Source organism: Polyodon spathula, chromosome 6 (genome assembly GCF_017654505.1).
Source record: "Polyodon spathula isolate WHYD16114869_AA chromosome 6, ASM1765450v1, whole genome shotgun sequence".
NCBI classification, from domain to species: Eukaryota; Metazoa; Chordata; class Actinopteri; order Acipenseriformes; family Polyodontidae; genus Polyodon; species Polyodon spathula.
This window is the reverse complement of record NC_054539.1, coordinates 58,804,933-58,877,021: the sequence shown is the minus strand read 5'-3', so window position 1 is coordinate 58,877,021 and position 72,089 is coordinate 58,804,933. Positions and strand designations below refer to the sequence as shown.

At 36.1% G+C, this 72,089-nt stretch overlaps 1 long non-coding RNA gene across 1 annotated transcript; it reads left to right on the top strand.

Annotated features, from left to right (window-relative positions):
• The first annotated feature begins 36,271 nt into the window (after positions 1-36,271).
• On the top strand, positions 36,272-62,893 carry LOC121316577. The gene is made up of 4 exons (XR_005950420.1): positions 36,272-36,521; positions 36,834-36,955; positions 58,544-58,572; positions 62,786-62,893. It is a non-coding gene; the product is annotated as an uncharacterized LOC121316577 (long non-coding RNA).
• The last annotated feature ends 9,196 nt before the right edge of the window (positions 62,894-72,089 follow it).

The window sequence follows — 72,089 nt, the reverse complement described above, 5'->3', positions numbered from 1 at the left end:
TATTTTAGAGTTATAAAAAAAAGTGTATAATTTACTTAAAGGTGTTTTTGCGTCAGAGTTTAGAATATTTTTAATTGTTTGAGGTCTTCTATTTATCTTGCAAGAACAGCCACTTTGTGTGTGTGTGTGTGTGTGTGTGTTTACACCCAAAGAAAGAATGTTTTACAATAAATTACTTTCTGTTTTTTGTTGGAAAGCAGTTGCCATTAGGATAACAGTTTTTTGGTTTTGTGTATTGGTTGTTAAGGGGCGGAAACAATGCTGGTGTGGCAGTTAGGTCCAAGAGTGGGACGTAGATGTTTTTCTGCACCAAAAATGACCTCAGAATATCAGCTTGATTTCTGTAAAAACTACAATATATCCTACTCGGTTATTTTTTTTTTCTCACTGTAACTTGCTTGTTTGTAATTTCTCTGCAAGAGAAACCGAAACTAAATTTTCTCATAGGTAGTAAGCACATTGTTTTTAATTGTACGGGATTGAGTACGGGAATTACAATTGAACTAAAAACAAAACAACAAAACCACCTATAAGAACTTCAGAAGGGCTGGTTTGTTCTGCATGTAGTTTATCTTGGAATTTCTGCACTGTACTACCATAAAATAAAATATGCTTACTATGTGTGTGTACATTAGTTTGTAATTTACATGCTAGACTGAGACTTCCGTCTCTTCGGGGCCGTTATATATAGTCAATGTTGCACGTTTTTTTGTTTACTATGTTTGTTTTTGTTTGTAGGGGCAGACAAAAATACCTTAATGTTTCTTTATTGATAGCGGCGTTTATTCGAGGTTAGCCTGTATTATTGTTAGCCAATTGTTAAAAAAGAGGTCAGGTTTTTCTTGTGTTTTTTTGTTTTTGTTTTTAGTTTAGTTGTTTTTGTTATGAGATGTGGTGTCTCTGATGCAGCTTCTATTTTGTGTGTTTTGTCAACACTTTAGCCCAGGGGTCTCCAATCCTGGTCCTGGAGGGCCGGTGTCCTTCCTGGTTTTTGTTCCAACTGTACCCTAAATTACTCTTTAGAAACTGAATTGATCCAATTAAGTAATTTAGGTTACAGTTGGAACAAAAACCAGGAGGGATATCGGCTTCCCAGAACCAGGACTACAAAGAAACCATTGTTTCAGTACACAGTCTGTTGAAAAGAAAATCAATAAGTGTATCACTCTGTAAGGCTTTCCATCTTAACAAAGCTAAGATATATTTCAAGTTGCCTGTGATGTTTTTTGTTTTTGTTTTTTCTTATACCGCGGGGTCTTTAAAATCAGTGTGCCTGTCCTTGTTTTAATTAAACTAATCAAATCTTTTTCAGGAGGCATTTTATGTGGGTGTTTTTTTTTTTTTTTTGGTTTTGTTTTTTGTTTTTTATTTTTCATTTTCCTTGTTAGTTTCATTGAGATCAGGTGTACAATTTAATTTGTACTGGTAGGACTGGTACAAGTACATACACAGACAATACTTAAGCTAATATGCTTTTCATTTACTTTGCACACACAAGCAATTGTCTGTTTTGTTTTAGCTTTTAAGAAAACATTTTTATTCCCCTAGTTGTATGGATTTTTGTTTTGTTTTTAATTTATATTATCTTCACAATGTACATTAAAAATGATAAAAGGCAGTTCTTAAATAAACATTCAAACACTGTATGGTTACTTTCTGAGTGAAAATCATTGCCAGAGATGCATTTTAACATCACTTCAGGATTTAGCTTCACCCACATCCAGTGACACCATTTGAGTAGAGCTGAGTACAAATATTCATATTGCTTTCTGAGTACGATTATGAGTATAAGTAATGGGTTCTCTGTACAACCGTAATTAAAAGACATGCCAGGTAGATACTCTCTGGTTGCCAATTAAGTTCAGCAGATGCAGGACTGCTGTACTTGCTCCCCCTTGAGCCACTGAAGGGAATGATAACCAATGTTTTTATATACATTTTCTTGTCTCTTATTAAAATTAAAAAAGAAAATCTTTGGGTCCTTTGCTTGATTTTTTTAATATAAATTAATTTGGGTTCTACAATTTTTCAAATGCAATGCTGTAGATGAAAACAAGTCAAATTGTTAATTCCTGGAAACTAATCATTTTCTGTGCAGGTCCTATGGTCTAATTGCATATCACTGGTTTCATCCCTGATTGTGATGGATTCTGTAACACAGTTTCTGGAGTGCCCTGATTTTTTTTTTTTGTTTTTCATTTCTTTATCATTGACTTCTGAAGATTGCTTTCAGGTAGTCTAATAGAGTATGCCAGACCATACTCCCAGCTTGCTAACAAATACAAAACATGCAACTTACAGTCTTTTTTAATACACCCTTTCTCAGAAGATCAATGTTTGGCATAACCTTGCGGCAACTGAAAGTCTCCAGCTGACTGCAATAACGGCTAACCTTTATATATATATATATATATATATATATATATATATATATATATATATATATATATATATATAGTAAAGTAATAATGTTTTTCTTAAAACTGTATTTCAAATAAAAAATAAAGTATTTTAAAACATGAAAATGCTAGGTAGACATAAACTCAAATTAGTCGTGTGCTGTGCACCACCTTTAACCATTCACCAGGACGGGCATCAGCACTTCTGCATGCATCGTATTAGCCTTGTCCTTGTCCTGTCCTCCTGGGTGTTCCTTGGTTATGGAGTGATTCAAGAAAGCTACTTGCACAGGTTTATTTAAGTATTTTAAGACAGACCTACATTCTGTAGACCATTTTAAATAAATAACATGTTTCATTAATACCAAAGTAATTACAAATGAACTCGCAGCTGCTTTCTTACTAGATTTTAGATTACTACTCAACGTTTATTCCTGTAACACTTTATAATAAACATCTGTGATATAAAAGTAGTTTTGTATAAACAAGCACATAATTTACTATTGAATTCAAATGAATTAACCACCAATAACCATCATGATCTTAATGTAACATTAAGTATTTAGGAGCACACTATCGTATATATATTTATCTCTTATATATAATATATATATATATATATTATATATATATATATATATATATATATATATATATATATATATATTCAATATGACTTGATACAATCGAGAAATGGTCAGTCTTTAGTTTTATATTCAATTCCTTGTACTCAGAATCTTCAGCATGCTGCTTCCTTGCTAACATAATTCATCTGTTTATTTGTGTATTTATTGAAGCACGAGCTGTGCTGGATTTTTCATCGAGCAATGAGATCAGGAGCTATACAGTATATGTATAATTTTACTTTATTTAGGTTTTTGAGTCTGGGCACAGACACTTTTTTTCTCCCTTGCTTGACAGATTATTATTTTCACATAAATGATAGAGTACTGTTACACATTTTATTTTCAGCATTTTAGTTTTTCGTATAAGTACTACTTTTTAATCATACAGCTTTTCTTTATTTCTGAAACATCAAATACTCAATATATAAATGATTGTCTACCAACAAATTGGTCTATAAATGAAATATGTGAACATTTTGTAAATAATAATAAAAATGTTTTTAATTCTGAGTAAAAGGCTTTGAATATATGTAAAAGTTGCCAAATGATTCAATTTCACAGTGGACCACAACCTATTATCAGTGTAATGCCACACCATGCTGGCTTTGACTCCAATTATACACAGATGATAAGACTGCTGTCAATTGAACATTTGATAGATAAGGTAATCAGTTTCAAATGCATTTTCTCAGGGTCCTTTCATCTTCTTTTCAATTAGAATTGTTATTTTCCTGTGAATATATTATTGTCAAGGAACTGTAACATTGTACACCCTTGCACCCCTGCAGGTCACACAAATGAGGGTTTCTGTTCATGCTGAAATTCATTGCACACTTGTAAGAGGCTTTATTTTACAGAGCAACAGAAATGCTTTCAACATATTCTAACAGAAGTGAGTGTCTCTATTATTTTACAGTGAGTACTTGGTTCATAGTAACATTCTTATATGTTATTATTTAATGGCAATCAATCAAATTAATCAGAAAACAAGCATAGTAGAAAGAAAATATATGCATTGAGAAAATGCATCTGGAATGTAGAATGCACAAACACACAATTAAAGTTCTTTTTTTTTATTTACCTTTTTGATTTAAATGAAAAAAAAAAAGTGTTGACAATTTGAATTATGTCCCTAATATAAAACAGTTTATACCTTGAGGATTGACTAATATGGATTGTGTTTGTAGGTCCATTAGTCTGTGAAATTACATTTACAAAATAAGTTAAAAATTTACCTTTTAGAACTGCGTGGCTCTTGTGCAGAAGGAGCAGGTAAATTATTGGGTAACAAATTACTATCATGGCCATAAATTCATATCGAATTCCAATTAGACTGTCGCCTTTTTATGATGGTAAGATTGCTGTATTCCTCTGTGAAAATGCGCCTTTGCCTTATCACTTATTTCAAAACAAGACCTTGCCTGTCCTTTGTTGCCAAGCAACTTACATAAGCAAGCCTGTCTGTCCCTGACTTTCTATGAAACAAAATAGGATATGTCAATATATATTGCACAACATAGGTTTAATTTTAATCATAAAAACAGACTAATATGCTTTTTGAATAGGGACAATTATCACCTGCCCCACTAACTGTTGAAGATTTTTGGGGTTTCCTCTCGTTTACCTGTATGTCTAAATGAACAGGATAACTGCCTTAAATTTTTATCTTATATACAAACCTTTTAGATTTAATTTTAGAACAATCTTATACACAATTAATTTATATCTCTAAATACAATAAGTATGTTTTCTATGTTTTATAATTTTTTAAGTCTGTATTAAGCTGGTTTGACAATGAGTTCAGGAGCTGCTCTTCAGTTCTTTTGGTTACAGCCATCTTTAATGTAGACTAGATCAGCCAACATGTCTGTATATTAAGTGCCAGCAATCTCCTTTGTACAGAACTGTACTGCCAGCAAGACAAAAGGAAACTTCATCAAAAGTTGCAGATCATTAGATAGCACTAGTTCTCTATAAAGACTTTTCAGTAATACAAATATCTACGACAGGCAATTAGAACTGAACTGTACTCAAGTGAAAGCACCTCAAGACTGACTGATTACCTAATACTTAAAAAAAAAAAACACACAACCTGACATAGTGTGAAATCGGTTATAACACAGTAAGGTCGTGGCTCCCATTTCCCCCATAATGCAATTTGACTCACAAAAGTTGGGCGAATGTTCCAGATATACAGTACAGGGTGGGGGTTGGTGGGGGTTGGGGGTCCATAATGATACTATGAATGTGTATTACATACTCTTTTAACAACTACGCGCATAATACAGAAGTCTTTTTACATTGTACAGGATTCCTGAAAAACGTGTCGTATATATATATATATATAGCATATATTATATATATATATATATCTATATCATATATATAAGGTTAAATGTTTTTTCCAAATGGTGTAACATAACCACAAAAATATCTATAATAATGCATAGAAACTGGGCTTATAGGGTTTAACAAAAAATCAGATCTCCTGTCTACATGTAATTGTACATCACAGTCAGTTTTTTTTTTTTTTTGTCTGTATTGAAAATATGTATGTTTCATGTTTCTGTAAAGGAGCTAAGAAACAACAACTGAAAAACTTAAATCTGTAGATGTGTGTATTCCTTAGAGATGGGCATTACAAAGCAGTTTATTGGTCTGTGGTTTCCAAAATAGAATTGCTTTGCTTCATTTTCTTTGCTTCACTGGATCCCTGAGAGCATCACAAAAGAAAATGTTCATAATCATAGAGATGCCTAAAGCACAAAATCATTTCATAGGATTTTTTATTTTAAACTCCACACTGTACTGTCTACATTTCTGCTATCAGCTATAGCAGGCACATACTATGTTTGGGCAAAAATAGAAGCACCTCTCATAATACTGTCATTAGGTTACACATCCACCATAGGCAGTTTGGACAGCAATGACTACACACGTCTGGAGAGTGTTTCATTTGTTCTGGAATAATGCGTGTCTATTCCTCAAGCTAATTTCATCAATGAGTTTGGAGGTATATATCTTAAAACAAAACCTTCAATTCATAAGACTATCCTCAGGTAATAACCTTAATTTGTGTTGCCTTGTATACAGAATTGCCAGCCAAGTGAGTGCCTCTTTGTAAATGTTTCATTGTGGGTTCAGCTATCAAGAACATAATTCATATAGTGGAAAACATAACAATGTAAGACAAATTACGAACGAGAGGATGTTAAAGGATCACAGTTACTCAGCTGCATCAACTCTGTAAAAAAATGATCGCCTATCCTCTGCTCTGAGTCTCTCCACTCAATTTCCAAATGTATCCCTGGTCCTAGTCTTTGTGATGCTTAGTGTTAACTTTTTGGATACATTTTAGGATCATAAGAATTCTTAAGTTTGCCCAGTTCTCACCACCTCTCTTCATAGGTCATTATAATTAGTCAGTTTGGACAATTTACAAAGGTGATATATAGCTGTCCTTTTTTATGATGAGGTTGCATAATATACAAGTATAACCTGTTGATTAATTACTTAATTAATTTCTTAATTAACTGTCTGGTCACTGTGATTGACGAGTCTACTATAACATCAAAAAAGTTTTTTACCTTACGGCAAGTAAAAACACCAGATCTTTGGCCTAGATCACTTTCTCCAGCATAGAATGCATGGACTGCAAATATATATTTTTATCAATATAAATGTTAATCAGATGTTTGATCTTGACCCTTTGTTTCAGTATCCTCTATCCTTCACCTGAAAATTTGACTACAATACATAAAGAAAGTTTTTTTGTTTACAAACCACATGACCACCAATAACAATATTGACAGAGAGTGACAAAATTGTCTGCATACACATATCATTTTTTTATTTGTAATTGTTTTTATTACTATGGACATAGTGGTATTTGGCTCATTACTCATTAATTATTGTGTCTAGTGCTTGGATTGTTTATATATATATATATATATATATATATATATATATATAAATATATAGAGAGAGAGAGAGAGAGAGAGAGAGAGAGAGAGAGAGAGAGAGAGAGAGAGAATTTGGATTATTCTAAAACAATCCCAATACTTTCTCATTTAGACTATACATTCAGCTGTATATCTAGGATAAATTTGTGCACATTGGCTGTGCAACAAAGAGAATATATACCATATATTAATCTTGACTGGTTCTTCATGTCTGGCCACTTTGTATGGCACATTCCATTTGTTATATAGCCTTCAAAACAAACCCAACTCATCAGTGAAGTAACCTGCCAACAGCCATTTGGAAAGACTAGTCCACAAACTAACCATACACCAGGTGAGGTACTACAATATCAATTTAATACTCATTAATGACCTTTCAGGAGTTGAAGGACATGGTGGTATAGAGACAATATATTTACATATATAGTCACAGACAAAAGTATTTGGGCAGTTAAAATAAGAGAACAAAAAAACACAAAGAAAGAGATTTCTATAATGTCTAATTGTTCTATTGAAAGATGTAAATGAAAGATTCAGCTTTATAATAAAACAACACATTACAGTACACTCTCGTTAGAACAAACCTATTGGGGTCCAAGCCTTTTGTTCGTTGTATTCATTGTATTGTAGGGGTTCATTATAGCGAAAGGACAATCAAAATGAGCGATAAACTGTTGGAGTAAGTTAATGAGGTGATATTGTGAATAAAAGTAGAATTACATGTACATGTTAATTTCATGTATGCGGTATGCTGCCTTTGCTTTGTCCTTTTTGTTACAGAATTAAAATGCAGTACAGAAAGCAAAAATCCTGAATTGAAGCTGAATATTTATTTAAAATTAACACAAATTGTGCAGGAAATCTTAATCCAACATGCGAATCCCAAACTGAGCTTTTATTCCAAATCATCCCTCAAGTTTTTTTTTTTTTCTTTAATCAATTTTTTACTTTGCCTCACGGTTGCTTAACAAACCGAAACAATGTTTTTTGACAACCTATATTCACGACAGAGACATGCCTATGTTACTCCTTTTTTCAAACGATCAATATAGTTTCCAGCTTTGTTGAAACATAAAATTATTTTCGTTTCTGAGGTATAGTTACACAGCGCACAATTTTTATTAAGACAAAAGAGTTGACTTCACTGTGGAGGTGGCATCCCATGCGTACAGACGGGGATGTTGACAGTGTGTGTGTATATTATCTTTTTAGGTTTTTTTTTTAATTGGGTTCCAGGGACCAGGTTTGTTATAATAACTGGCATTATAGCGAGGGTGTACTGTATTACATAACGTCCATAAAATGAAAAATAACATGCAAAAACTAATTTCATACTTTGACAAATGTATTTGGGCACCCTTACATTAATATTTTGTGTGCCCACCCATTTCTTCCTTACAGCTTGCATTCATTTGTTATATTTTGAAACCAGTTCCTGGCATCTTTCCAGAGACATTTTTGCCCATTCTTCAACACATACAGCTTTGAGTTCTGCAAACAACTTTGCTTTCCTTTTTGCAACAGCATCCTTTAAGTCAATTCACATCTCTATGGGATTCAAGTCTGGGGACTGAGATGGCCAATCCATAACTGTAATCTTCCTTTTTTTTCAGAAATTCCTTTGTAGACTTTGCAGAATGCTGGAATACCAACTTTTGTCCAATATGCCTTCTAGCACTGGGTAACAAAATGCATTGATATTTTGCAGCATTCATTGATCCTTCTACAATACAAAGGTCACCAGTGCCTGAGGAAGAAAAACAAGCCAATACCATCACACAACCTCCATCATGTTTAACATTGGACATGATTAACTTTTCTTTAAATTATTCTCTTCTCTTCCTCCAAACATATTGTCGCTTTCTTGGTAAAAAATGTTATATGTTTGATTCATCTGATCATAACATTTTATTGAAGAAATCATCAGGCTTCTTCAAGTATTCAATGGAAAACTCCATTCACTTTTTTTATGTGTTTTTAACAAAGGTTTGCATCTTGTTTTTCACCCATGGACATTCATCTTGTTAAGGTATTGCTGAATTGTTCACTCGTGAATTTATTAACCATCTTCTCTCAATTCTTGTGTCAAATGTTTTGCAGTAATCTGAGGATTTTTCCAGGCTGCTCGAACAATTCTTCTTCCAGATTTTGCAGAAATCTTTCTTGGTCTTCACACAGTAGTTGCAGTAGTTCCTGTTCTCCTGTGTTTGTCAATAATAGCCCACACAGTGCTTTTCGGTAAACCGAGTCTGCTATTTTTCTGGTAGTTTCTCCAACACTTTACTTATTTATTCTGCAATTATCATCTGGTGTTGATTTTCAATCATGGTAATTCTCAATAATTAGAAATGAATGGGGAAATTATAGAAATCACTCTTTGTTTTTTCTCGTTTTTTTTAACTGCCAAATACTTTTGTCTGCAATGAGAGAGAGAGAGAGAGAGAGAGAGAGAGAGAGAGAGAGAGAGAGAGAGAGAGAGAGAGAGAGAGAGAGAGAGAGATGTGTTTGGATTTATATCACTGTAGATTGTGGTAATTGAATGGTGATGGATATGCTTTTGGTGATTCAGCTGGTGTCTGTATATAGTGGACTGCCAGAATCTGATGTACAATAGGCAACTGCTTCTGTCAATATCAGTTTGTTGAATGTCAGAGTTCACTTATTACTTCTGTTTGAATTCCTCCAATTCAGTGATGGAAAATCCCTTTGTCCCACACCCAAATAGTTTTTTAACTATGGTAGCTTGATGAAATGGTGTTAACATTATGTTGAACCTGTAATCAAATCTGGCTTGTACTTTTATGAAGACAATGGCTGATATAGCCTGGTTTATATATGTCTATGACAGGCAAATAAAACAGAAGTACAACTCCTGAACTTCACCTTAACAATTTATTTATTTATTTTAATTAAAAATATTTCATTAATTGCAAAAGGAACCTCTCAGAATAATTGCAAGCAAGCATCATTAAAAGGCAAAAAAACCCTTTGCTTTCAAAAAATTTTGACATACTAGTATATATATATATATATATATATATTATATTATATATCTATATATATATATCTATGATATCATTATATAGATATATATATGCATACATACATACATACATATACACACACAGTACATTATAGCACTATGTAAATGTTGTTTTAGACTCTCATTTGTGACTTCTGTAAAATACATCATTAAATAGGACTGCAGTACGACAAGAGACTGATTTATGTTCCTTTTTCTTCAGTTGTTTATTTTCTTCCTAACAAAAAAAACCTCTAGATAAAGGCTGTATATTTGCAATGATGAGATTAACTCTGTAAACTATGGTATCACTAGCCTTTGCTAGATTGCTTGGAGAACTGCTAAAATTAGGTGTCACTGTAAATTATGGAGCCAGCTGAGGTGCCAGGAAAGTCTATGATAGGCAGTCACATGAAACAAGAGGTGGTATTGAAAGTAATTGTTCCTGATCTTAAAGTCTGTAAGTGACAAAAATTGATGCTGATGTGGTATTTCTGTCAGAAGACCTTCTTTAATTGAGACTGACTGGCTCTGTTTTGTCCACCTCTGTTTATATGTTTACTTCTTTGCGCCCAAGTACAGTTCTACTATGAAAAGCAATTTATTCCATACAAAATGGTAAACTGAAGAGAAGGTTGCGGAGTCATAAATTGTACTCTTACATTTAAATAAGCAAATGACAAAACTATATTTAGACAAGGGTCCTGCAGCCAAGACAGTAGTAATGAAGTCGGCTGGAATATCTCAAAAATTACTTTCTTTAGCCAGAATACATTGTGTTTACTTTAAGTATAATTAAAGTCATTTTGCAAATCAGCAATATTTAAATCGCTGGCTAAATCACTTAAAGTGGCACCTCACCTTTCTGCTATTATTATTATTATTATTATTATTATTATTATTATTATTATTATTTATTATTATTATTATTATTATTATTTATATCAATATATATTTACAATTTTAGTTAACCAGTATCAAACATCACGCATTAATTAACCCACAGCGCTTATGAATATACCCAAAAAGACATAATGCCAGCCCTGTATATTTCAATGAGCTGTATAACCTGCTCTGTTGTGGGACAAGTCCTTTGATTTTGAAAGAAGTTGTGAAATGGAGAGTATAATTGTAACAGGGTCATGGCAAGAAAGAGACAGAGGCACGGATGCTGCAGTTTAAGTGCTAAAGTACACATTTAATAAACAAAATAGGACACAAACAAAAGGGCACAAGGCCCAAAATAAAGGTTTAACAAACACAAACACGATATCAGGCCGGGCATTCGCCTTCACTGAACATCCATCCATCCATCCATCCATCTATCTGTCTATCTATCTATCTATCTATCTATCTATCTATCTATCTATCTATCTATCTATCTATCTATCTATCTATCTATCTATCTATCTATCTATCTATCTATCTATCTATCTATCTATCTATCTATCTATCTATCTCTATCCTAGCAACACAGATGACAGAACACCAAACACTTAGGATTTTGTCTGCTTTTATGCAGATGGCCACTCCCCAATTAGCACCAATTTGCACTAACTGGAGAGTGGCCACACCTGTGGTTGCTGACAGAGACATTAACCCTGTCCCTGCCACAATAACTTACAAGCTATTACTCTCAACTAGATGATATAACACAGGATCAAACCACCTTGACCTTCTCTGCAGTAAGAAATACAGTCAAGGAAGAAGTACAGACCATAATTACCTGTATTATGAATGACTGGTCCATTATACAACTAGAACGATCTATCCTCTGGTGCACATGAAATCAGGCCGAAACCATTTCACAGTCAACAACCATTTCCAGCGAGGCAGTATGGCACCATAAGAGCTGCTTTATCACTTTTGCAGCTGGAGCAAATAAACAGCTATAACTACGTATTATACAGTGCTCCACCTTTATATGGCTGTGGCTGAGAGTCATAGCTTAGAGGCCATGCTATTTACAGTCCATCTTATAATGAAGCTAGTGCACTGACATTATGAGGCAAATGGAAACCATGACCATATTGCCTTAAAGCCTGTTCCGCTGCATAAAGCAATATTACTGGTAGAGACAATCCCTGTATGGAACAGCCTGCTGGAGAGGTAATTGTTTTCACCACTTAGAATGCGACTGATTAATTACAGTGTAAGGGCTCCTGCCTTTAAAAAGCTGTAGGTTGTGGATGGCAGGCAGTGTCGCCTGCTGAAATAGTGCACTCCAATCATCCCTGTCCTTGGTGCTGAATAATCTCTGTGCATTACAGTGGAACACAGCCGGGCAGGCATCGTTTCTTATTTTGAAACTTTTTTGAGCTGTACACTTGGTCTGCTGGCTGTTCTTCTGGTGTGGCACACACCCACCCCTTTGCAGGCCACTTTATAATAAGGGAGCACAGTGCCTGATCTCTTTTTAACAACTCATGCTCTCATGAAAATTATCAAACACATTTTTTTGTTTTGTTTTGTTTTTTTCTCTTACTACTGCATTTTAATCTCATACACAATTGTACATGAAAGTATCTTATACTTCATCTCACTCAACTAGTTCTAAATGTAAATAAAAACCAGAACGACTTGAAATAATGTCTCTTCTGAATTACTTAATTTGCAAATAAAGTAAAAGGAGACATTGTTTGTGAAAATTTACTTTTTTTATTTGTACCACAGACATGGATATATATAGGTAGCCTAGCATGGGATCAAGTTTAAGTGGAATAACATGTTTATTAGGACTAGTTTCAAATGTACCTTTGTTTACATTCCAATCTAGTGGTGTACATCTCAAGGTTCTATCTAAAAAAAATAGTTGTGAAAAGGCCATTTGAAATGAATCCGTGTTGAAGCATCGTCTGTTAAATATGAAAGTCATGATCTTCCAGGTAAAATACTTCCTGAATTAATTGATTTAATATAAACATGTAAACATTATATTGCTATTTATTCTTGAAATATATTTGTGGTATCAACAGAATATTGAATGATCATTCGTGATCCAGTATATGCTTTTTGTTCGCTGCAGGAGGCTGTCCCAATAAACCATGAAGGATCAATCGGTATCCTTTACTTATTCATACAGCGCCATCGTGTATCCTGCTCGAAAAGGAATACAGATTTCTTAAAAACAAGCCTTTTCAGCCTAAACTTACTATCTGATGGGTTTGGTTAAAATTTTTGGCTTCAATTTAATATTCGCTTCTTTTATTTCGATTTATAAAATAAACTTTTAGTTGGTTTGTCAAAATACCATTTGATCACTTCCATACAATCAACACATCCGCAAAACTGAATCTGCTATGGAACAGCAGTTTGCTGCAATTTGCATGACATGGCTTAAATTAATATTACAAGCATCAACCTGCCAGTCATTTACATCATATTGGGCATTTATAATTGGTTCAAGTGCGCATTTGCTACATTCACTTTTCATAATTAAAAAAAAAAAAGTTTTTATTGTATGGTTTTGTTTTGTACAAGCATCTATCAAAGTCCATTTTCTTACATGTGCACAACAGGCAATATGTTCCACATAGGTTATTTCTAGAATTGTTTTACTTACTGTAATAGAGTCCTGTCATAGATATCCTGCACAGGTAATACCTGCCATGGCTGCAGCATCCTAGTTTCATACCCTATCAAGCATGCACAAAACTGAATTTACAGCAAGCAACTAAAAGCAATTGTGTGTTGTATAAGGGAAGGTTTTCTTGTCCTGCTGCTCTGTTCTGGTTGTGCATTTGTTGATAGGCAAAAGTTAAACTCACTAAACTGAGCAGGCAAAAGTGGAAAATTCCAGACTTGAGGTCAGAGTGAGGGATACAGAGGTTTTCAGCAAGGTGACAACACAGAGCCAGACTGCAGGTTGGCAGTAGACAGTCATGTGACAAGGGAGTCACATAACTCTTACCTTTAGAGCTAACTCTCTCTGACTGTTATACACTCAAACGTGCAATTATACCACTACAAAAAATGACGATGTTGTGGGTTTTGATACATTAATATCTGTCGTGCTTAAAAATAATTGAAATAAATCTAAGAGGACTGGCCATATTACAAAACCTTAGCATTAGTACACTTTGTGTGACTCAGCAATAGTGTCTCTTCTGAATCGCATACGTTACAAAGAAAGTAAAAGGAGACATAGATCTCTCATATGTCAAAAATCAAATGCGTTATAGTACCTCGTTATTGTCAAAAGTAATATTATTACAGTAAGGCGTTACTTGAGCCCTGTCACTGAAATGAGATGAGGTTTAATGCTCTATATCCACAAATGCAGATGAGTCTGGCTCTTGGCATAAAATGCTCACTTGCAGTGTGTGTGATCAGCCAAGCCTTGACCTGTTCTCCAGCATGGGCTGATACAATGTTTTGTACCACATTCACAATCCAAGATTGATCAAGTTGTATATGAAGTTGTGGCAGATGCAAGCTAGTCTTTACTTCCATTTATATCCATATGTGTATATAAGTTGTAGTCTCTGGTGTTCTTTCAATGTTTTAATAATAAGCACTGGTTATTTTTCTGTTTTATTTATTATTATTATTATTATTATTATTATTATTATTATTATTATTATTATTATTATTATTATTATTATTATTTCAGGGGTGTTATGTTTGTTCTTATTGGTGGAATCAGAAACCTTAAATATAATTTATGTTATCAGCCTTCAGTGCATATATTTTTTCTTTTTTTCTTCCAGCGAGTTTTCCATAGTTGTTTATTTCTATGTTCAATAATAAGATTATAATTATAGATCTGTCATACTTAAAAAAAATAATGATTCATGCTATTCATGCAGTTTATTTTTTAGTAGAATACATACATACTTCAATTCATGATTTGTTTAAATTCTCAACTCAGTTCTGTGTTGAGACTGGAGGTGATGTGCAACTCTTTATTATGTCTATGGTTTGCCAATAGGAAGTCCAAGTCTGAATTTATAAAATATTGCCAATTTTGTGTGAGCTGTTTAGATACACATGACTAGGCATAATGGTAGGGTACTTATGCACGTGTACAGTGTGTGCTAGAAAGTTTTATAACAGTCTTTACTACCTAAGATTATTAATGTGGGCAAGTACCCTCCCTGTGCGTATTTATGTGTGGAGTGTTAATGTTGATGTATAGATATTGGTGCACGGGATATAAATGGGTCTGTGTAGCACGAGTGATTTAAAATATACAGTTGTATTTAAGCACGGGGATTGCACTTCACTTCACGTGCATTTAAAGTATTTAATAGTATGTGAGCACGGGATTGCACAAATAAGTTCACGTGCTGGGATTCAAATGAATAATGAATTAGTAATTGAATCTCAGCACAAGAGTATATATAGATGCACATTTTACTCACTCGGGGTTGTGTGTTCAGGGTGAAAGAACATGAGAGAGTGAGAGAGTGAGGAGAAAAAATAAATAAATAAATAAATAAATAAATAAATAATAATAATAGCTAAATATAGCAATTATCGTTATGTCGATGTGGACGACCTCCTGGTATTACCATAAACAAACAGATCACAAGCCCTGGGACAACCAAATCACAGTTCAGTAAACAATTTATTTTGGCCGAAAGTGCCGTGTTATGTTGTGTTCAACATTTTATTTTATTTAATAAAACACTGAGCGCCGCAGCATCTCAGTTTTACCCGCCAGTACTGCCTGCCTGTGTGTTCCTTTCTGGCCTGATGTCACCCCTACACTGTAGTTAACAGATATAGTAAAGCCTTCTCCTCCTAGTTTTTTTTTCCTGTTAAACATATCCATAAAAATGTTTATCTTTGATAAGCTTTGAGCTCCCAAATGATTGCTTTGAAAACTGGATGTGGCACAGCATCCTGTCATTGGGACTGTCTTTCTATATCTGTTAGGGATCCGGGCTCTATACCAATCTTCAGATCTAGACGTTAGTCTTATTAAGCATCCCTGTAAGGGAGCCTGTTTGTTTTCAGTAATTATGGTCGCAAATTAATGAATTTCAGCTGAAATAACACCTAATTATCTTATGCAATTCCTTCGCGTTCTGAACTAGTTCATTTTGAATTCAGCCCTGTTGATTCATGTAGATGTAATTACCTGTACTCATTCAATGTTTCTTTGTAACAAGTGCGGTTTATCACATGCATAAGGCATGCATTCATTGTGAGAAGTGATTATTAATGCATGCATGCATGCCTTACACATGTGATTAATATATTTTATTTCATGATTACAAACCAATCCAACTGATATAACATTCCCCTTTGTTTATGCCTTCAGGGATTCACAGAAACTACCATTGCTAATTGATTTCAGGTAGTGCAACATAAGAACACAATATGTCATTCAATTGTAAAGATGTTTAATTCGGTAGCTAAAAAGTTAACATGTTGAAGAAGAGGTTTCTTTTATTTTTTAGAGCAGCTAACAATATATGGTATATTTCAATCAATCTTGTACATTTATATCAGTCTGTTGCCTTACTCGCATTTTTCATATAGACTGCAATCACAAACCCAGCTTAAAGGGGATGCAAGCATGTCAGATCAAGGTGAATATGTGTCAGTGTGCTTATTCACTAAAAGTAGTTTTATACAGGCATTAAATTATATTGCTGTAAATTGAAAAGGCCCTCACTGATTTTATAAAGTGCTCAGAGGCATTACAAAAAGTATGTATTTTTCTCAACTAGATGTTCTGATTGTGTTTTTCTTTAACCTCTGCACTCTCTTGATTATTCACTTGATTGGCCAGCCCTTAGATTATTGCTTTAGTAAAACACTGTATTGATTTAAAAATTGTACTTCACACTTCCTAGGCGATTCCTTTCTGAGTGAACTTCAAACATCTCCCTGATGTACTCTGTTCAGCCCACGTTGATCTGTTAGCGTTCTGAAAATACTGAATATTGGTGGCAGTATGTTCCAAGACCCTGCATTAGGTGTTCATTATATATATAAAAAATGTATATATATTGAATCATCAAGCAGCAGGGCCTTCTACAATGGATGTTTTTACACACGATCAGCAATAGTAAACACAAGCCAAGCTATAATCATTCCTGATGTAACAAGACGCTTCTACTTGATTATTTTATGTATGCAACGCTATTACATTTTCCGGTTCCTTATATCTGTGTGGATTTAGAAAAGAACAGATGTGAGCTCAGTAGCAGCTGGTCCAGCGCAGTCAGCACAGTCACATTTAGCAGTGTAACTGCAAGCTTGAGTGTATATTTACATAGCCTGGGTGAAATTTGTGGTATTTCTGTATAATAAATAAATAGTTGTCTGTTCCCTTTTTGACAAAATCAATCTAGAGTATATAATATTGAATATTTGTTTCAATTTCAGAAGCTTGTTTTGTTGAAATAGGGCTAACATTTTCAATTGTGTAATTGTGACCAAGACTGTGGGGTAGCGTCAGGATGGCAACAGGCTGTCACGATGTTAAGACGGACTCAGAACATATGGATGCAGCACAAATGCAGTAAAGTATTCAGATAAGCTGATTTTATTCAGAATTAAAAAAATTAAAAACATAGGTCCAAGGACCCCTGCCTTAATATAAGGTTTTCCCTACCAGGCATACGGCAGGCTAAACCTGTTTCACCCAAATAAACCACACACAATGTTACAGTCTTCAAAAGAAATGCAAAGGTAAAAGATACATGGGGTAAAATCCAAACAGAGTTACATCAAGCTGTTTCTCACTCTATCCATTTCGCTTCTCACTGGTGGCCTTCCCCCCAAGAAATGAGGCAGCTGGGCCCAGCCAAGGCAGGTAACTGTCATCAGTTTGTGATCTGTTTAAATAAGTTTGGCAACAGGAACCATCTTGGTTCTAATCAGTGAATGGGCTAGAGCAAAGATAGCAGCCACCTACGGAAGCCTGACAGGGTCCCAAGGCATGATGCCTTCCAGTTAGGAATGTAAACTGTATCACAGTAATCAAAACTTGTTTAACTAGGTTTCAGACATTTAGGCCAACAAATCAAATTGTCTGTAGAACACTTTTTTTAAAAATCAGTTCACACATAAGAGCCTGCTTTATTTTATTGTGACAAAAGATCTTACTCTTTGGCAATAGACACCTTGAACCTTATTAATAAGCATAATAAATACATTGTTGTGTGGCAGGGTAGATGGATTCCTCCATGGTAAAGTCAGACCTCCTTCAGTAAGCATCTTTGTGAAGATTCATTCCCCAGCCACATTGGACCTCATTTACAAAGCGTTTACCATACAAAAAATATGATTACTTCAAATTAAAATAATATTTTATTATCTACGTATCATACAACAATGTGAAGCCTACAATGCATCAACATGGTTTGTTTTGTACTGTATTATTGTACATGCAGGATATACGTTAAAAAAAAAAACCCTGTTAGGTATGAATTTGATTTTACTACTGTACTGTTTAAGCCTATTTTTCATATCTGTATTTATACATAATGCAATGTGTAAAGAACACATTGTTATTTTAATATGCCTTCATATCTATTAGGCTATTATATATTACTAAACAAACATACATTATTTGCAATATTAACATGGTATTTGCTCCTTTAAAAAACAAGGAGGTAAATAAAGATGAGCAAAATGCCCTATTGTTTATTTAAGGGTGATGTACAAGCTGCTACAGAAAAGATGGTGGTTGTTCATTTACAACAGTGAACCCATAAGATATTGACTTTCTAATTTGTATTCTGTTGTATCTTTCACCTGCGCAAAGTCCTTCTTTTGTTCCCTGAGCAGTGTGTCAGGGTCGCAGACTGGTAGGTGATTTCTGATGCCTATCAGCAATTTCTGTTCCAGCGTTCTTTGAGGTCAGATCCATTAAAAGCTGTGCCTTAAAATATTAACTCTATAGGTATTCTTTATTCTTCTTCACAGTAAGAATTCTAACTATATTGCTGTCTTGTCCAACGTATATTTAGTAGTCAAACATGTATCTGGTTGTCTACATGTTTATTTACCTCCCTGTGTGTAAAAGGGGAAAAAATTCACTCATGTGTTCACATTGGAGAAGCACGTTAGAAAAATGCAAAGTGCTCACTTTTGTGGAAAACCAACCAAAACCAAGTACATGCAACACCAGAGTGGAAAGACCAACTCCCTCCCAAAACCAGCAGAGCCATCCCAGTAGAATACTTTAGAGCTTTAGCTGGTGATAGCCTGCTCACCCACATACTACAGCAGTCCAATCTGCATGCATGCCAGACTGATATCACTCATCTACCCCAGATGGATATCAAGGAACTAGAGCAATACTTAGGTGTTACCTTTTACATGTCCTTCCTTGGTATGGCTGGCACAAGAAAGTATTGGGGCTCAACATGCTACATACCCCAGGTAGCTCATGTTATGTCACTTATTCGGTGAGAAAACATAAAGTGAAATCTCCACTTCACTGTCAATTCTCTAAAACCAGAGGGTAACACTGACCAGCTTATCAAACTGCGAGAATTGTTTGAACAGTGGAAAATTAAACAAGAAACAAAGAAAATGTGTCTTTTGGTAGATGAGCAAGTGATTCCTTTCAAGGGAAGAATTGTCCTGAAGCAGTACAACCCTAAAAAGCCAAAGAAGTGGGGTTAAAAGATATTTTGTCTTGCTGGAGCTAGTGGCATAGCTTATGACTTGGAATTTAATGCAGGACAAACAGACCACCCAGCCCATTTTCCATCTGTCAGTGCCAGGGGAAAGGTAGCAATTCGACTAGCTCAAACAATACCTCCGCATTGCAATTATCAGCTCTTTTTTGACAATTGGTTTTGCAGCCCTGAAATGGCAATAGAACTAGCAAAAATGGGCATCCAGAGTTTGGGTAAAATCAGACTGAATCGAATCCCATATAATAAAATGCCAACAGGTTTGCAGCTAGAGAAAGGACAGGGATCATCATGTGTCAAAAGATGGGACAAGAAGACAAAACAGCAAGTTGATGTAAAGTGTCCATCTGTTGTGAAGATATGCAACAACTTCATGGGTGGGGTGGACTTGTTGGATTCTCTTGCACTATATCGAACAAAAGTTTGCACAAAGAAATATTACTTGCACATATACTTTAACATGATGGACCTGTGTTGTATGGTTGTCTGGCTGTTGTATCACCGCACCAGTGACTGTGGTGTTTGGTAACGGATAACATTTTTTACTGTAACTTGGTTTAAGCTGTACTATAAATAGTGTAGAGATAATCAGAAAAACGTTCTGCTATTTGGCCAATATAACCCTACTCTCATGCAAGTGGAAGAGATGGTTTGGAATCAATGATAGGAGTCAAAGTAGTCAAAGCAAATGAGAAAGACAGTTTTGGTCACCTTCTATAAGAAAACTTTGCCCAGACATCCCTTTTAGATCATTAAAACAGGGATACACCCTGTTTCCACATAGACCTTGCATCACAGCATTTAATTATCTCTTAGGGGTCAGTTCAAACATATCATCACAGATTGGTTTAGTTACTAAAGTTCTTGAGCCACTATCAACTTCAACTTGAACAGTGTTTTTGCACTGCTAAGGTCGATGTCATCTATCCCTAGAACAACTTATATAAAAGGAACCATCAACTCAATAGTATTGAAAACAATAACCGCATTGCTCAAATGAAATAATCAAGAATCAGTGCCTGGTAACATTAAATCTGGCATGCATGTCACAACTTATAAACATTTCTAGTACACTGCTCTTGGACTTCCTGCTTTATATTATACTAATCAGTTTGTATGATGATTTGTATTATAATTGCATACAGCTGTGCAACATGCATATGGATGGAATAATCAAGAGAATGCAGACATTCTTACAAGGTGATACTACTTATTTAATTTTTGGAACTGAGTTCCTTCCATCTGTACTGTTTTTATAGAAAGAACAGACATGTAAACTCAACGGTGGGTCAGTCAGTACAAGTACAGTAGGCTACTTAGGTTGAAGGACTTTAGTAACAAAACTGAGAGGTGCACTGTTTCAACTGAACTACATGTATGACACACTTGTTTAATTCAATAGTGATGCAAGTTCCATCTGGTATGTAGGTGTATGGCTGGATTTGTACTGTTGCTGTGTAATAAATGAATATCTCTCTGTACTCCAGCTGGCTGAATGCCAATGGGAGTTGTATAAAAAGAGACTAAAGCAGAATGGTGCGCTTTTCTTCTTCAAAAACATTCTTGGGGATATTGCAGTGAGGATCTATGGTGCGAAACCATGACATTGTGGTTCTCAAGCTAGTGTCTTAACCACGTAGAGTCGGCTTGTTTGGATCATTGTCTTTTGTACACTACTACCTTACCACCGCAGAAATCCGTCTTGTACCGAAACCCTTTTACCCTTGATCTCCACCCCCTAACACACTACAATATAAACAGTGAGACTTAATTTAATAACTGATACTATGCTGATCTTTAAGTAATGTCGCCAACTGGTCCCTACTGCAGACACAAACTTTTGGACTATGCGTGGATAAGCACATTTTAATTAATGTATTAATCTGCTAGCACTTCTAGCACTATTTGTGCAGCTGAGTTAACAACCCTTATTCATAACATGTTAAACTGTAAAGGATTAGGAAATGCAATTGCTTTATGACAAGCTTGGGATTTTTATTTTTCAATTTTAGCAGGTTCAAAGTTATCTTGTTTTCACAGTTACTACATTTAAAATTGTACTCGAGTATCTAAAATGTAATAACAATGATAATAACAAAAACTATTATGATGATGATGATGAGGATGAGGCAGTGTGGTCCAGTGGTTAAAGACTAGGGTTTGTAAACAGAAGGTCATTGGTTCAAATCCCACTCTGTTACTCACTGTGTGACTCTGAGCATGTCATTTAAACTCCTTGTACTCCATCATACAGATGAGATATTAAATCACTGTCCTATTGTAAGTGACTGCATACAAAGCACAATTCACAGCCTACCTCTGTAAAGTGCTTTGTGATGTTAGTCCACTATGAAAGGCGCAACATAAAGGTATTATGTTATTATTATTTTTACACGGTGACTGACAGATTAAGTCTACAATAATGTCTTGCTGAAGCACATTCTAAATTCTTTCTCTTTATATTTTTTATTTCCTGACAGAAATGGTGTATTTTAAAGTGACAAACCCTATGACAGTACTTCTGATTTAGATTTTTACACATTTTTCAGTCCACTCAGTTACAAATTCGCTGGCAATCCTGGCTCAGTGTGCTGCTCTGGTCCCAACCATGTACTATACTTGTCCCAGAGCTGATCTAGTTTCATCGGTTCCCTTTCAGCTTCAGACTCGTGGAAACTGTTAGTTTCACATCTGAAATTTTCCTCTCTAAATTAAGGAAAAAAGATTGCATTTAGAACAAGTTAATCTTTTTGTTAGGCAATTATCAGGTAAAACTATTATTTGTAAATGTTTTTACTTATGGCCAAAAACAGAAAGTGTTTTTATCGTGGACAGTAATTAATACATATCAGTGGCGGCTCGTCATAAGAGGCTACAAAGGCTAAAGCCCGTGACAGACACGAGCGAGGCAGCAGTGAGACATTTTGCCACCTGTATCGCTGCCATTGCTTATATGGTGTTGGACACCAGAGTGGGATGATACCAATAGTCCCAAGGTGACATTGAGCGGTACCGCTTGAATCAAATCCAGAGTGGTAAAGTTGGTGGATTAACCAATCACAGTCAAGTGCTGATAAGCCCTCTGAAGTGTTTGATTCCTCCCATATTTCATAAAAGGACAGGCAAGCCAGTATTTTATACATCACCCCTGATAAGCATCCTCCCTGTCTTTCTGTAGTTCACTATTTTTACTAAATAACGGGCTGTAAAAGGATATATTTGCTAGTGATTTAGTAGTAGGCTACTTGCTATCAGCAATGTATGGTATGTTTCTTTGCTAAGCTCAGATCGCTCATTTAATACACCTGCATAAAGATGACAAAAAAACAAACCAGTGTTTTTATTTAGTAGATTATACAGGGGGTATTACAGCTATGGCCAAAAGTTTTGCATCACGCCCTATGGAAAAATAATGTAACATTGACAAATTGAAATTACATATCATTTTGTAGTTTTCCAAAAATTGAAAAATGTGCCATTGCGAAAATCTAACATGAAATAATGTACAACTATCGCCACTGTGAGGTGTGTTAAACATTAATTATTATATTCCATTCACGGTTTGACAGCCTTGTCTTTTGGGGGGGGGGGGTGGCCCATAGTCACTTCCTATCGGCAGCACTGGGGATGCATGTAACTGTTCATGTTTTTCTAGCCAGCCTCGCACCCACGGACGAGGCCTCCGGCCAAATTTGTCTTTCACTTTGGCCCTGAGCGCCCATCACAGTTAATTAAATCTGCATGCAATCAAATAATAATTCATTGCAGATTCTCTGTGCTGAAAAGCCAGTCATGTAGTGCATTCCGCCCCATGTGTCTGGGTGCAGACTACTGGTATTGCACCGTGTAAATTGGCCAGTGCTGCCCTGCCTGTCTGTCTCAGGCTTAACCCTTTGTAATCCATTTATTTAGCGCTTGTCAGGCACGTCAGGTCTAATTTATTTTCACATGCGCTGTTTAAAATATCCCCCCCCAGAGTAAAACAGGTTTAAAAGGCATTGAATAACAAAAGGACACTCAGTACTGTATCTCCAGCCAAGCCCCACCCCTTATTCATTGTATTTTTCACATACCTCTTTAAAGACGTGCATACTGATAAATCCTCTCCTGATCACTCGTTTTATCACCATCTCCTCAATTATGGGATCCAAGTCATTATTTTATTACTATAACATCTCAAAAAGCTCTGCAAATGTCTGTGATATTCTTTGAGTACTGGATGCAGAAGCAGCTATCTACTTTGTTTATGTCTGTGTTACTTCTGTAGTGCATGGGGCTAACAGATACACCCTTCTTTTTCGACTTCATTCGGCTCCTATCAGTCTCACTTGGCCATTGAAAGGTTTTCTTGGCTTTTTCCAGAGAAAAAACAACTAGAGACCTGTGCTTTACGTACGACTGGAAAGGGAAAATTGTCCCGCAAAGGGTTAAGCCTGTGTGTAATTTTGTAAAAAAAAAAAAAAGGCTTACCTTACATCATGCTTTCCAAGGACTACTGTAGTATTATTGACTAGAAGGTTGTGTGGTCCAGTGGTTAAAGAAATGGGCTTGTAACCAGAAGGGTATGCGGTTCAAATCCCAGCTCAGCAACTTACTCATTGTTTGACCCAAGCAAGTCACTTAACATCCTTGCGCTTTCTCTTTTGGGTTAGACATTCTTGTAACTGACTCCACAGCTGATGTATAGTTCACACACTCTAGTCTTGTATTTTGTAAAGCACTTTGTGATGGTGGTCCACTAAGAAAGACTCTATATAAAAATAAAGCCTCAAAATGTGTGGGATTCTGTGTGTCTTCAAACTGCAATCACCCTCTGTCTATCAAGTTTTAATGTATTTGTATTGCCTACACAATACAAGTTTGCAGCTAGCCCCTACCACTCATAATTAGATTTAAATTTGACGTACTGTACGTGTCACCAGGCAGGTTATGGGTCACGTGTAGCTACTCACTTAAGTTTCGATTTCCATACAGTACGTTGTAGATTTTTTAAATTCATACACCATTTTCCTGGCTTCCAATTAAATGTCATCCATTTGGACCTTGGACCTTCTTCAACAGGGAGGACCAAAACAAATTGCCTTTTTAATTGCTCATGGTACAAAAAAAAAATGACATGGTTGACTGCAGTGGGAGCATTCATTGGTGTTTCAAACCGACTCTCCATCTTCCCAGTGGATTTCTGTGGGCTACAGCGAATTAAAAAATCTTCCATGGACTGTAAAAATATTTTTTCTACAAATAACACCACTCAAGATTCAGCAATCAAATAAGGCTACAGTTTTCGTTATATTCTGTTGCTTACCTTATGTGTTGCTTATACTATATTACTGTAATACATTTCATATTAAATTATGTACTTTTTGAAATGTGAACATTTTATTGTGTATATATATAATATATAATAATATATATATATATATATATATATATATATAATTATATATATATATATATATATATATATATATATATATATATATATATATATATATACTATCAGCCTTTTTCAATCCACTGCTAGATGAAAGCCTCCCCAAGATTCTTCCACAAAAGAAAAGCATGTCTGCTGCATCCCTCATCCATGTTGCTCCAGCATGTGTCCCAATTTCATCTTGCCATCTTTCTCACGCTCTTCTTCTTGGTCACTTTATATCTGTTGGGATCCAGTCTAGTATCTCCTTTGTCCAATGATGGTCTGTTTTTCTTGCTACATGTCTGGTCCACTGTCATTTCAGTATTTCGCTCTTATAATAACATTGCATACTTTTGTTTGTGCTCTTATCCATTCCTTTTCTTGTCTCTTCTTGATATTCCCAGCATGCATATTTTCATACTCCATTGAGTCATTTGTAATTTGAGTCATTTTTGCATTGAGGGTCCAGGTTTCGCATCCATAAGTTAACACTGGCAGCACGCGTTGGTTGAAGACTTTTCTCTTGAGGCATAAGGATAGTTTCCCTTTCAGAACAATGATTAATTGTCCAAAGGAACTCCAGCCCATTTTTTCTCTTCTGTTGATTTTATACATTTAGTTCTCCATTGCTGAAACTGTTGTAAGTATATGCAGTTATTGACTTCTTCAAGCTTGTTCCCATTGGCTACAATTGCCTGTGGAGTGGTATATTTATTGAACATGACTTCTTCAGGTTCATTTTCAAACCCGCTTTGATGCTAGCCTCGTGTAGTTCTTTAGCCTCCCCACTTATTAAAGTCAGGAGCCTCTACTGACAAACATATAGCATTATACACTATTATTTTTATACAATGTAATTAAGGTATAATTATATGATATGGTATGATGTAAGCGTTGGAGTATGCAGTATAAAAAAGGTGAACAATTAATTATATAATTGCACAGTTATAGTAACACTGGCATTAGTGATAATTAAAAGAATAGGCACTTGAGTTTTCAGGCACTACTGTAATTTACTCTGCAGAAGTGTTTTCATGTAGATATACTTTTCTATTTTAAACTGCAGCAATTCACTATCTAAAACATATTTCCTCAGCCGTTTATCTGCCTCACTGTTGTTTGAATGATATTACATCAGACTTTCTTCTTCTTAGAAGCATGGCTTAAATCTTGTTTTGTCTGTGCGAAGTCAATGGTCTTACAATGAGGGATGCCAAACCAGCAAGGACTGTTTCTCCCATATTGTGCTACAGCAACCCATACTGGCCAGCACCTGGTGAACTCAAGCTGAAACTTGCTTGGCTGGCCTTCATTCTTCTGAGCTGTTATGGGGAATTGCTGCAGTGAAGGATCATAATGAGACATTCTAAATTCAGGAGAAAATTGGAGGTGAAATAATAAAGGTAAACTTAATGCTTCTGTGTTAGTCAAAGGCATAGAATACAAAACAAAAGGACTGGAGAGACCACACCTAGAATATTGTGTTCAATTCTGGGTCGGGGGAAACAAAAAGATAATGAAAACAAGCTGTCAGTTTGTTATCTCTGTTCCAAATTATATTCCTGCTTGTCTAACATGTTTAATGTTGGGGTGGGATCAGTGTGGGCTCAAGTGCAAGATTGCAAATGATGCACTTGAGGCCTAATGAGCCACACTACGAAATGTTGATTTGATTTAAAATGCTTTGCTATCACTGTTTTATACATGTAAAACCTTTAAATATCAAAGTTGTTACTTCTGTTCCAACTGAAAGTATAACCTTGAAGAAACAGTAGTTAATATTTGAAACATAGCAAGTGTGAACTACTTTTCCTTAAAATTTCAAACTGCTTTTAACATTGCGAGAGAATGCCGCTTTGACAGATGCAATGCAGGCTATGAAACCTGTTGGCACTGTACCAGTGTCTCATTGTGCTATTGTGTTCCAAGACAACACATTACGTCCTTGTAAGTCAATGTATTTATTTTTTTTCCTGTTATAACCCTTGCTGGAAGTTTGTGCACTACAGGTTGCATTACTCTGGTTCATCGCTGACTCACTGTGATATGGAGGGGTACAGGATGGAAATAACACACACACAAGAGTGTCTTATATTGGGTGCAACCCACCGTGCATTTTTATAAAGCACATTTATGTTCATTTTTTGTTACTCATTTATATTTTCGGTTGTGCAGATGTTCTATATGCCGCGCATGAATAAAAATAACATTTATATGCAATTGTCATAACATTGGGTCGTTCAAAACTATTGTATTAATACTCATATGTATTATTCAACACATGGGACTGGATTAAACTTACCACATTTGTTACACTTTTCTCTAGTTGGTCTGAAGTAAAACGGTGCTGTTTATTTTATTTCCTTCTCTCAGTGTCACGCCTACCCCATTGTGTCATTGTAGGGGTGTGTGCATGCAACTGTACCATTTTGGATATACCAGAGAGGATGTTCTTGATAGGACGCTTACCTCTTGCAGCTTGTTACGTCTGGCACACACCAGCACTTCGCTTTGTGTCACTTTTTGATATAATGGCTTTCAATGAGACCTGCCACACAGGGGCTTCGCGTCCGGAAGCAGCACGCCAAGATTTCTCCCACTGCAATTTCTGAACGGCCACTTCACTGGTGCATCTGATTTTGACCAATAGCAGCCAACATCTGTGTGACATCACTAGACAATCTGAAAAAATCAGTCACCAGGAATTGTAAAATGGGGGGAGGGAAGAGAATCTGGATAGTGTAGAGTAGAGTTGGGGTCAATTCCGAATTGAATTGGAATTCAAGGGTCAATTCCAATTCCAATTATGGAATTGGAATTGAAAAAATATAAGTGTTACAGAATTGGAATTGACATGTTGAAATGAGTGTAATTCATCAATACCATTTCAATTCCATTCAGTTCTACCCAGGTTTGTACAAATCAGTTGCACTGAATTACTTTGATGCAAAAGACTTTGATGCATTGCACCCATTTTCATATCAATACTAATTGTGATGAATTGGTATTTAATGTATAGTCTATATTCATCACAAAAAACTAAAACATTTAGATGGTGAGAAGTTTTAGTGTCTGCTGTACTGTACTGCTGGTGAAGCCTGGCTTAGTTTCAAGAGAACACATCTGCGTGTAATTAACACAAGTGAATCTTACCGACAGCATTGTTAGCTTCATAGATAATGATGTGTACTACCAAATTGAAGCAGAGCAGTTTTTAAAGGATAATTGTACAGGAAGTGTCATTCTTATATAAATCAACATTTAGTCTCAACATTAATAAGACTGATTTATCAACTAATTGTTGGTTTGTCCCAGGTCTCCCGAGAATGAACACCACAGCAGGTATAACTGGTTATTGATTAAAAGGTTAACAAGGACAGGGCGTAATTTCTATATACCAATCCGACCTCGTACAAGGTGAATATGATGTTGGGAGCAGAACATACAATAGAGATAGTGTTTCCATATAACGACGGCCAAACAAGTTGATTATATTACCAGTCGAATTCCACTTGAATACCACTTGAATTCCCATAAAAATACGACAGGTGGATTTAAAAAAAAAAGTTCTCTGATGCTGTATGCTGAGATTTGTCTTACAATTTAAATCCAAACAAATTCAAATAATGAAATTGCACATCATAACTTTTAAAGTTTTTTTTTTTTTTTTTTAAATACTTACAGTATACATATTAAATGCTAAATAAAAAGGTAAAAATGCATGCACCAATCAGCAGCTACTCTGTGTCATCCAATGGAAGCATCAAAAGTTTTTTGCTCTTGTTTGATTGGCTGATTCAAGCGACTGTCCATCCCTTCATTCTCCGTAAAAAAAATAAATAAATCCTGACTCGAGAAGGGGTGAAGTCTGATGTCTGTCAATTGACTCGAGGAGGGGTGACGACTGACTTGAGGAGAGGTTTGACTCGAGGAGGGGTGAGGTCTGAGGATGTCCTAAAATGGACACCGTACTCATGATACGAGACCCAGGTCTTAAGAGTTCAAAGCATTTCAATTTATTTAAACTACTTTACTCATATTTCAATATTTTTAAATAATTGCTTTCCACAAACCGTTTAAATAGTTGAATAGCTTCTGCAATCTGAACTGAAATATTTTCAAATAATAATTTATTTCTGCAAAAGGTACTTAATTATTTTTAAATAATACTTTCTACAATTTGTATTTAATTATTTTCTAAACATTAGTTACTTTTCACAAACCATATTTACAACTCATTGTCCCAGGTCTGAAGGATATACACATGTACATTATGATAAATGTATATCATAGTACTACTGTAAATCATATTTATGTCTATGTTATATAGCATATGAATGCGAGTTATTGTATAGATCTACACAATTTGTATTATTTCATGGATTGGAATTGAAAGTGAAGGAACTATAATTGGAATTGAAGGCAATAGAATTGGAATAAAATATTTATGGGTGGAATTGGAATTGACCAGATTGAATTGAGGTGGAGGTGGAATTGGAATTTAATTGAAAAAAAAGGAATTGACCTCAACACTAGTGTAGAGTGAGTGCAAGGGATTGCATTGGGTATGTATGTGAGCAGGGGTTGAGAGAGTGTGTGTGTGTGTGTGTGTGTGTGTGTGTGTGTGTGTGTGTGTGTGTGTGTGTGTGTGTGTGTGTGTGTGTGTGTGTGTGTGTGTGTTTGAAGGAGAATTGGGCTGCAGGTTTGGCGCGAAAGACAGAGGGGGGGAGCAAGGGCATGTAAGGAAGTGCAGGAAAAAGACCGGGAGATTGGAAAAAGCAAGAGTGACAGAGAGGGGTGTGTGTTGGGAGAGATAGACATTTATTTTAATTTTCAACTCCCAGTTCCCTGTCCCTCATCTTATGATTTATGTTGTGAAAATTTTAATAATTGTAAATAAAACAGCTTGAGCCTTTATCTACTCACGGTTGCAGTCTACTATATGAAATCCAATTGAACTTGCATAGCCTAAATTATGAAACACATGCCATAGAGGGTTTTAAAAAAACAACAAAACAAAACAAAAAAAACCTCTTTAATTACAGGACACAGCCATGTGCTATATTTAGTTCTTGTTAACAGGCTGACCGAGTTTAGTAAAAAATACTGAATATTTTTTTTTTTTTACCAAAGTTATCCTTTGTATTTTTTTGTTAGAAAGTTTGTTTTTAAATTGGATATTTTTTCACTATCATTTTTAAATGGAAAAATGACCTTTTTTTATTTTTGTAACAATTAGTGTGTGAATCACTTAGAAGACACTGATGTGTGTTTGAATTAACATTTCATCAACATAATACATACATGCGAACAGTCCCTATATGGTCGGGATAGTTCTGCACATCAAAGTTACAGAACGCTTCGTTATGTCTACTTTTACTGTCATGATGGTATTGCCGTGTTGAGTTGTGGGGGGATACATCTATTATATGAGAATGTGTTTTTTGCATATGACTCCTCCCATGTGTATGATGCGTATGAACCCCCCCCCCCCCCCCAGGGATGAGCGTCCCGCTGAACAGTTTCCAAACGTTGGCAAGTATGCATAATAGGCTCTTTGTATTTATTTGTTCATGTAATGAGTATGAAATCGCCTATGGATCCCTTGGGTTGGATTTATATTTTGCCCCTAAACTTTCACGCACAACGAAGGCAACATTGCCTTGCCCTTCATGACCTTAACTTCATGCCCTGTAAATGGAAACTTTGAAAACCTCCAGTTTAATGTTTACAATAAAATACTGCTTTGCGCATCCAGCACAACTACAGGCGTGTGTTAATGCAACACAAAGCACGTCCTGTTGTGTATTACTTTACAATCTGCACAATACATGAAAACTCCCTAATAACAAATACATTTTAGACACCAAAACTATATATGGACGGAGAGTTTAGACTTTTTTTACTTGGAGATATTCTCCATGTATGCATTGTCTTCCTGCATCTGTTATTATTGTTTGCAGTGGGATTTATAAACTATGCTGCTGCATCTGTTCCGTAATTATGTAACCTTTCGGCGGACCACAGATTGAGAAACACTGCCTTAATGCATGTACCATCTTGGTATAGTCGCGCGAGTTACTCCCTCTAATGCCCACCTGTTGGGAGGTGTGATTTCACACCTTTTACTATCCTTCACCCTGCCACACCAACTATGTTCAGTCAGAAACTTACTCCAAAATAATAAACTTACAGTAATACTGCAGATGAGAGAATAGCCACTTTTAAATACCTCTGGCTAAAAATAAACTGTTCCTCACAGGTATTAGAACAGCTACTTCCCACATATTACTGGGTTGTGTATTTTACTAAAATGATATATATATATATATATATATATATATATATATATATATATATATATATATATATATAGAGAGAGAGAGAGAGAGAGAGAGAGAGAGAGAGAGAGAGAGAGAGAGAGAGATATAGATATATATATATATATATATATATATATATATATATATATATATATATATATATATATATATATATATATATATATATATATATATATATATATATATATATATATATATAATATATATATATATTATTAATTTTAACATAGCAAAGCTTGACTGAAGACTGAGTTTTTTGTTTGTGAGACTGTTATTGACTACATATTTTGAAAACAAAAACATTCTATAAAAATGGTCAAACATTTCAATGCTTTTAATATAAGACCCTGTATTGTATATGTGTAATGTGGTAGTCAAGAGCTAACATTTGCATTACCATGGTAACTAGCAGATGACTTGCTGCATACTGATCTCTGTGTGCTAAAGCTGTCTGGAACAGAAGAGAGACAAAATGAATGCTTCATGCTGACAAAATGGTAAAAGACGAGAGGATAAGAGGCTGAAAGCACATACACTGGTAAATGCAAGCAGATTTGAAGTAGTATAGAGAAACAATTTGTTTAGGAAAGTTATTAATTGTAAGTATGACAGGACAGTAAGTTAGTCCAGGATAGTTTATGAATACTGGCCTTATCATTCAAAAGTACTTTCCTTTTAAGAAAATGTAAATATGAGAAAAATACCTATTAAAAAATAAAAACCTAGAGTAAATTAGGTGTGAGTTGAAGTAAGTGTTGTACTGCGGGAAACTGCAGCCCTCCTGACCTTTATTAACAATTACAGTTCAAAATGTTTAACTGTACTTATACAGGGGTGTGTTTGGGATGAAACAACGCTGAACAAGGAGGGTTTTTAATGAGATCTGCTTCATGAGATGCCACAGCGTTATGTTGGTTTAATGATTACTTGGTTTAATGATTACTCCAGGCCTGAAGAACTTAACTGGAACATTTTTGTATGTAAAACCATCCCTTGCAAGCATCCATGCTATTTTCAAAAACCTGAAGTCAGTGAGATAGAACACGAACAGTGATCAGATAGTTTTTCACCTATGACCTCTCAATTCAAGAGCAACCACAGTCACTAAGCTTCTGCCTTTCAAACTCTTCACAACTGGAATGCATTGTATGCAGAGAACTTGTCCAATGAGGAGCACACTGCTGGATTTTTCATCTTGGTAAAATAATTAAGAATTGGACTGAGCTTCAATGCATATGGGGTGGCTGCATTGACCACCATGTCCATCAAGACTGCCTCACAGGGTGTTCCTCAAATAGCAACATTTGCAGAAAACCACAACTTCAGTAGCAAACATGTGATAGTTGATCGAGCCCACAGACTTGTGAAAGGTATTGGGAGAAGCAACAGATGTGCTACGATGGTCAAAATCACAGAAATGTTCAACACTGGACTTGTTAATAGTCTTTAACACCATTAATAATACATATTGTTTTATAAATGGATCCCTTAAATTAGTGTGAGCTATACTGTAAGTCCTTTATGGAAAAAAATCTGAAAAATATAGCATTACACGTTCCCCATGTGGTTCTATAACGGCTTAAATAGCTTATCTGTCATTTTTCTTTTCATTGTTAACATCCGGACAACTTTTTAAACTTATAACTAAAGTCTGTTTAAAAGCTCAATTTAAAATGTCTGCTCTAGTGCACTGGGGTTTGAGATCTGTCCTCTAAATTACTACAGGAAGGGTGAGTAAAAAAAAAAAAAATACACACACCAAGTGCTCTGGCTGTTCTGTTCTGTACCACATCATGGATTGTTATTGCTGTGTTACCTGTTCGGCAATATGGGCAATAATCCTTACACTACCTGTGCACTAGAGCACATATTTTGAAAAGGGTTTTGAAACTGACTTTAAAGTTATAAGTGTAAAAAGTTGTCAGAATGTTAACAGTGAAAAGGAAAATGACAGGTACATCATTTAAACAGTTGTACCAACATGTGGGGACATGCAACGTTATATTTTTCGGAATCCCGCTACTTACTCTTTTAAATTGGGTAGGTAAACTGCTGTAAGCAAAAAAATACATAACTATATGGACCCAGGTATGATCACTGTACTTAATTGTCTCAAGTAAAAAAAAAATTAAAAAGCACTGCACATTCACTCTTTCCAATTGTAACCGAAAAGGCAGTACAAAAACTGGAAGGTTAAAAAACAGCCAGGCAGCAACTCTAATTAAACAGGGTTCGAAATTAGCACTCAATACACCCACCAAATGTGTGTTGATTCGGTCAAGGGCAGGTACATTTCACATGTTAACATGACCCAGTGGCACAACCATTTTATTGGTGTTTTCTTTATTATGCCCAAGTTGGGGTGCTGGAAGAAGGGTGAGGCGGCAGTGCAGTCGCACTCAGAAATGTTCTCTTGCTAACATCAGTTTATGTATGGTGGACCTGCACTGCCTGTGCAATAATGTCATGAATCAACTGTTTCAACCAATTAGCATTGTCATGTGGGATCTAGCATTTAGTGTTTCAATTAGTACTACGCATTGCCATATGTAGCCCCAGCATAAAACCTCTATTATGGTAGTAAATAGTTTCTTTAGCAAGTGTGCAGCAGCTTTTCATAGTTTTGATTGAATTACTGCTATAGCAGTCTGCATTGAAATGTATGACATCATTTCAGGCTATAATTTTATATATAAAAATCATTGTAAAAATTGTTCTTTTCGGACTGCCTGAAACAGTGCACTGTGGACACTGGTAGAAATTGGACAGGGCCAGTAAAATAATTACGTTTTATTAAATGTCAAAGGAACCAAATGAACCTTTGCTTCGTGACACTGTTTAACTCATTTGGTTCATGAAGGGTTGAACCCATCATTCCCATCACTAATATATATATATAAATACCATATAGGGAATACATGAATTCTGCATTTCTCAATTTATTATGATGATATGATTGCACTAACATGCCTACAAACAGAAAAACTATATTGTGATTATTTAAATCATACATTCTCAGTATAACTGAGAACATTAATAATTGCTTAATAATGTGGATCAAATGTATTAAGGGTCATTGCCTTCTCTGTAAACTAATAGTGTAGTTGTACATAATGCCACTTTATTATTGATAGTTCTGTTACATTTAAATAATGGCTTGACTTTAAAGATAATGGGTGGTGCAGATCTACCGCTTCACGTGATTTGGATCAGCAAACCTTTTGGCAAACCAATGGTTCAAAGGAATCAGTGATTCACAAATATTCACTTTTCCTATCACTAGTTCTAAGAATTATCCCTGTTACACATGCAGAGATAATCCTTAGCTCACCCTGGTTTATTACACAGTCATGAGGGTTCTCCTCCTTCACCTCCAGCCTTGTCCAACCAACAAAGGACAAAGCGGAATAAAGAAGAACCAAGGGCTGGCTTTTCAAACCCTTTTATGCCAGGTGACGAGGGTTAATTGATCATCAATTCTTCAATTGCCACCTGGCCACCTGCTGCACATTCCTTTCAATTAGACAGGGAGGGAAGTTTAACTTCCCAGCCCTGCCATATCCAAAATTAAACATTTTTATGTGCAAATCAAACAAAACCCTCACCCCTGCCACAAAGACCCGGAAATTATCAAGCAGGTAATGCACACTGTAAAGGGAATTAATGCTGTTATGAACCAGAAAATTATATTTTGCATCTGAAGAGTGTTTTTTAACATTGATCACATTGAAACTAGATCACTGTTACAGTGAGTGATTCTATAGCCACTTTAGCTGGGACATGAGACTCTCTTTGGAAACCAGATTTGCTAAGACAATACAGGGCAATTGAACACAGTCAAAGCTGTTAATTTGACTACAACAGTAATGTATTAAACACTAAGTATAAGACTACTGTCCTTAGTCTTAGGATGCAATTGTAGACGCACTGTATGGTCTCCCATTTTTTATACTAGATAATCCTATCTAAAGGTACAGTTCAGATTTTTAAATGCTATTTGTTGAAAATGTTTGTGTTGCCATAATTATTGTTCAGCTCCTTCTGCATTCTTGCACCATACATTTTATCAGTGACCTTAAAAAAAAACATTACATATTTCAGATAACCTGCGTTTCCTAAAAAATGAAAGGTGTGATCACATTGCGGCAGTTCTGCAAGAGAAGTCCACGTCAACAGTCAACTGATATTATTACGTTTCATAGGGTACATTGATGTTGACTTTTGTGCTGACCTTTATTTGCTAAATCTTGCATGAAATCCAGTGAACAGTTGTCCAAGGCTTTGATCCTGCAATGCAGAGTACAAGACATTAACTTTCTTTCAGTTTATTCTGTCTTTTTGACCTTTGTTTTATAGAAATATGATGTGAATGACAAGGACCCACTATGCCAACCCTAATGTTTCCCACGAAGACAAGTTGATCGAATTTCTATCACTCATGATCCAAGAAGCTGTGATCTATTAAACTGCACATCTTAGAACCGTTTCATTTATTTATAGTTGTTATTTATAATTGTCTTGATATTAATGATATAGCACATTCGTATTAATAATATCATCTGGGCATCTTGAATATTACATGACGGTAACTGCATTGGGGTAAAACTCATTGGATGGTAATCAACCAGCAATTTCATTTGAAGTGAAAAAATTAACCAGCAACATAAGCAAGGCAGTTATCAACACCACTGAATTACCTGTTCCTTTAAATATTTAGAGGTGGCCGCTGTAGAAAGTAACGCGCTTTCTGCAGTGTACATGGACATCCCCTTGCAATCAAACTGCTGTTTCTTCTGCACGCAGTATGAATGACTGGAGATGCAACCAATCAAACTGCAGTATGCATGTAAACGTGTGCAGCAAGAGAGTGTACAAGTGAGCGGGACTCTTCGCGAGAAAACTGGACCGGACCACATCAAATGATAAAAACTGCTCCGAAAGAAATCGGCAAAAAAATTCCCTTAAATATATATTTGTATATAATGAACAGTTACAGTGACTAACATTACAAATCAATATTTGTTTCGTCATTCATTTTCGTGGATAGTTGGGTAAAGGCCGGCTGCTTGACTGAAAACCTGTTGCCAGATTATCGCCAGATCAACACATTGAAGGGGCGTACATTTTTGAAAAAAATGTTTTAAAAGGTACAAATATAATAATGTGCCCACTTACATTTAAGATTGGCAGATAATCGACATGTTTTCATATTATTATTATTATTATTATTATTATTATTATTATTATTATTATTATTAAGCAATTTATTCTTAACATTATTGTGATCTTAGACTGTATATAAATTTGACAGTCGGGGTATTGAAACTTCGCGTAAACAGACATGTTCGCTTCTCGTTCTCATTGGTCAGTTTCCCTAGTTACGATTTAATTTGATCCAACATTGGTTTATGATTTTTTTTTTTTTTTTTTTTTTTTTTTTTTTTTTGGTCGGTCGTTAGTGCAGCGGAGCAGCGGGTAGTCCCGTATATTATTTAGTGGATGGTTCGGTACTATACATACTCAACGATGAAACGAAGAATCCAGTCTGTTCCGCAGTTCATTCAGAGGAAGCCAACTCTGGGTAAGAATGTTTAGTGATTGTCTTTCTTATAAATATTGTTTTTCTGCTGACAGTCCTGTGCAATGTGATGTTAAGCTGCGATACCTTTTCATAAATCAGTGTTTTTCTTGCGCAATGGCAACGCCTTCCCCCTCCCCCGATATAACGATTCATAGCTGTAGTACTTTTCATGTATTGTATTTGATGCCATGGGCTAGAAGAATTGGAGGTAATTCTATTTATAAATTCACTGTTTGGCAACAGCAGTTAAAAAAAAAAGTTATTTTTATTAGTTATTTTTCGTTTAGAAAAAAAACATCCAAAGATGTACTGTTTTAAATACGGTGGGTTTTTGTTGTTGTTGTTTGTTTGTTGTTTTTTTTGGTTTGGGGGTTTGTTTTGTTTTTTTTTTTTTACGTTTTTTCGGCAATCTTTAAAACAGCTTGTTCAGTGGTAATAAGTCACATGGTATTGAAGTAAACTGCAGCTATGTTCCAGCTTTAATTGACGTCGTGCAAGGTCGTAATTACACTGTCTCACCTCTGTAGCAGTTTGGAACTGGAGTATATTTACTTAAATTTAATGCAACATTGTCGTGTAACAGACAAAAACTACTAAGTCCCAGCAGGTCCAGCAGTGTCAGCACCAGTCTTACCAGTCCCAGCAGTAGCAGCACCAGTCTTACCAGTTCCAGTTGTAGCATCAGTGTCACCAGTCTCAGCATTAACTTCAGTAGCAGTGAACCAAACACATGTCTCAATGAAGGTATAAACCCATCTACTTATTCATATTTATAAGTTATATTCTTCTTGTCCTTTTAATATCACATATTTCTAACAGTGTGAATAGGGTAATTTTAGGTTGGTGTTGTTTTTGCTGGGAGATTTGTTTAAAAAAAAAATGTGTCATAAAATTTCAAACATCATCCAAGGTGGGTCACTGAATAAAGAGTTAGCGACTTATATTGGTTTGCATTAATAGTCTCCAGGCTTCTTGAACAGGGTATGGGGGGTAGACAAAAATTAGATTTTTGCCTCAGTAAAAATCTATTACTAGCTTCGCCCCTGCATTGTAGGCGTCCAATTTATTTTTGCAGAAATGGAATAGTTTGAGGTGGATTTCTCAAATATAAGCATGTTTACAATGTCATCTTAAAAGTAAAAACTAACTGAAGTACTGTGTTTCATCTTCTATTTCTGCTATTGTCATGAACATTATTCTTCTGTATTCATAATTAGTCTAGAGCTGGTGCTGCATTTTGAACGTGTGTAGAGGTGCTGTGTTATTGTATGCTTGTCTTGAAAAATAGTGCTCCCATGTTCATAATTACTGTTTGAGCTGCTGCTGCATGTATGGGGGGCTTTGTTAATTTAGTTTGTCCTCAGTTAATTTAGTTTGTCGTCTATTATAAGAACAAAAGAACATAAGAAAGTTTACAAACGAGAGGAGGCCATTCGGCCCATTGCTCGTTTGGTTGTTAGTACCTTATTGATCCCAGAATCTCATCAAGCAGCTTCTTGAAGAATCCCAGGGTGTCAGTTTCGACAACATTACTGGGGAGTTGATTCCAGACCCTCACAATTCTCTGTGTAAAAAAGTGCCTCCTATTTTCTATTCTGAATGCCCCTTTGTCTAATCTCCATTTGTGACCCCTGGTCCTTGTTTCTTTTTTCAGGCTGAAAAAGTCCCTTGGGTCGACACTGTCAATACCTTTTAGAATTTTGAATGCTTGAATTAGGTCGCCACGTAGTCTTCTTTGTTCAAGACTGAACAGATTCAATTCTTTTAGCCTGTCTGCATATGACATGCCTTTTAAGCCCGGAATAATTCTGGTCGCTCTTCTTTGCACTCTTTCTAGAGCAGCAATATCTTTTTTATAGCGAGGTGACCAGAACTGCACACAATATTCAAGATGAGGTCTTACTAGTGCATTGTACAGTTTTAACATTACTTCCCTTGATTTAAATTCAACACTTTTCACAATGTATCCGAGCATCTTGTTAGCCTTTTGTATAGCTTCCCCACATTGTCTAGATGAAGACATTTCTGAGTCAACAAAAACTCCTAGGTCTTTTTCATAGATTCCTTCTCCAATTTCAGTATCTCCCATATGATATTTATAATGTACATTTTTATTTCCTGCGTGCAGTACCTTACACTTTTCTCTATTAAATGTCATTTGCCATGTGTCTGCCCAGTTCTGAATCTTGTCTAGATCATTTTGAATGACCTTTGCTGCTGCAACAGTGTTTGCCACTCCTCCTATTTTTGTGTCATCTGCGAATTTAACAAGTTTGCTTACTATACCAGAATCTAAATCATTAATGTAGATTAGGAATAGCAGAGGACCTAATACTGATCCCTGTGGTACACCACTGGTTACCACACTCCATTCTGAGGTTTTTCCTCTAATCAGTACTTTCTGTTTTCTACATGTTAACCACTCCCTAATCCATGTACATGCGTTTCCTTGAATCCCAACTGCGTTCAGTTTGAGAATTAATCTTTTGTGCGGGACTTTGTCAAAAGCTTTCTGGAAATCTAAATAAACCATGTCATATGCTTTGCAATTATCCATTATCGATGTTGCATCCTCAAAAAAATCAAGCAAGTTAGTTAGACACGATCTCCCTTTCCTAAAATCATGTTGACTGTCTCCCAGGATACTGTTACCATATAGGTAATTTTCCATTTTGGATCTTATTATAGTTTCCATAAGTTTGCATATAATAGAAGTCAGGCTTACTGGTCTGTAGTTACCTGGTTCAGTTTTGTTTCCCTTTTTGTGGATCGGTATTACGTTTGCAATTTTCCAGTCTGTCAGTACCACCCCTGTGTCAAGAGACTGCTGCATGATCTTGGTTAGCGGTTTGTAAATTACTTCTTTCATTTCTTTGAGTACTACTGGGAGGATCTCGTCCGGCCCAGGGGATTTGTTTATTTTAAGAGCTCCTAGTCCCTTTAACACTTCTGCCTCAGTTATGCTAAAGTTATTTAAAACTGGATAGGAACTGGATGACATGTGGGGCATGTTGTCAGTATCTTCCTTTGTAAAAACTTGTGAAAAGTAATCATTTAATATATTTGCTATTTTTTTTTCTTCATCTACGATTTTGCCATTTGTATCTCTTAAACATTTAACCTCCTCTTTGAATGTTCTCTTGCTGTTGTAATATTGGAAAAACATTTTGGAATTGGTTTTAGCTCCCTTAGCAATGTTCATTTCTATTTCTCTCTTGGCCTTTCTAACTTCCTTTTTGACTTGCGTTTGCAGTTCCGTGTACTCTTTCTGCGTACTTTCTTTTTGGTCCTTTTTTAATGCTCTGTAAAGTGCCTTTTTTCGCTGAATATTTTTTTAAATTGATCTATTAAACCATTTTGGCAATTTAGTTTTACATTTAGATTTGTCTACTTTAGGGATGTAATTGTTTTGCGCCTCTAATACTACATTTTTGAAGAACAACCATCCTTCTTCTGTGGGTGTTTTCTCTATTTTACTCCAATCTACTTCTGTTAGTCTCTGTTTCATACCTTCATAGTTTGCTTTTCTAAAATTGTAAACCTTAGCTTTAGTCTTTACTTTTGGGGTTTTAAAAAACACTTCAAATGAGACCATGTTGTGGTCTGAGTTTGCCAGTGGTTCTCTGACCTCTGTTTTAGTTATTCTGTCTTCGTTATTTGAAAAGACTAAATCAAGGCATGCCTCCCCTCTAGTTGGTGCCTTGACAAATTGTGTTAGGAAGCAGTCATTTGTCATTTCCACCATTTCAATTTCATCCTTCGTGCTACCCACCGGGTTTTCCCATTTTATATGGGGGAAGTTGAAATCCCCTATTAGTATGGCTTCTCCTTTGCTACACGCATTTCTAATGTCATTGTATAACAGATTATTTTGCTCACCGTCTGAATCTGGCGGTCTATAGCATGCTCCTATTATTATGCCCTTTGAATTTTTGTCCGTTATTCTGACCCATATTAATTCGGTTTTATTTTCTTTGTCCAGATTTAACACCTGGGCTTCAAGACTGTTTCTTATGTATAGCGCTACCCCTCCTCCTCTTCTGTCCTGCCTGTCTTTCCTATACAGTGTATACCCACAAATTTTATATTTGTCCCCATCACTCTCAGACAACCAAGTTTCTGTAACACCTATCACATCATAGTTACTTGTTAGTGCAGTAGCTTCAAGTTCTAGAATTTTGTTTCTGATACTTCTAGCATTAGATAAATACATTTAATGGTTGTCTTACCTGAGTTGTTGTTCTTGTTTTGACCTGCTCGAGGATCTTTTCTCCAAGTAGACTGGTTCCCTTGTTATTTAAGTGCAGTCCGTCCCGTATATACAGATAGTCCTCGTTGTAGAATGTGGTCCAATGATCAAGATAGTTGAAGCCTTCCTGTGTGCACCACCATCTTCAGCCGTGTGTTTTGATTAATTATTTCCAGCTGTCCATATGGTCCTTTGCAAGGTGCCAGTAGTATACCAGAAAATACCACAGTTTTGGTTTTCTCTTTTAATTTCCTTCCTAGCGCTCTGAATTTGTTTTGCAGGGATTTTGGTCTGTATCTTCCAATGTTTTTTGTACCGATGTGGACGACTGCACATTGATTATAGTTTATAGTTTGTTAGCATACACTTGCCTATTGCTTTTCTCATACATATTCTTTTCATTTCATAGTTAATGCGTGTGCGTCATGACATAAGTAATAAAAACATTTGTATTTATTGATTCATATCGTGATTGGCCTTGGCATATTGTGTCTGGTGGTCAACTCTGTCTAACTTAGAGAACACTTTGCTTGCTTTCTGAAGGGTGTTCTCTTAGCCGGAGACAACTGTATTGACAAATTAGTTTTTTTCCCGAGGTGCACTCTACAAGGATGGAAATAAGACTCTCCTTGCATAGGAGTTTGAACCATTTCATTTTTATGAGCTACAGACATTTGCTTTTTTCTGCTACATCAGTACAATGTGTACAAGCCTGCAGCTCATACACCCTGAAATGGCTCAAACTGCAATGACCGTCTTCTTTCTTGCAGTGTTATTTCAATTAACCAGATTTATTCTGGCACCTGGCATTATAAAGCATGTGTGTTGAAATAGCTCTAAGCACTGTAATACAGTAGGGTAAAATGTACTGTTGTGTACTGCACTTTCCAGACAGTATAACAAAGACAGATTGGCTTGTTATTTGTTGAGCTATGTTTTGGTGTTTTGTCTAATGAACGCATGTTGAGTCTATATTGCTTTCCTCTAATATTGCAATGTAACTCTCATTCTGTTATTTATTGACTGCATAGGAATAAGTTCACATACTTAGCTACACACCTGCAGCCCCGCCCCCGCCGCTCTACAGGTGAAACAGTAAAAGGTATCATGGATTGCACCCCCTCCCTCCCCCACTCTCGATTTTGTACTTTCAAAAGTTGTCAGGTATGCAGTTACTTATTCAATTTTAGTTACATTTGTGCATATAGCGAATAAGAAGCCAACTTCAGCATCGTCGCATTAACACTTTTTTTACCTTTTTCTTTTAGTTTGTCATTTTAATTTAGTAATTTTTCAAAATAGCCTATATTTTGACACATTTGGGGCTACCCTGGAGAATAATTCAAATTAGTCTTACTTTGACATGAAGGGATGGTCGGACCTTCTTCACATCAGTTTGAGGCAAAGTGAATTGTGTGCATTGCAATGGGATTGTCAGAATAACTAATGAACCAAACTAGCGGATAGAGACCCGCCGTGTTTTCCGCAGCTTTAGACAATACTGAATCGGTGGGAAAAACGGGTTCAGTAAAAGCCGGTCGAAACAATGCAATCCTCCAGCGGATCTCCTTGGAAAATAACTCCCATTGTCGTTACTCAGCCACCCCAAACTAAAATCTCTTTGTAGGTGCATATAATTTCCGAGTAATGAACTCATTTGTTTGCAGTGCAATGCTGATTAAGGAATTTTGTAGAAAAAAAGTTTTATTTTAACCGAGTTGGAAGTAACCTTTTGCTTTGAAGGACCAACTCTTTACTGTGAAATTCTTTAGAGGTCTTTTGTAATCCACATTCAATCAATTATGAGAACATAATTTGAGGTAGAAGGAGGAGATATTTTAAGCACTCCCTCTTGGGATAAAGCCACTCTTGGATTACCTATAATTGCAAAGTTTCTCTTGAACAGGGAGAAATCCAAATGTAGCTAATATTCGAAATGAAAACAGGGCAAGGGATTTTGTTTTCATTCAAAGTGCTAAGGGAGATGAAATGATTGAATTGTAGAATTAGGGCTGCATATTGTTCATTAATTGCTGTTGCAAAGCTATGTTGCAGCATCATCTAGTGGTCGGATTTAAGGGTTCTAAACTAGTCCACTAAATCAGTTCACGGAACCAGGGAAATATGAATTACAAAAGCTATTTGAATATGAAAGACATTCATAATGCCTCTACCTGATTCTAGAACCAGGAGACAGGGATGATGGCCAAACAACTAGGATCCTCAATACAATCTTATTACCAGGTAAAGAAAAATCATTGAGGCTCAATATAGTCAATATTAATACTGGTGTGTAATATGCCTAAAACCATCAGTATGAGTTATCCTTATGCACACATACACACACACACGCACAGACATAGACATAGGAGTCTATTTTAATGATCTGAACAGTGGTAGATCTAAATATAGCTGTTCTGTTTACTACTGTATATTAAGCTCACTGGGGGTTTCTTAACAAGGTAACTTTTTTTTTTTTTTTTTTTTACAAAAGGAAGACCCTGATCTTGTCACTGTTGTAAATATAGCCAAATATCTTTGAATAATGCATTACAATCTTTTTAGATGTAGTATTAGTTGATGGGATAGTCAGATCTATTACCACATTGCAACTTCAATAGATTTTGTAGTGAAGGAAAATTCCAGGTAGACAACGTGACTTTCAAAATTAATGACATGATAAGGAGAACTCAATCATGAATAAATTAAACATACGCACACACACACACACACACACACACACACACACACACACACACACACACACACACACACACACACACACACACATATGTTACATATCCATGTGGCTCAACAAATATATTCCCAGTGGCATGGACAACTATTTACTGCAGTGCTGAAACACAGGAAACTGTGGAAACACACAAAAAGTACTGGATATGTACTACCCCTCACAACACATTTAGATTTGTTTCATTTGGAAAGGTAGACAAATTAAAAATGTGTTAAATGCAGTATAAAATCTAAGTAACTGTAAATGTAGGTTTTGCAATTGGAAACCCAGAATTACAATCATTAATAGACAACTTTCTCGTCACCCCATACCCACACAGTAAACAAGGTGTAACTCTGGCTGTAGATAATCTAAATAATATATATAAAGACAGCTTTAAAATCGAAATTAAAAATAAATAGGAACACTGAACTGAAAAAATTGAAAGAAGACAATTGGTTTGACAAAGATTATAAGAATTTAAGAAAACAACTTCAACAATTATCAAATAAAAAACATAGACAACCAAGATCTACGCCTTAGTTACGGTGAGACATTAAATAATTACAAACACACTCACAAAAAAAAAAAAAAAAAAAAAAAAAAAAAACACCAATAAACATCGGAGAGAAATCGAGGAGTCCATTAACTCAAATAGATTCTGGAAAAATTGGAACAAACTGAATAAATCAAAACCTGACAAATTGTCTATTCAAAATAGAAACACATGGAAAGAACATTTTGAAAAACTATGCAAAACAATACCACAAAATGAACAAGTAGTAGACCAAAAAAGTATTTATGAAAAACTAAAACAAATTGAATTGTCAATTAAAGACAGTCAGAACCCCCTAGACTGCCCCATCACTGAGCAGGAGCTAAAGGAGAAGCTGCAGGCCCTCCAGAACAGAGAAGCCAGCGGGGCAGACAACAACTCCAATGAGATGCTGAAACACAGCCGCCCGACGCCCCAGGAGGCCCTGCTCAAACTCCTCAATATCATTCTAAAGGTGGGTTATTTCCCTGACATCTGGAATCCAAGGATTAATTACACCCATATATAAAAGTGGAGACAAATTCAGCGCCAGTAACCACCGGGGCATCTGTGTGAGCAGTAATCTGGGGACGGTTTTCTGCGTTAACGACCAGTTACTGGCCTTCCTTACCGAACACAGTGTCCTGAGTAAAAGTCACATTGGATTCCTACCAAAACGCCGGACATCGACCATATTTACACCCTCCACACCCTAATAGACAAACATGTAAACCAAAATAAAAAGAAAATATTTGCTTGTTTTATAGATTTTAAAAAAGCTTTTGACTCAATTTGGCATGAAGGGTTATTTTACAAACTTATCCAAAGCGGTATAGTGAGTAAAGAATATGACATCATCAAATCTGTTTATACAGAAAATGAATGCAGGGTTAAGATTGGCAATAAAAGAACACAATTTTTCACACGTGCGTGGAGTGAGGCAGGGCTGCAGTCTGAACCCAACACTGTTCAACATCTACATCAATGGATTGGCACAGTGTTGGAGCAGTCTGCAGCCCCTGGCCTCTCTCTACATGACACTGAAATTAAATTCCTGATTTATGCAGATGACCTGGTCCTGTTGTCGCCCACAGAGCAGGGGCTGCAGCAGAGCCTGGCACTGCTAGAGCAGTACTCTCAGACCTGGGCCCTGGCAGTAAACATGAAGTCATGATATTCCAGAAGAAAGCCAGATCTCAGGGAAATAAGTACCACTTCACTCTGGGCAAAAACACTTTAGAACACCGCACACACTACACCTATCTAGGCCTAGAAATCTGTGCCTCAGGGAGATTCAAACTGGCAGTGAATGCACTAAAAGAAAAAGCACGCAGGGCATTTTATGCTATTAAGAGAAAATTTCATATAATTAAAGATCCCAATTAAAATTTGGCCAATTTTTTTGAGTGTATGGCAGTGAAGTGTGGGGTCTGCTCACAAAGCAGGATTTTACAAAATGGGACAAAAACCCAACAGAAGCCCATACAGAGTTTTGCAAAAGTATCCTGCAAATACAAAGGAAAACTCCAAACAGTGCATGCAGGGCTGAATTAGGCCAATACCCACTATTGATTAATATCTAAAAAAGAGCAATTAAATTTTGACTCCATGTAAAAAATAGTAACATAAAATCTCACCACCATAAAGCCCTGTAATACCAAGAGCAGAGCCCAGAGAAGAGTCCCCTCAGCCAGCTGGTCCTGAAGCTTACTGCCCTAACCCACACTAACACCAACCAGCTTCAGGACAGCACCACTAACACATGCAAGCAACATGGCTGCCCAGAGAGGACAGGCTGTATGATCACTGTGCTCAATCAGGTCAAGGTCAATCAGTGCACTAAATATAAGAATATAAGGGAAGCCTTTTCCCCAAAAATATAACTTCTCTGCACAGAATTCCCAGACTTGCCAGACCCAGAAAAACTCCCCATCCTCCTCGGAGAACAGACAAGCTGTATAGAAGTGGCAGCCCATCACACAAGTGCCTGTCACAGCCTCGGTGGAAAAGAATAATAAATGTTATATATATATATATATATATATATATATATATATATATATATATATATATATATATATATATATATACACTTTTACAACGACAACCACTGTAAGAATAGATTGATAACAAATCACTGCTTTCTTGTTTCCTTTCACTCTATGCATCAGTGTCATTAAGAAATGTCACAGAAGAGATGTGGTGTTTCTTACATTCACTAAGGGAAAAGTTGCAGGGGACAGGTTACTTATTACACTTGTGTACTGCATGTACATGGAGATTAGACATCACTTGAGTGCACTAAGGCCACGGGGGGCTTCTGAATTCTGAAGATTTGATAATTAAACAGAAAAGGGAAATCTAAACAACAGCATGAGATGACTTATGTTTCATGCCTATATCAGGTATTAAAGGTGGGGTCCTAATGCCTGCTTCACAGGGTAAGGTCATCTACAGTATGGTGTCAAAATAAATTTACCTCATTAGAGACAGACTGATAATAAAATCTTGTATATTACCAGTAAATATTTGTAATTTAGTGGTTTTAGATTTAACAGAGAGCTGAACGGCATCTTGGTCAAACACATCTGTTTTTTAGATTTACATTAGGGATTTGAAAGGGATAATCAATACAACACCATCTGTGGAGATGCTCTGTTTCACTGTTGCTCAGATATTTACTCTCACCTCAAACAAAGCAAACTCAGGAAACAAAAGCTCTTCAAAGTTGCTCAGATCCTTTTGCTATGCCTCTGTTCTTGCATCACTCTATCTTGTCTTGTATTTTATTTATGAATGTATTTAAACATAACATTTTTAATTTGCTGGGGAAACTTTCAGTACTTAAAATGCCTTTTTTTCTCAAAGGTTTATACTATATATGAATGTATTTTAAAACACAAAAATCAGCATGTGAACTAAACAAGAAATAATCTAAATACCATAAGAACCACTGTGGGGGACTTATAATTCACTATAACTTTACTATGTTATGTTATGTTTTAATACGTCTTTAATATTATTTATTTATTTATTTGGCAGGTGCCCTTTTTTATAACCCAAAGGCTCTAAAAGTTGATGTTGACATATTCCAAAGAACTTGCTTAATTAATTGTGACTGATAAATGGCTTCTGTAAGTACAGTAGTTGACATCTATTTCCAGGGCCAGCACTAGCTGTGCCATGTCAGTAATAGGGTGACTAAAATGTGAAAATGTTTTTATGATACGGTAGTTTTCAAGCCAGCAGCTGACAAAGACGGCAGGATCATGTCAATAAAGTTCCATAGGGCTTAACCCACATCGATGTTGTTGTCTAAACAATGATGAACTACCTCCAAAAGAAATAGAAAAATGTTTTTTTTTTTTTTTTTTTGCTTATTTTTTTTTTCTACAGGGTTTTAACCCATTAACAGCTCCGGTTGTATGCACAGAACCCAACTGGCATTGATACTTACAGGAGGACAGTCAATTCACATTAATGAATTTTAAGGGACCAGCAACACATTTTGAGAAGGAGATGTGATGCCACTAATTAATATTATCATGAGTAGCCTATACGCCAAATGTATACAGTTCACAGTTTATTTAAGTTAGTCAGTGCTGCAGTGCTAAATTGTGCACAATTACAAACCGCCTGCACATTAATAGAATAGGTGTGTTTCCTATTCCTGCACAGATGTTCAGAATAAGCTAGAGGGGTTAGTGCCACATGTGTGCAGTCTACTGCTCACAATATGTTGGGGAAACCAGAAATGTCATAGAAATTTGTTTTCAAGACTTATAAGTACACCATCCTTTTAGGGAAAAATAGGTATTTAGGTGTATTGCATTGAGCACAACTGGCAACGCACAAATAAAAACAGACTGGGAAATGCCAGCAACAATTGCAGCTGTTTAAAACATGCTTTCAAAAGTTCTTGACAAACTGATGCAATTTTAAGTGTCACAATTGCCGGCAGCTTTAGTACATCTCATTATAATATTCTAGAACCCTCATTTGCACTATCTCCAGCCCATTTTTGCAAGTTTATGCAGGAACACCCAGAATTACATATTCATCTAAAGGCGCTCCCTAAAAAGACACTAACAGCATTGTGCATGTTTAGTGCATTTTACCCTAGACTTCCGACTATTGCGACAGGCGCAACACTTTAGTACATCTACCTCTAAATGTTACTAAGTTTTGCTGATGTGTATGGTATATTATTTAACTACCATTGCTAATCATGACATAACTGAAACATGAATAACAGAATATTTATTCAAGACTATTAGTTTAATTAGTACAATGTGCCAAAAAATTAGATTCTGTTAGCCATGTGTAAGTTGTATTTAATCTTTTTTTATTTATATCAGGAATTTGTATTTAAAGTTTCTGTTCACTACTGAGCTTTGCAGAGAACTTTGTATTCTACGCAATTAAAAATATATAAAACTGAATTTATACTGTTCCACTGAATATTTTTTGAGCTTCCTTTACTTGTACAGTTGTCACAGTTAGGCTTTGCAGTGACATCACACCAGGAAGTAGACGGACACAGTACTAGGGTGAGTGAAGCCCTGTTGTGCGAATTTATTGTAAATAAATAAAACAAACAAATAAAAAGGCTGAACAAACAAAACACTCAAAACAAAATGGCACGGTGGCCAAACAGACAGACAGACACGAAACAAAACAAGTATCGTGCTGGTGTTAAGGCCAGCACGAATAACAATTGTTATAGTATTTATCTAGTTCTCTTTACCTTATGTACTGCCTCTGAACAACCCACCCTAAAGTGAATGATTCATGCCTCTTTGTATGCAACCAATTATTGCTAACCAATCATTCAACTGAGTCCCGGCACAGTCTGCACATGAATTACTTTGTGGACACACTGTCACAGAGACGGCCGGAGTGGGTGGCGTCAGACCAGAGCCAGGAAATAAACATCAAGAGAGAGGTGGAGTTTGGTGGAGCTGAGTGAATGGTCTCGCTCAGCATTTAATAAATAAACAGAACAAAAAATAAAAAGGTTGTAACAAAAACAGCACATGGCCCATGTAGCCAAAATAAACAGACAAACAAAACGGACTAACACTTACACAAACAGTGGACTAACAGACAAACAAGGTGAGTGAAAACAATGGTCATATAAATTACTTTGTTTCGTTTTCTCGTTCTTAATTCTCTCCTCTCCACACCCGTTCTCCACTCACCGAACACACAACCCCGAGAATGAAAACATGCTGCTTTTATGCAGCTGTACCGAGACTCAACTGCTAATCAGTCATTCAATTGGAGTCTCAGTACAACCGCATGTGAATTAATAAAGTGCAATTCCCTGTGCTCACATATTATTGCTTTTTACTTGCATGTGACGTGCTGTGCAATCCTCGTGCCTAAATACAAATATACATTTTAAACACTTGTTACACAGACCCCTTTATATCCCATGTACCAATGACTATACACCAGCATTAACACATAACATATAACAGAAAATACACTCGGGCAGGCACTTTGCCACACACACCCATGCCCAAATACAAATATACATTTTAAATCACTTGTGCTACATAACTCAAACCATACCCCATGCACCAGTACATACATACAAACAATAACACACCACATAAAACGTAAAATATGCACAGGGGCATAGGTATTCCGCCACAAGCTTCCTGTACATGTTTCGGTAAATAACATTGTGTATTTGGCTTTGTTACATTAAGAATAGGCTTGATGGCACCAACCCAACATCAGGGTATACTTAAGCTTTCATTCCCGGAAGTATAGATGTGTTAAGACTTGATATGCTTTTTTCGATATATATATATATATATATATATTATATATATATATATATATATATATATACGTTATATAACACCCAATGTACGGTGACAAGACTTCTTAACGGGGGGTTATGACGGGGGGAATAACTGGTTACTCCACCTTTAGCAGCAATAACTGCAGCCAAACGCTTCCTGTAGTTATTGATCAGTCTCTTACAGCGCCGTTGAGGAATTTTGGCCCACTCTTTCATGCAGAACTACTTCAACTCGTGACATTTGTGGGTTTTTGAGCATAAACTGCTCGTTTCAGGTCCTGCCACAACATCTCAATGGGGTTTAGGCCTGGATTTTGACTAGGCCATTCCAAAACTTAAAATTGTTTGTTCTTCAACCATTCTGATGTAGACTTGCTTGTTTGTTTCGGATCATTGTCTTGTTGCATGACCCAGCTGCGCTTCAGCTTCAGCTCACAGAAGAATGGCCTGACATTCTCCTGCAGAATTCTCTGATAAAGAGCAGAATTCATGGTTCCTTCAATGATGGCAAGTCATCCAGGTCCTGATGCAGCAAAGCATCCCCAAATCATGACACTACCACCGCCATGCTTGACCGTTGGTATGAGGTTCTTACTGTAGAATGCAGTGTTTGGTCATGTTGGTCAAAAAGTTCCACTTTTGACTCATCTATCCATAGAACATTGTTCAAGAACTCTTAACGATTATCCAGGTGCTTTTTGGCACACTTGAGACGAGCATTCACTTTCTTCTTAGTGAGCAGTAGTTTCCGCCTTGCTACTCTACCATGAATCCCATTTTTGCCCAGTGTCTTTCTGATGATGGACCTTAGCCGAGGTGAGAGGCCTGTAGATCCCTGGATGTCTTGCTCTTGGAGAGATTTTGCAGTATTGCCCCTCCTGGGAAGATTCACTGCTGTCCCAAACTTTTTTCATTTGGACAATATGGCTCTGACCGTAGTTTGATGGAGCCCCAGAGCCTTAGAAATGGCTCTGCAACCCTTTCTAAACTGATAGGCTTCAACAACTTTTTTCCAGAGGTCTTCAGGAATTTCTTTTGATCGTCGCATTATGTGCCTCTAGAACCTGTGTGCTGACAATTTCACTCTGATGATAAGGTTCAAAGTTAGTCAGATTTATACTGGGCAGGGCTGGCCCAAATCAGACCTGATTGTTAACCAAAGTATTCAAACAACTGACCCTAATCACCCCCTTTAATTGGGTTGAGTTAACTAAGGGGGCAATAACTTTTTCACTCCTGAAGATTGCATGTTTGATTACCTTGTACACCAAACAAATGAAAGAAGCACCAAACTTTGGTGTCATTTTTTCTTTCAGACTCCCTCTATATACTACTAAAACCCACAAAAAGATTTGACCAAATTCAATGTGAAAAAAGTGCAAAAATGCAGAAAATTAGACAGGGGCAAATACTTTTTCACAGCACTATAAAAAAATGTGTGTGTGTGTCTATATATATATATATATATATATATATATATATATATATATATATATATATATAATATATATATATATATATACAGTGGCTTGCGAAAGTATTGACCCCCCTTGGCATTTTTCCTATTTTGTTGCCTTACAACCTGGAATTAAAATGGATTTTTATTTGGATTTCATGTAATGGACATACACAAAATAGTCCAAATTGGTGAAGTGAAATGAAAAAAATAACTTGTTTAAAAAAATTTTTAAAAATAAATAACGGAAAAGTGGTGCATGCATATGTATTCACCCCCTTTGCTATTAAGCCTCTAAATAAGATCTGGTGCAACCAATTACCTTCAGAAGTTACATATTTAGTTAAATAAAGTCCACCTGTGTGCAATCTAAGTGTCACATGATCTCAGTATATATACACCTGTTCTGAAAGGCCCCAGAGTCTGCAACACCACTAAGCAAGGGGCATCATCAAGCAAGCGGCACCATGAATACCAAGAAGCTCTCCAAACAGGTCAGGGACAAAATTGTGGAGAAGTACAGATCAGGATTGGGTTATAAAAAAATATCTGAAACTTTGAACATCCCATGGAGCACCATTAAAGCCATTATTAAAAAATGGAAAGAATATGGCACCACAACAAACCTGGCAAGAGAGGGCCGCCCACCAAAACTCACGGACCAGGCAAGGAGGGCATTAATCAGAGAGGCAACAAAGAGACCAAAGATAACCCTGAAGGAGCTGCAAAGCTCCACATCGGAGATTGGAGTATCTGTCCATAGGACCACTTTAAGCCGTACACTCCACAGAGCTGGGCTTTACGAAGAGTGGCCAGAAAAAAGCCATTGCTTAAAGAAAAAAATAAGCAAACATGTTTGGTGTTCGCCAAAAGGCATGTGGGAGACTCCCCAAACATATGGAAGAAGGTACTCTGGTCAGATGAGACTAAAATTGAGCTTTTTGGCCATCAAGGAAAACGCTATGTCTGGCACAAACCCAACACCTCTCATCACCCCGAGAACACCATCCCCACAGTGAAGCATGGTGGTGGCAGCATCATGCTGTGGGATGTTTTTCATCGGCAGGGACTGGGAAACTGGTCAGAATTGAAGGAAAGATGGGTGGCGCTAAATGACAATGACCCTAAGCATACTGCTAAAGCAACACTTGAGTGGTTTAAGGGGAAACATTTAAATGTCTTGGAATGGCCTAGTCAAAGCCCAGACCTCAATCCAATTGAGAATCTGTGGTATGACTTAAAGATTGCTGTACACCAGCGGAACCCATCCAACTTGAAGGAGCTGGAGCAGTTTTGCTTTGAAGAATGGGCAAAAATCCCAGTGGCTAGGTGTGCCAAGCTTATAGATACATACCCCAAGAGACTTGCAGCTGTAATTGCTGCAAAAGGTGGCTCTACAAAGTATTGACTTTGGGGGGGTGAATACTTATGCACGCTCAAGTTTTCTGTTTTTCTGTCTTATTTCTTGTTTGTTTCACAATAAAAAATATTTTGCATCTTCAGAGTGGTAGGCATGTTGTGTAAATCAAATGATACAAACCCCCAAAAAATCTATTTTAACTCCAGGTTGTAAGGCAACAAAATAGGAGAAATGCCAAGGGGGGTCAATACTTTCGCAAGCCACTGTGTATATATATATATATATATATATATATATATATATATATATATATATATATATATAATATATATATATATATAATATTATTACTGTTAAATTCAAAAAAAGCATATCAAGAGGACAGCAAGTAGCAAGCTGAGAACATTCTTTAAAATACAGCAAATTCCCTGGAAGCAACAGGGCAGCCAAATCAAAAACAAACCAGGCCTAGGCTATGTGCAGCCAGAGGCAGTATCAGCAGGAGTTTTGAAGTAGTAGATTATAAAGAGTTTCAGAAGCCGTGTCAAAGCAACCTAGCCAGAATGTAACTACAACAACAGTCAGAAGTAGTCTTCGTGGGACGTAAAAAAAAAAAAAAGAGTGGATCAATGAAAAGTAGTGGGCAGAACATAAGCAAATAATTTCAGACAACTCTGAGATGTCAGTAGTAGGAACAGGTAGGCTTGTTTTTTTGAGAAGAATGATTGAGCTTCCTGGTTTTTTTGAGAAGAACGATTGAGCTTCCTGGTTTAAGTGCACTGCTGATATCCCTGTAGTTGGGTCATCTTCTTTACCAGTATGTGCCACTGTATCTGTTTTTTCAATAATGAATTCTTTGTAACTGTTGTAACAAATACACTCAATTGTAGTATATTTTCACTTTGTTTCCACTCCACTGTTAGGTCCACAGTAACCACAAGACTGTCTGTTTGATTAAATAGGGCGGTGCCTGTACTTTTATTGGACAATCCAGAGCCCTAGTCAGTAATCAATATAGGGTTCAAACACAGTTCAGGGTCTCTTAAACAATCCAGGTTAATCTGCCAGAAGGGTGGTCAAAACAGTCCAAGTTATACAGTTTTTTTTTTAAGTCTTCCTTTTCTTTTTAGTTTATAGATCAGTATCTCTTACCAGCACTCTCACTCTGTCCCTCACACACCTTGTGCTCCCTTTTCGTGCTGTGACCCAGCCCTTTTATAGCTGGATGATTACGTCTGATTCTGAGCAGGTGAGGCTACTACACTATGGGTGCCTTGCATTGTGAGAATTCTAGTGTGCTGTGGCAGCCATTTTGTGAATTGTAGTCCTTTCCCTCCTGCCATTTTGTGATGGTAGAAAGTGCTGTAAACACCTCAGCCCAGATGTATTTACGATCTATAACCACACCCTTTGATTTATCACACAGAGTACACATTACCTGACCTGTCCCTCTATAATCAATACTTGTAGGTCTCAAGTGCACCAAACCAGTTGATCTGACTGTCAGCTCATTGAATAAAATAGTATCATTCCATTCGTATGGACCAGTAGGGTTCTCCTACCTAATGCAGTAAAGCATTATACATGATTCATATTGATGATCATTAGTGTCGGTAACTCAATGTGAACAGTTTCAATTATAGAACAAAGCTTACAATTCATAGCAACTGTAAATCCACCCCGACTTCTCTCAGAATTCCCACTTCCATTTTAAATTATGATTCCCAGTATAAAATAAAAAAATACCACATTTGTAATGTGTCCAGTTCATGAGCTGATTTATGATTTAAGTCCATTCTTAAAAGATACCAATGATTCAGCACAAAAGATGTGGCTTGGTAACCCAATCAAGCCTTGGAGGCAGATCAGTTCTGTCTCGCCACCGTGAAAGCCATCATCCATGAGCCAGTAGGCAACCCTGTACGCTCTTCTCAATTTCATGTTTTCCATTCTCTGTCACGCTGTTCTCCCTGGGGAAAGCATCGATGCTTCCAAACTTAGAGGCCTATCGCTTCGGTCTCACCTTCAAGAGGGTAGCTCTCCCTGAGCCAGGGGGAAACCTCGCTAACAACTTGCTTTCATCTGTGCCAGTGTCCCTCCTTGGCAACTTCTTTGCATGTTAATTTCCTTCTCTTTCATCATTCCTCTCCCTGCGTGAATCTGCCTTGTAAGTCTGGTTGCATTGACCTCTCTAAGCATAGGCATTCCTTGTAAGCTGAGGTGACTTCTAGTTTTCTTAAATGTATCTGCTATCCTCTTAATTTCCCCTTGGGGGACTCGCATCTTCCACACACCCATCATGAAAAGTTTAGCAAACTTAAAACTTTGATATAAGCTTATCAAAGGAAGCCACATCTATTTCTCTGAAACTTCTTGTGCTTTAATTGTATCATTAATCTTGCTGCATGAGTGTTCTTTTTATTTATTTTTGGTACTAAAAAAAAGCTAATTGTCTTCTGCACATAAACTTGTACGATTGGAGCCATGAAAGGTTCTGTACTGTAGAAATACTAATTTGTGGAATAGAAACACATCAATATCTCTGAAACAAGTATTGTGTAATATATTTACTGAGATAAAACAATACAATTTTACCTCAGTAAATATATTGAGCTATGTGTGGCAGGGAATAGGATGAAAATGTCGAAAGCAATTCAGTTACTTAAAGGGTGCAATTCTCTATTTTCAATCAAGTATAAAAGCTCCTAAGCCACTTCAAGCCTATTAATTTGGTTCTCAATTGTTTTATCGACGAGAGTGAGTAAGCAATATATAACATTGTCTTTGTTTCTAAAAGTTGGAGTTTGTGTACAGTTATGTGGCAACTGTCTACAGTTTTTTTGGGGTGAAAAGTGCAAAGTAATCTATTACTGATTATTTTCTTTTAAAAAGTAATATATTATGTACTGATTACTCATAGATCACTTGCCAATCTCTTTCAAATTTACACAAAATAATTTGGATTTGTTGTCTGGTGATGCACTTATGACAGTATTGACAACTTCTACAGTGCCTCCATCAGTCATTACCTTAGTTTTCTTAGAGCTTTATCCTCTGCCACAATGTGACAATATGTAATAGTGTTAACTCCAATAGTATTTAAAAAAATATATAATTTTAAATAGGAGGCATACATTTGAGAAACCCAGGTCAATGAATTGTCCCATTTTAGTACAAGCTACCTATCACCCAACCCTGGGAGATGACTCTCCCACCAGCGAGCAGAACCCAATTGGAAATAAATAATGGGAATATCTATTTTGTGTATAATTTGTGAACTTCATGTAAAATTTGGCATTTTGTAATGCAGAGTGTAGAATTATTTAGAACACTTCACATATAAAATGTTGATTTAGGATTATAAAAAAATCGTAAAAATCGGACAGCACGGATTAAAAAAGTAAACTAGAGTTGCCAGGAACTTTACGGCTTCCGGTACCAGTAACAGTATCAAACACTTTAGCAAACAGAGAAGAATGCCATTATTACATAGTAACCATGACCCTATCTGCACTGTCTCAGGAGTTATAAGCCAGTTTTACATTTGATCTTTAGGAGAAGTCAAAGGTCACGGACAGTGACATTTTTTTATACAGCATACATGGGTTACTATATGTGTTCCATAGTAACCACGGTCATAGCTATGCTTTATAAGGAGTTATTAGCCAGTTTTTTAGGTTGATGAGGTCATCCAACTTGGCCGACATGTTTTTTATTGTAGCAGCTTCCCTTGACCAGATCTTAAAGACAACCATACTAGAATCATGTGTGCCAATTTTTGGTTCAATCGGACTAGCAGTTTGAGAGAAGATCTTTTTAGTTTGTGATTATGACATCTGTACCATGTGATTATGATGTCATGCAGCATGGCTGCCATATCACACAACTCTATCAGCTTCTTACAAACACCAGTTAATCTTGGACTATCCCTCAACAAGTTTACCAACTTTCAGCACTCTGCAATAAGTGGTTTTCAAAAGACACATTTTTATATTTAGGCAAAATGTTTTGTTTTTTTTTCAATCCAGTATGGTGGCCAAACCATGTGACCTACAACATATGTTCAATTAACATTTACCAACTTCCCATAAGCATCTACCATCCTACCGAATTTCGTCAGTTTGAGCAAGTTTTTGTTGAAATAATAATAATAATAATAATAATAATAATAATAATAATAATAATAATAATAATAATAAGAGTTGCCAGCAACTTTACTGCTTCCAGTACCAGTACCAGTACCAGTACCAAACACTTTAGCAAATAGTGCAGAATACCAGTACCAAACACTTTACCAAATAGTACAGAATGCATACATGGGTTACTATATGTGTCCCATAGTAACCATAACCCTATCTGCACTCTCTCATGAGTTATAAGCCAGTTTTACATTTGACCTTTAGGAGAGGACTCTGCAATAAGAGGTTTTCAAAAGACAAATTTTTACATTTTGGCAAAATGTTGTTTTTTTTCAATCCAAGATGGTGGGCAAACCATGTGACCTATGACATTTGTTCATTTAACATTTACCAACTCCCTATAAGCATCTACCATCCTACCAAATTTCGTCAGTTTTCAAGCAGCTTTTGGCAGAAAGAAGAAGAATCATCGTCATCATCATCATCATCGTCATCATCATCATCATCATTCCAGCAATAATAGGCTTCCCAGCCCTATGGGCCTGGAATAAACCAAAGTATTTTTATTTAAAAACACAATATTAAAAAAAAAAAAACCTAAATTGTACAAAATTTATATTTATTTTTATTTTTTTAGAAAAGAACAAGCGCAAACAAAAAAAAAAAGTATTTACATTTAAGTACAATTCACCTAAAGAAGGTGCTATACTCAGCTCCAAAAGTGAGGTTATTACTGAGCTTCAAACTATCCCCAGGTCTAAACAAGGCAGCCTCAACTCAACCAACCTGCCAGTATATATATCTGTGCAGGCAGACAGGCAGACCCCTCCCCTAGACTGAACCAACTACATAGGTGGTTATGGAAAAATAAACCAAACATTTTATAATCATCAATAAATAATAAATATATTGAATAAATCAAACATAACCATTCAGTGCCTAAGTAAACATTAGCAAGCACATGCATTAAAAACTCTAGCTTTAAACAAGAAGAGGGATACCCCCTCTCTACATTCTCAATGGTACTGCCCTGACTACATGAAGTCAGTACCCAGGGAAGTTATTATAAGACTTCCTATAACAAAATGGAGGACCTCACCTCACCTAACCTCACCATACCACACCCCACTCCAGGGAGGCCAAACCATTCATATAAACAAGTGCATAATAGAAAATAAAAAGGTTTCTTTTTAAAAGGTTATATTAGTATTAGTTACTGCTTTGCATTGTCTTGAAAGTGTGCACCCTTCCAATACAACTACATGTACAGAACATGTACTTACTTTGTTTTATTTTTCAGGACCTTCCCAGCCGGAGCCTACACAACAGGTAATACATTATATGAACAATTAAAAGAAAATCGTTTCAGTCCATTGCAGGATTCATAATGTGAGGGCCTAACCTGTAAATAAATATGTTTAAAATGCCATTTGTGTTAGGAGTTGTTAGTTATTATATACGTATACCATGTGTGTAACACTTCATTATATATTTCTTAAGCTTTTAAAATTATGATAGAACTCCTGGCCTAACCCAATACACAATTTTGTTTATAAATGAAGTCTACATGATTAGAAGTAGCCACCGAACACTTAGAGTATTACAAGAAAATTTGATATGCACACAAACGTGTGAAGGGGAAAGTACATAGTGTGGGGCGAGTCTGACAACATTACAAATACGTTTATGCAAAATCAATCTCAATCACATTCCTAGTGGATCTGTGTGTCATTGTACACATGTTCTTTGTTCTTATGTGGATTAAACACAGGTGTTAAAAGCCAAGGACGCATTGTGAATCCGCAATCACCTAAGAAAACTTTATTGTAATATTTAATATACTGTTTTCTGTACCAAGATTTTAGTTGTAAAATTCAAATAATATCTACAGTAGTATGTCTTCTGAATTCAAATAGGATACTGATAATTTTTTGGTAGTAGCATTACACTGGGTGCAAATGGCAGTATATCATTTTAGCAATACAATAAACGTACCATAAGGTTACAAATGGTTAAAACAACAAGTGAATAAATCTCATTCATAACCACAAGCATAGAAAAGGCTAAAATATTTTCATAACTACAAATATTGAATTATCTAGGTAGTCTGTAAGAAATTTACTCTGATCATATACACCCTCTGTATCATCGGCATCGCAGCCACTGTCTGTTCAATTTCTGTTTCAAGGCGAGTTATATATTCTTTCTTAAAACCCTCTTGTTCCAAGTGCAAATTAACTCCCGATAAATTATGACAATTAACACTGATTTGCTTTTAAATTCCCACGCAAACAAAATAAATAGTCGCAAGAAGCACTGCTCCTTAAGATATTAACATTATTTCACAAATCAACATAATTTCTGAAATCACATTAGCATGATCATTTAATAATGAAATAGGCATAACAACCACTTGAGAATGCTGCAGTCAATGTTACATACCAATTTCTTGATTAACACTGGAGTTATCATATACAACCTTTTGAAAATCCTGCCCTTACCTTCAAAATAAATATTTATGACATTAGTTAAACAATTGGACAATTAATAAATTGACCAGTGGCATGTTAAATGAAACACCAAAAAGTGCATCTTGAAGTTAAGTTTAACATAAATGTTAAAAACAGCATTATTATAAACATTTATAGCAATGTGTTAACATGTCATTCTAACATTGCTATACAGTTATTTTAGTTATATGTTTTAGTGCCAGTACCATGAAGTAAATTCAGATATGAAATGCCAACATTAAATTCTCTAAAGCAAGACTTCTTGTACCATGCAAGCAGAAAAAAAGGAATGTGAAGCAAGTTGAGTGGCATTTAGAAAAATGATCAATACTAAGCAAAGCTGTTGTATTACCGCAGAGTTTACAACATCAAGATTTATTTTGGCTTGAGGCAAAATTGAGATTAAAGGAGCAAAGCTGTTATGAGGGGGTAGCCTCATAAAACACCAGGCTATTATTGCATACTTTAATGCTGAACTTAGAATTCAAGACATCAATTTCATTCTGTTACGCTCCTCATTCATTTGGAATTTAGATAAAGTTTGTCACCTCAACATTGCTAGTCATGATCTTACAAAACACAGATGTTTCTATAACATAAGAGGTAGGGGGCTCTGGGCATATGAGAAAGAAAAATAGAGCTCACTTCAATCTAACACGCTTTTTTCAATAAATCCAAACATATTCAATATTCAAAGAAAAATTCAGTGCCATATACGCGTTAATACAAATACAATCTAACCACATGAAAATATTTTAATACTACTGACATAATCAAGTGCTAACAAGTGTCCACATCTAGTCGTTAAGACAGGAAGTGATGTACGCGACCTGCGACAATTAAGCTTTTTAACGAGAAATGTGTTCATTAACAACCTCATCGACTCAATTTCAAAGCATAACGGATTGATTTTATAAACAAATTTAGTTTAAAAATCACTTGCTACTAAAGATGTCGTTGCTATACCACGAGTTCAATATAGTAACACTGGTTTTTCAAAATTCCCCCCAGTATGTGTAGACATAAGTGATTTTATGTATCGCAATTTCTTTTTTTAATTGATATTCTTCACTTTATACTTGCATTTCTTCCAGTTGTCTAATGTTGATACCTTAAGTTGCTGTTGAAATATAAGCATAACCTAACCTTTTTGGATCAGGGGAAGCACTGAGACATGAAGAGCCTTGACAGAGACACTTTACAAGAAAAGTAATAATTAAAACATTCGAGCTGTCACAATAGCTTAACAGTGTTCTAACCAGTGGGGACTCTACATCCACAGACCAAATAAGAAGCTTCAGTGGAAATTGTATAAAATATCATTGCACAAAACCAATTTGTGTTTTATGGAAAATAAATGTACCATAAGTTCTATGATCAGGTAATTGGTAAAGAGAAAAAAACAATTGGTGTTCACTTAACAATCCAATTCATATTCAAATATAAATAGGTTTGTCCTTATTCCATGGAATAAATGTAAGCTCAGCGGAAGCTTATTTGGTATTGTTATTGATCTTTTAAAAGAATACCGCTTGTTAATGCTTATTTATTATATTTCCACATCACTGGAATTTCAACCAGTCATATCAAGGGCTTTATAAAAGGCGTTTGATTACCATATTCTTACATTTTATTTAATTCTTTGAAAAGCATTAAACAGCTGTTTCACTGCCCCTTAGTTTTAACTTCTGGTTTTAATTAATGTTAATCAAAGACATGCCATTCTCCTACATAATACACTCAGGAATGCTTTGTTTTTGTTCCATTTGAAGTAATTTAGCTTATTTATAAATTTTTTTACACTAAAAACATGGAACTAATTTATACTGTCAACATATAAAAGCATATTAGAGTCCTTGTATGGTCACCTAATTCTAATCTAAATAATTGAAAATAATATCTTTGTAAGCTTTATCTACTGACAATGCAGTTACTTGACAAAATCAAGGGGCACCATTACCTAGCTTAAAGAGAAACAATATAAATAATCTAAGACTGCTTTGTAAACACTGGGGTACCAGACAACAATATATATTTCACTGGGCTCCGCTGTATTCTCTTTTAACGAATTCATTATCAGGTAGATGAAAATATGGAGCCATTCACGCCATTACATCACACAAAAATTATGTTTAGTTTTTATGCTGCGTGCCTCATTTGTATAGTCTGCTGCATCTGCTTCAAGGTCAAAGACCTCATGAAATTGGCATTGCAGATTTCAAACTGTATGGTGGCAGTCTGTGTTGGACTCATGATGTACTTTTGCTGTGTTCATTCTTGTCGTCTTTCGTTTTTTGATTGAGGGGGGCTTTTTTCATTAGTAGACTTAATAAATATTTCATTTTTCATGGAGAGTAATGCACGGTCCATTTACTGAACCAAAGAATCAGTGCCATGGGTTTAAAATGCGTTACGTGGCAGGTTGGAGTTCAGTATTCGGTTCTTGTTATGCAGTATAAATATCCATACATTATATGTAATGACCACTACAACAGCTCTTGATAGGTGTGCTTTGTCATATTGGGAATAGTTAACTAGTGTTCTCAACAAAGCCATACTAGCAGTCATCAACTACTTTGCCATTTTTTCGACTAGTTTGACATAAAGCACAGTGTCATATTTTCAGTCATTTGCATTGGAATACTGAATAATTGGTTCTCTATCACTAAAAGGACAAGAGAGTGGAGAGGCATTAAAATCACTGTTTTAATTACATACTTTAATGAGAATGGTCAATGTATACATGAATCCAAGAGTGACATTTAACTGTTTTTTAAATATATGTCCTGTCTCATGATACAACACGTATTTCAAAATGATAACTGGTGAATTTTCAGCTTGACTAATTTGCTCAGTTCCCTTTTAAGAAATGTTCTTCATTCATAGAATAAGCATGTTTTGTGAACTTTGGTTTAAATCAAATCAAGATCTGTTTCCTGTTATTACCATTACTCTTACTGAGGTATGTAATAGAAACGGATAACTCAAGTCATACCTATTGATTTCATTCATTCACTTTTTTTTTTTTCCAGGGCTCTTCAGTGAAGCTTGGAAAGCACAGAACACAGTATAGTCCACCCAACCCTCGTTATATCGCCCCTCGCTATACTGCGGATTCTGATATATCGCGGTCCTGGAGTTGGCTCCCCATTTTTACTGTCTGACTGAGCATGCCTTAGCTGCAGTATACATAGACACTTAGAATTACTGTTTGTTTTATTTCGTAGTGCACATCACAAACAGCAATATACAAAACAATTAAAAACAAAGCATTAATATTATACTGTTATCATATACACACTTATTGCACAATAACACAAAGCAAATTAAATATCTACTTGCTGAAGCGGTTTTTATTTTAGCCAATGAGGTGTTCATTTGTGGCAGCAATGCACTAGCAAAAGTCACAAGGCAGTGACTTCAGCTCCCTAGCAACAAGCTCCTATATCGGAAATTGATTCTTTCAATGCAGCAGGTTTGTGCATTTGAGAAATGAAATTAATTGGAGACTGAAGTTAATTAGAAGCAATTGACCTCCACAGTACGAATTAAAACAGTGTGCTGCTTTTTATACGGAAAAATGAGAAAAAGCAGGTCGCTTAGGGGATTTATACTGGATCCTGATGCCCGATAAAACGAGGGAGGGGTTGTACAGTATTTGTTAGCCTATTTGTTTTTCTTTGGGTCTCTTGCTATATCTCAGTCCTCCATATGTAGAGGATTTATACTGGACCCTGACACCCGTGATATATCGAGTGGGTGGTGTATATGTAATGCATTAAGCTATTTAAAATACATTGTAGCTAACAAAATAATTCCATCAATATTAGCCATTTTGCACTTCCATTAGCTACATATGTCTCAAATGTGTAGTTTTAAAAGAAACACGTTACAGCACACATGCCTTTTCATTTGAAATGTGCAGAGTTGTGTGATGTGATATTACACTATAATGTATTTCTTTCAAAACTGCATATTTGAGACCTATAAAAAGAATAGATGTGCATTGCAGAGACATTTTATGGAGCTATTTTATTAGTAAAGAACAATCTATGCTCAACAGCTTATCAAGCTACAGTTTTCTAACTAATGAATTGCCATGTTTAAAAGACACATTTTTGCTGGTTTCCCAGGCAAATACTGCATCATCTGTTGGCGTTTGGGATGTCCAATGGTATTATTCAATAAAGAGGAGGGAAGATGCAATAGAAAAAAAAATGTTTAAAAAAAGTATCATTGAGATTAGGTAATTGGATTTTCAAGTATAATACAATAAATTGTTACCTTATTTAAGAATACAAGAACATTTTCGAACTGCATTTAAGTTTGGTAGTATCTTGTAAAGCACTTTGTGATGTTGATCCACTATGAAAGGTGCTATATAAAAATTATTATTATTATGAAACAGACCTGTTTGGATTTGTTACAAATAAAAAGCTGTTTCTGACTGAACACCCAGCCGGTATTGATGAAGGTGCTCCCAGTTTCAGCAATTGTTTAAATTAAGACTGTGAGGAACAATCGTTTGCAATTAGAAATTTAGAGCAAAGGGACTTCAAATTGTCTGTTTTCTTAAACCAATTACCAGTAAATCTTTTAAATGAGTTTAAAGGTACAGTATAACCCTGAAATAGCTAAAACTAGAGGAGACTAAGCAAATTTTTTTATATCGTAAAAATGTTTAATTAAAATGAATCTCTGGGTTAAATTATTATTATTTTGCCTGGTAATCATATTCAGATATATTCTGGTGGAAAATGTGTTTTATTCATGAGAAAGCTATCATTGTCATGGAATTGAGTTCAATTATTAAAACAACTGAAAGATTAATGTTCGGATGACTCTTTTACAGGGCCGGCCTAAGGCTGTCCGAGCACTAGGCGGTGATGATTAAGCGCGGGGCACAGAGCATCAGATGAATGCTACAGTAGCAACTATCTTAGTATATAGGTGCATCATATAATCATATGCACCTAGATAGACTAATGTTAAGATATGGTTAATATTAATGATATTAAAATGTAAATGAATACTTGTTTCAGTTTGTTTGTTATCATTTTATATAATTCACAACTTCAGAGCACTCCAAATTCCATTGTACTTCAAACATAGTACTTATTAACTGTTTTCTAAAATGACCATGCCCCAATAGGCCTATTGAAAAATACTGTAAGTAGGTTCTAACAGGTCGGTGGTGACAACCAGGCAGAAATAAATAAATAAATAGTGCCACAGGGTAGCTGAGGGCTGACGTCAGACCAGAGACACCGGAACAAAAACACAGACAGGTATTGCAGGGCAAAATGGCACTGGTGCCGTTTTTAATAAACAAAAAAATCAAACAAAAGGATTACAAAAATAAAGGTACTGGCCAGGCTGGTTGAATGACTTCACTGACGCAGTAAGTAAAATTTTGTTTCTTTCTTTCTCTCCTCGCTCGCTTGCGCTCTCTCTCTCACTCCAAAACACTCTCCACGATACCCCTCCCAGTGCAGTAAACTGCAGGTTTTTATATACTCAGCCGGGGGATTAACCAGCTACCAATTAGCTGATTATCCCCCGGCTGCATTCTGTGCGAGTTTTTGAATTACTGGCAGAGACGAGTTACCAAACCCTACCTCTGCCAGATTGCACACATACGTACACACAGTCTTTTTAAATAAATCAATAAATAAATACACAGTAATGGAAATAAAACACATTTAAATGTACAGGGCTCCTCGCCCTGTTACAAATAATAACAAAAAAAATCCCTCCTTGACACTTACACCCCCCCCCCCAATTAGTTTTTAGTGTTTTGTGTTACAGTAAATATTTTTAACAAAATGTACCCCATATCTAATCGTTAGGTGCAGTGATTTCCAGAAACTGACACGTTTTTTTCCCGAAATTACCTTTCATTTCCAAGAACACTTGATACTTCCGATTACGCCCGATTTCCCCCCTTTGCGCTTCTTCCGTCTGAGCCGTTCACTTACCGCCAGTGAAAAAAATGGTTGAGCCAGAAGATCGCGTAAAAAGAATTCAGAAAAGATGTGCTCCATGCGGATGAAGGGAAGTTATGTGATACAATTTGCAGCAAGGTTTTGGACTATGTTAAAAAGGATGGCATAGTCGACCATATTGGAGGCCCTTGTCATGTGGCAGCAACGGAACAAAGAAAACAAAAGACAGAGAGAGGGGACATGACAGCAGCAAAGCAACAGCACACAATTACTGGAGTGCTTGCACGACAAAATGAAAACTAACAATACAGAGACAAGATAGTGCAAGACTGGGTGGAGGCCTGTAGTGCAAACATTACTCTCGAAAAAAAAAACCTGACAATCCCACATTGAGAGTTCCTAAACGAGCATATAAGAAATGGGGACTGTATCCCTCAAGCAAGTACACTGAGATGGACCCATCTTCACCTGGTCTTTGAACAGCACAAGCAACAGCTGATAGCTGAATTCAAGGGCCAGCACGTAGCTGTAACTGTGGATGAATACACAGACTAGCTGAACCGGTATGTGGCGAATATTCTATTACAGCTGATGCAGGTTTCAGACGATTGGCCTGCTGCTGCCAAGCTCACAGAAACAGTGGAGTTAAAGCGTGTCAATTACTCTACGTATTAACAAGCTGTGATACAGACTCTTGTAGAACATGAACTTGACTCTTCAAATATAGTGGCTTATGTGATAGATAATGAAAAGTACATGTGAAAGTCATTCAAAGACAGTTTAAGTGGCATGTTAACTAACTGCATTCACGTGACCTGCTGGGCACACATTACAGCTTTACTAGGTGAGTGCTTGCGCCGATTTTATGTAGACGTGGACCGTCTGTGTGCTCTAACAAAAAAGCTGCTCTGCAAAGCCCCACTCAGATGCGCTCGTTTCAGAGGCTACCTTATTGACCACAGCGTTGGAAGCCCGACGTTACCGATGGAACCCATTGTAACAAGATGGAGTACTTTGTTCAAAGCCGTGGAGAATTACTGCCATCATGTGGAGTACTACAAAGGGCTCGTTGCTCAGGAAAGGAGGAGGACATGCCTGCCGTCTTGGAGGAGCTAAGTGTTACTGCAGAGAGAATCACTTGAGGCAGATTTAATTTTTATCCAAGCAGAAGAAATGCCACTTGTTCAGACGTTACTTAAGTTTGAATCACAGTTGACATTACCAACAGAAGTGTACAACATTGCATCTGATCTATTGGCAAAACTTCAGTACAAAGAACGGAATGCACCGGACAGCCTCAGACGTCGTTTTCCACAGTTGCGCAGAGAAACTGCAGAGATATCAAAATACAGACAAACAGCCAGCATACAGATTTTTCCTGCGATGTGCAAATCTTGGATCCTAAGCAAGTTCCTGTCCTCTCCCATGACTTCATGTCTATGAACAGAGTATCCCGCTGTTGAGTTCTGTACATGAGGGTGAGTGGGCCGTTTACTTAAACGTAAATTAACTCCACAGTATCAATTAAATATCTCTCTGCAGGTTCTAGAACGGCATGGACAAGCATTTGCCAAAGTTTTGCCAGATTGCCAAATCAACTTGAACAATCTTGTGTAATTCAGTTGATACTGAACGCAGTTTCTCCAAACTTGGGCAAATGGTAACCCCACAACATTACTATTTCAATAGAAAGTGTGAAGATGAACTTTAATGTGTCCTAAGCATGTCTGTCAATATTTATGTGAGTATATAGGCACAAGTACTTGTAATATAAAGATGTTTGCATTAAAATATTTTGTTACTATTGCTGTATATACCGAAGCGCACTTATGTATAGCTGAACTGAGCTTGCTTTTTGTGTTAGGCTACAGTTTTATTTATTTATTTGTTTAATTATTGAGATCATTTACTGAAGTGAATGGACTTCTAGTTTACCTGAAGAAATTGCATTATTTCAAAATTTTAAATCTTACACATATTTGCAATATTTTGTAAAAAGGACATTCTGCCACATCTCTCTCATCTATGGCAAGACTCATAGCAGCCTTGTGAGGGTGAGACCTTCACTGTAATATTTAACTACATGTTATTGTGATTGTTAGTGTGATCTACTGGCGATAGAGCCGTGGGTTCATTATGTATTGTCCATGCTGTTGATCAAGTGTGTTTGATATATGACTGTGTATTGCTGTAATTAGATTAGGGCGCTTCCATCAATGGAGTTGCAGTAGCTATACATGTGGAACAATGTTTTTGTTATAACCATATGTTCGGTAATCTTCCAATGGAAGGGGTAATGCTAATTCAGTCCTTACTGGTAGCAGTTAAGGACAAAAGAATAAGAATGACAATGATAATAAGAATTAAGCAAAGTAATAGTTTAACGATCGTGTCGTAAACAAAGATGGTATTCATGCAGGTTAAACAAATACGTATAAATGAGAAGCATGTGGATTGTAAAAGAATGAATGTTTAATGTAAATTGAATGAATGCTGGGTAATTCATTTTTGTATAAAATCATTCCAGGTGCAAATGTTTATTGAATAATTAATCCTGTTAGGAGCAGGCAGGGCTGCGGATTATAAAATGCCATTTCATTCCTTAGGAGGAGAGAGGATTATTATCTTAGTCAGTGTATTTACACCCTGCTAATCTAACCAACCCCATCCAATTCTTTTTATTGCTAAATAATAGAAAAAAAAAAAACAATTTAAACATGTCTACTGGCACCAGAATATAATGTTGCTGGTGCTAATATAAGGTACCCTAGTACTAAAATCTAACACCATAGTGCCAAAATTGCACCCCTGACCATTTTCCGTGCACGTAATGAACACATTCAGTCTCATGGCACATTCAATCTCACAGCAGTCCGTTTGAGTGCGGGGCCCCTTAAACGGTGGGGGGCCTAGACAGCCGCCTCGCTCGCCTTGTCTCAAGGCCGGTCTTGCTCTTGTATATCATGTTCCAAAGGCCAGGTCTCTCAAACAGTTATTGGTAAAATGGAGAGACAATTTAACTAACCAACTGCATAGTAAAGCATAGGCATGAGTAAAAAGCACAAAGCTGTCTATGCAAATGAGCACCGTTTGCTGCAAATAACAGCATCTAAGTAAAATGGCAGCTAATTACATTACATTCACCTCAATAACCATGGTAGCCAGAACGGTTAATCAGACCTGCTGATTTTTTTTTTTTTTTTACCCAATCAATCTCCTTCATTAAAATCCAAAGGGGGGGTGCTGTCAAGTTTGATAATTAGTGCACCGTCATCTTAATTAAAATTGTAGCTTCTAATTAAGAATCATTGTTTACCTCATTCGAAGGACATTAAAATGAACCTGGGTAGTACTTCTGACTTTTAAAACTAGTATTTATGGCTCCTGGGGAAATTGTGCTATCTGTTATTTAACATGTGTAGATCTTCTTTAAAAAGATCAAATGTAAACCAATTGTTTGCAAGGTTTTAGACCTGCAGACCTAGATCAACATAAACCTTAATAAATAGTGCTAGGGATAAGAATAATATAAACAATAGTGATTTTTGTAAAAACAAAGCCTTAAGCACAAGTGTATGCTTTTGTTTGAAGGATAATGTGGCACAAGTGGAACAAACATAACAAAAAGGATAACAAGCATGTTTCATGCATTTAAATGACAATTTTTTTCCACTTATCTACACGCCATACTCCACACTGTTAAGGGGGGAAAAAAAGGTTTTTATTGAGAAAAAAAAAAATTATATATTAAAAATACAAAACTGAAAGATCATAATTGGATAAGTCTTCACCCCCCTGAGTTAATACTTGGTGGAAGCACCTTTGGCAGCAATTACAGCTGTGAGTCTGTTGGGATAGGTCTCTACCAACTTTGCACACCTAGATTTGACAATATTTGACCATTCTTCTTTACAAAACTGTCAAGTTCTGTCAAGTTCCTTGGGGAGGGTTGATGGCCAGCAATCTTCAAGTCATGCCACAAATTTTCGATTGGATTTAGGTTGGGGCTCTGACTGGGCCATTCAAGCAACTTTTTGTTACTTAATCACTCCAGTGTAAATTTGGCTTGTGCTTTGGGTTGTTGTCATGCTGAAAAGTGAACTTCTGGCCTAGTTTCAGCTTTCTTGCAGAGGACAGCAGGTTTTCCTCAAGGACTTTTCTGTACTTTGCTCCATTCATTTTCCCTTCTATCCTGACAAGTGCCCCAGTCCCTGCTGATAAGAAACATCCCCATAACATGATGTTGTCGTCACCATGCTTCACAGTAGCGATGGTGTTCTTTGGGTGATGCACTGTGTTTGGTTTGTGCCAAAGATAATGCTTTGCATTTAGGCCAAAAGGTTCCATTTTAGTTTCATTAGAGCACAAAACTTTTTGCCACATGGGTTACAGACTCTCCTGAGTTTATTTATTTATTTTTTATTTTTTGCATACTTCAAACAGGATTCACGGTGGGCTTTCTTGAGTAATGGCTTCCTTCTTGCCACCCTACCATACAGGTCAGATTTGTGGTCTGCTTGGGATATTGTTGTCACATGCACACTTTAACCAGTCTTGGCCATAAATGCCTGTAGCTCTTGCAAAGTTGGCATTGGCCTCTTGGTAGCCTCTCTGATTAGTGTTTTTCTTGCTCGGTCATCCAGTTTGGAGGGATGACGTGATCTAGGCAAGGCCTTGGTGGTGCCATACACATTTCACTTCTTAATCATCTTGACCATGCTCCAAAGGATATTGAAGGCCTTTGATATTTTTTTATACCCATCCTGTGATCTGTGCAGAGGGAACCTACAGGAACTGCTCAATTTATCCTGAAATTATGCGAATCACAACAATTTAACACAGGTGGAGGCCACTTAACTTGGTGTGTGATTTTGAAGGCAATTGGTTACACCTGAGCTAATTTAGGATTGCTATTATAAGGGGGGTGGGCACTTACCCAACCAAGCTATTTCAGTTTTTATTTGTAATTAATTTTCAGCTGATTTCTAGAATATTTTTTTTCACTTGGAAGTTGTGGGGTAGGATGTGTTGATAACTGTAAGGCAAAAAGGTGAACATTTTGAAAGATGGTGTAAACTTTCTATAGGCACTGTGTGTGTGTGTGTGTGTGTGTGTGTGTGTATATATATATATATATATATATATATATATATATATATATATATATATATATATTAGTGACAAACTTGGGATTGTTTGTCATATGCAGGACCTTTATCACTGTCTTCCAGTATAAAGGTAGTTCATACAAAAGTACTGGAGTTCAAATAGGATGGTGCCTGTATGTGTATTCATTAACCCTATGCCTCCTACAAGGAATGACTATAAATTGTGCATGTAGCCAACAATGCTTTTAGTGCTTGTAGTTTAATAACCGTAAATCAAATTAAAACCCAATTGTGGCAGGCTGGTGAGTGGATAGAGGCCCAGAGACAGTCTGGAGTTCAAAAAAATAACTTTTATTATAAACACAAAAATGAAAGGGCACAAGGGCCAAAACAAAGCAATTTAAACACAAAATAAACAAAATAAAGCAAAAATACTCTCACAAAAATAAAGGTTTCCAGGCTGGGCAATGCCTTCACTGGATTCAAAACATTCAAAAATCACAAACACCAACCTGCTTCCTCAGCTCCCTCCTCCTAAATGAAAAGCAGAGGCCTCCTTTTATGTCAGGTGGCTGGGCGCTGATTGATCGTTAATTAAACTAATCATCTAATCAACCCCAGCCACCTGAACACAATGAACCAAGGCAGGTAGGGGAATTTAACCCCATCCCTGCCAATTTCTAAAGAGCAGAGCTGTGCTCTGCCACACCAATATATCAGTTTCCAGTGATATCATCTGTTTTGTTGTAGGGTGTTTTATAGATTTTGACTTATCAGCAATGCCTCCAAAAAAATATTGAATTATGATATTTTACACAAATGTGCAAATTTTCATATTTTTCCAAACGATATAGAAATGCATAAATGTAATGCAAAAACAAATGTGCATAACAAAGCCGAAATGGCGGATGTAGAACTGAAAGTGAAACTGAAGAAACCTGGAAATATAATATAATCCCGTTTGTGAGTAAAGATAATTGTTTATGTGTAGAGGTCTCAAGATGTTGAGTATGTTTATTATTTATTTATTTATTTATTTATTTATTTTAAAAGAAGAAACTTGCAAATACTGTATAGGGTAAAAAAAAAACTACCAATAATAAACAGCTAAATAATAAGTAGTGATTCCAGCTAAATACTTATTCATCGTTTACACACACAGAAATGAAGTACACTAATAATAATAAACAAAATAATGATAAAACAACACTGACATGGCAAATGTACTAAGTTAGCTAGCTAGAGATCAGACAGATGTCATATTTACTTTCACCTCCATCCAG